The sequence below is a fragment of the Rhinoderma darwinii genome, chromosome 4, assembly GCF_050947455.1.
Source record: "Rhinoderma darwinii isolate aRhiDar2 chromosome 4, aRhiDar2.hap1, whole genome shotgun sequence".
NCBI classification, from domain to species: Eukaryota; Metazoa; Chordata; class Amphibia; order Anura; family Rhinodermatidae; genus Rhinoderma; species Rhinoderma darwinii.
In genome coordinates, this window is record NC_134690.1 from 32,048,997 (window position 1) to 32,121,085 (window position 72,089).

General features: G+C 42.0%; 1 protein-coding gene across 1 annotated transcript; it reads left to right on the forward strand.

The window, feature by feature from the left end:
- Window positions 1-472: 472 nt before the first annotated feature.
- On the forward strand, window positions 473-37,490 carry LOC142760377 (hatching enzyme 1.2-like). Its single transcript, XM_075863561.1, has 11 exons — window positions 473-562; window positions 741-762; window positions 913-972; window positions 1,670-1,804; window positions 17,435-17,552; window positions 32,356-32,534; window positions 32,751-32,832; window positions 35,676-35,806; window positions 35,921-36,033; window positions 36,142-36,499; window positions 37,468-37,490. Exons 1-11 carry the CDS (start codon window positions 473-475, stop codon window positions 37,488-37,490), a joined length of 1,311 nt encoding a protein of 436 aa, XP_075719676.1.
- Window positions 37,491-72,089: the final 34,599 nt, after the last annotated feature.

Here is a 72,089-nt window from a genome sequence, read left to right on the forward strand (position 1 = left end):
GGGCCACACGATGTACGTTGACATGAAGGGGAAACTCACGTGTGGGGTAGGGACCCATAACTTATGTACAGTATCAGTAGTCTGGAAAACCTTGTCGGAGATGTAGTGGTGGAAATATTGGTTGTCACTTAGCTTTCCTAGGAACAGATATCTGAGAAAAAACAAAATACAAGAAGACGACTCCAAGAATATGTGAGGAATTAAAAAAAAAGTTGTTTTTACTTTTCAATATGGCATTAGTCTACCACTTATGGAAATACTCTATATTGTTTTTTTATTATATTCATGGTGCTACCCACCTAGTGTGGTTTTCTAGGGCACTGTGACATATTGTTTCCATGTGTATGAATAGTCAATAAAAGATCACCAGGGCCACTAGAATGACTTGAAATTCATGTTTTCTATTCCTTTGTCTGTGTGATGATTGGTTGCACCCAACCTCTGGAGGGTTTAAATAAAGTATCTATTGAAGATGTCTCAGCAGTGTCCTACAATATACAAGACTATGGAGCTGAGGTTGGTGATGTTGATGTGTCTGGCTGGCCAGACTCTGCCAAGACCGGTAAGTCAAGATCCATCCACCTATATTTCTTATCCTTACGACTTTGGGGATCTAAAACTTATGTGTTGCTTGTACACACTACATTATTGTACATTGGTCTATGCTGGGACTGTAACGTTACTTTTTTTGCAATGTCTTTAGCTTTTTTTCTTTAATGGCCACTTTTTTCTTCTAACAGATGCAAGGACCTGATGATCAGAGTAAGTTCTTCATCCTTTGAATATAATAATATCAGTATATAGTAATAACACATGGTCTTATTATAGAACATACAGATGTGCTGTGTTCATAGTAATGGCTCCTTGTCGTCACATATTTGATTATATTTTTGTATATTTTTATCTCCACAGATAACGATGATACTGACCAGGGAATCACTATATTTGAAATTATTGAGGCTGCAAACAAAGGTAAATATTTTATTAATGATTCCAAAAAGTGGTTTTTTTTTTGTGTATGTTGTTATATGGAGGGCTCTAGGTGTATGTTTTTGGGCTCCTGAAATATGAGCTAGTTTTTGATGTATTGATAGAATACATTGGTATAAAATGGGGTTTATCAAGACAAAGTTTTTAAAAAAAAAACCTGGTCATAGATTTGTTCTGCAGCGGCCACTGCAGGTGAAATGTAGCATTACATGCCAGTCATTCATATAAATAAACGATCATGTAAAGCATGCACAGCCAGAGTCATAAATATTATTTGTTAACATCATCATGTCTCATAGAGGAGATCCCATGCAGGGGAATGCCCTCTATGGTGTCTTTATGTCATTGTAGGGCATATGGCCAGGGATTGTCTATGTTAGACAATGCCTTTTAAACTGACCATAGATATTAGATAACTGCCCACTGGAAGGCAACAAATGAAAGCGAGTAAGACTGTAGGATCAGACTACACAAAGTTGTTTTCAATCTGTAACCATGGTGACACATGCTGTATAGGAGCTGCATACACAAGTAGATTTTTAATCAAGACACAAGTTTCTTAATTTTCTTTTATTTTAAATGCATTGGAGGATTACAAATATTGGTTAGAGAGGTGAATATAAACGTTAAGATCTTAAAATACCAGAAATAAGAAGATCAATGTTTTCCATCTTCTTAGATATTCCTATATTGCTGAGAGAAGCTGATATTGCCATCGACCCCTACCGTAATGCTAGAAAATGTTCAACATGCATGTGGCCAAAACAGAAGAATGGTATCGTCCCAGTACCAATTGTCATATCTCCTGACTACAGTAAGTGCCTCCTATTTTGTTTGTCATTGTATCTTTTCTATGTTGCTTGTGGTGACAACTTTACAACTTTATGTACATGTATTACGTTGTCTTATGTAGATGAACAGATGCAATCGCCTGGTATTAAAATATTGTTATTACTATTAGTAGTGGTTACAGAAGAGTGGAACTTTTGCCTGTAATATCTTGCCCTTATCTAAGTGGCAGATCCGATTTAATGTCCTCGAAGACCCCTTTAGACTGGAAAAAAAGTCCCTGTGTCTTATAGTCGGCAGTCAAGGGACCCGGCAGCGCCGAGCCCCCTGACTGCTCCTTACTTAACCCCTTCCCGACCCATGATATGCCAGCACATCATGGAGCGGGGAGGGGATAATGTTTGGAGAGGAGCGGGCTCACGCGCTGAGCCTGCTCCATACACTACAGGTATCAGCTGTGTTTTATACCTGGCACGCTGCTCTAAAGGCCTGGTTAGGTGGTTGGGAGTTACGGAAACAGCCGAGTGCTCGCTGAGCTACGCTGTTTTCGTAACTCCCATAGAAATGAATGTTAACACCATGAGCTACGCTGTTCCGGAACTCAGTAGCTCCGAAAACAGCGTACATGGTCGAGTTATGGAAAAAGCGTAACCTCGCTGAGCTACGGTGTTTCCGTAACTCCCATAGAACTGAATAGTAGTTACGGAAACAGAGTAGCATGCTACGCTGCTTCTGTAACTGACATTCACTACTATGGGAGTTACAGAAACAGCGAAGCTCAGCGAGTTACACTGTTTCCGTAACTCATCCATGTATTGCAGTGTATTTAATGATTGCTGGTTCAAGTCCCCTAGAGGAACTAATAAAATGTGTAAAAAAAAAAAAAAGTTATAGGAATTATAGGAGTGAAAATTTTTTTTGAAGTTAAGGAAATAACCTTTTCCCATTTCTCCGCAAGCCCAATATAAAAAATAAAAAAAAGTAATGAAATAAAAAGTGATAAAAAAATGACTCGCAGAATAAGGTGAAACAGAACAAATTATTGTTTTTTAACAAATAGTTTTTGCTTTGTAAAAGTAGTAAAATATGACATTTGTTCCTATTTTCTATTGTCTAAAACCTGAGTACATCTTATATTCAGGTGCATCTTATAGTCTGAAAAATACGTTATGTCTAATAACGTTTTATGAAAGTATTATATGCATAAGGTCTCCTGCACGCAGCCAAATTAGGGCTCAGTTTAAGTTCTGAATTCTATGGACCCAGGGTTGCCAACCTCCACTTCAGTAATTTCTGGAAAACTAAGCTAAAAATCACAGACACATTACAAAATCATTGCCTGTGCACTGTGCAGTGTTCTAGCATTGACTCACCAATCACAGCCCCGCTTGTAGATTTCCAACTCTAACTTAGCGTGGGAAAGCTGCAAGCCGGGTTGTGATTGGGGAGTCCGACTCACTCACCACTCACTCCTCCCCCACGTCCACCGCCGCTATCACCAGGGCCTTTGTCAGACAAATGTGTGGCCCTGAGCAAAGTTAAAAGTCGGGCCCCAAATGCTGAATTATTGTATCAACTGCATTACTGATTTCTAGCGCGTCCAGGAGTGTTGCAAACCCCAAAGCATACAGTATGTCCCACCTCTCTCACAAAAAATTATCTATATACATATAGTTATTAAACCATACCACTATACCAGATGAAATATTACCTGCATACTGTTATTGAACACAACTCACAAATTTAGGACCAATATTACCAATAATAATAATACAATACAAGCCCCCATATTGTTACTGAATAATACCGCAAAACACCATAACCCCATAGTGACTGAATAATACTACTATACTGTTACTGAATAATACCGCCACACCATAACCACAGTGACTGAATAATACCGCCATACTGTTACTGAATAATACCGCCACACCATAACTATATAGTGACTGAAGAATACCACCATACTGTTACTGAATAATACCGGCACACCATAACCACATAGTGACTGAATAATACCCCCATACTGTTACTGAATAATACTGCCATACCATAATCACATGGTGTCTGAATATTACCCCAATACTGCTGCTGAATATTACCGCCACAACATAACCACATAGTGACTGAATAATACCACCATACTGTTACTGAATAATACCGCCCCACCATAACCCCATAGTGACTGAATAATACCACCATACTGTTCCTGAATAGTACCGCCACACCATAACCATATAGTGACTAAATAATACCACCATATTGTTACTGAATAATACCGGCACACCTTAACTACATAATGACTGAATAATACCCCCATACTGTTACTGAATAATACCACCATACCATAATCACATAGTGTCTGAATATTACCCCAATACTGCTACTGAATATTACTGCCACACCATAACCTCATGATGACTGAATAATACCCCCATACTGATACTGTCTAATACCCCCATACTGTTACTGAATAATACCGCTACACCATAACCACATAGTGACTGAATAATACCACCATACTGTTACTGAATAATACCTCCACACCATAACCACAGTGACTGAATAATACCCCCATACTTTTACTGAATAATACTGCCACACCATAACCAGTGTCTGAATAATACCACCATACTGTTACTGAATAATACCTCCACACCATAACCACATAATGACTGAAAAATACCACCATACTGTTACTGAATAATACCGCCACACCATAACCCCATAGTGACTGAATAATACCACCATACTGTTACTGAATAATACCACCATACCATAACCACATAGTGACTGAATAATACCCCCATACTGTTACTGAATAATACCGCCACACCATAACCATATAGTGACTGAATAATACCATCATACAGTTACTGATTAAAACCGGCACACCATAACCACATAGTGACTGAATAATACCCCCATACTGTTACTGAATAATGCCTCCACACCATAATCACATTGTGTCTGAATATTACCACCATACTGTTACTGAATAATGCCTCCACACCATAATCACATTGTGTCTGAATATTATCACCATACTGTTACTGAATAATACCGCCACACCATAACCCCTTAGTGACTGAATAATACAAAATGGGCGACAACTCCACAAAACATGGCAAGTTATATTTGCCATGGCCACCCAAACACCGCAGCCTTTTTCAATAATACTCTGGAAATCTAGATTAAATATATCCAAAGCTACATCAGAAATATGAACTAAATCAGCTATATAAAAGCCTGGCAAAAACTCCTCCAAATAGGTGTGGCAAAAAGAAAAGCCACCACAAGAAGGCATAAATTTAATTAAACTCCTATTTATGCTGATTTTTTTTTAAGAGATAAAAACTCAGGAGAAGACCACTAAAGTCTAGGAATTATTTCTGAAAGGCAAATCAGTGTCTGGAAATTTGCCCTTAATTGTAGCAATGGTGTTGTTTATTTCCCAAAGAAAGTTCAGTGTGCCTAATTTTCCAACATCATTGCCTCCCGCATGTAAGATCAAAACCTTAGGGCATGACCAAAATTATTTCATACCTAAAACTCTACCTAATAATTCTCTCCATTTTAACCCCCCAATGCCCAACCAATAAACCTTGAATTATTCAGTGTCAAATGACAAATTCTCTGTGTAACTTCTTTCTGCTACCCTCTTCCGGGACCAAAAAACATAAGATTTCCCGACTATCCAAATGGACATCTTCTGAAAACCTAAATTAGATCAATCCACAGATAAATCAGGCCTTACATAAATGTTAAAACAGTTAGATTCCCATCTACCAATGCGACAAATCATTGCTACATTCATGCCTAAATTAAATGCTTCAGTGGCAGCGCCAATACGAAATGAATTAGAAGATATCTTAAAATTATTTAAATTTAAGAATTAAAGACACCTACGGAGGACAAAGTTAAATTGTTATCTCGACAGCTGGCTATGGACTAGAAATGAACCATCCATTAAAGGCCTCAGATCCCAGAAACTTAATAGATTGCTAAACGGGCATAAATCAGACTCTCCCAAGACTTTAATTCTAATTGTTCTTCCCAGAGTGGTCAGTTTTAGTCCGCCTAATGAAAAGTTGAAAATAGCCATCACCAACAAAAACATCAGCTCTAAGGAAAGGAGCTGAGCTTTTCTTACTATCAGCCACCAACTCTCTTAATCTCAAAGCACCAAAGAATGCTAAGAGAAAAACCAATCTAAATAACTGAAGCTCAAAAGGGGAAAAACTAATTTTAGGCAATACCCAAAATAAGGAAACCCCTTAAGTCACAGTCCATATATGGACAGTGACGTCGGCAGCAGTATTGGAGTCCCCGAGTAGAGCATCAGCTGATGCTCTGCCTGGGGACTCCCGTATTGCTGCTGTCGCTGCAGAATTTACTCTGTCCATTTAACATTGGACACTATCTGCATTTGTCTATGAGTTCCAAATGAATTAATGCTCTCTCACTGGTGGATTTGAAAGAGGCCGGCTGACCGCAGAGAGAGAGACCATGACACGCAGCGTCGGTGCTGAAAACAGTCTCTGCCATGAGGGGCAGATGCTTCTTTATTTATAATGAAATGTGAGTAGGCGTTACCCTCACACTCACAAATATTCATACCACATATGGTAGCATACAGAATTCCAAGCTTATCTTAGTATATATATTTAGCCAAATGGAATGCAAATGTCACTAGGTTTTGTCATGTCAGCCTTTGTATCAGCTGAATACAAGGTCATTAGGTCATATACCAGAAGTCTTAGAATAGAATACTCATCCCGCTCTGTAGGTTGTTTTAGAATTACAACTGTCCATAATGTTGAGCAATCTTTGGTTTACATTTTATAAAGATAGTAAAATATCATTGACACTGCTGACGTCACTGTCCATATGGATAGTGACGTTGGCAGCAGTACGGGAGTCCCCAAGCAGAGCATCAGCTGATGCTCTGCTTGGGGACTCCAGCGATACGAAACTCCTGAAGTCACTGTCCTTATATGGAGAGTGACGTCAGCTGCAGTAGTGGAGTCCCCAAGCAGAGCATCAGCTGATGCTCTGCCTGGGGACTCCCGTACTGCTGCCGACGTCACTGTCCATATATGGACAGTGACAGTGACGTTGGCAGCAATGCTGGAATCCACGGACAGAGCATCAGCTGATGCTCTGCTCGGGGACTCCAGCAATAGGAATCCCCTGAAGTCACTGTACATATATGGACAGTGACGTCGGCAGCAGTACTGGCGTCCCCGGGGAGAGCATCAGCTGATGCTATGGAGACTCCCGTACAGCTGCCAACGTCACTGTCCATATATGGACATTGATGTCGGCAGCAGTACGGGAGTCCCCAGGCAGAGCATCAGCTAATGCTCGGCTCGGGGACTCCAGCAATAGGAAACCCCTGAATTTGCTGTCCATATATGGACAGTGACATCGGCAGCAGTAGTGGAGTCCCCGAGCAGAGCATCAGCTGATGCTCTGCCTGTGGACTACTGTACTGCTGTCGACGTCACTGTCCATATATGGACAGTGACTGTGACGTTGGCAGCAATGCTGGAGTCCCCATGCAAAGCATCAGCTGACGCTCTGCCTGAAGACTCCTGTACTGCTGCCGAAGTTACTGTCCATATATGGACAGTACAACCAAAAAACAAAGTGGACATAGCACCCAATATTTATACCTATGAATGTATAACTGACACGTATCTTCATAAAATATAAAAATCTTTATTGGTACATAATGAATAACAATACGTGATAACAGAAATATTGACAATGGTAAAATAAGTCAGATTCCAAGAACAGCATCAGAGTGGTATAGATGTAATAATACCTGAGGGTATACAGAGTAACCTATCTAGAGAAAATGATGCCAAATACACATAGACACCATGTAATATGAAGGACATGTGCAGCTGTAAAAAACAGCATGAATACACAGCCCAAGCAAAAAATAGTAACTATAGGTAAGTATATAAATGTATATACAGCCCTCTACAGAAAGCTATAAAATAAGGAAAAGGCATATCACCAAGAAGAATAAAACATACCTATAGACATGGTGCAAGGAGATGGACATCAGCCTAGATATGGCACAGAAACAAAGAACACCTCGACGCGCGTTTCGCCTGGGACCGGCTTCGTCATATATGGACAGTGACAGTGACGTTGGCAGCGATGCTGGAGTCCCCGAGCAGAGCATCAGATGATGCTCTGCTTGGGACCTCCAGCTATAGGAAACCCACTGACCAAATTTCGGGAGCAGTGATGGAGTCCCAAGCAAAGCGCTAGCTGATTCTCTACTCAGGACTCCAGCAATAGGCAGTTTGACAGCCCCTTGCGGTCTTGCCATTGATAACATGCGGACACAAAAAAGCACAGGAAGCAAGCCCTCAGACACGTGGGGCCGTGTCGGCGCGTCATCAATATTAGAAAAGCTCCACGACTTCCAGGAACAGTTCACTGGGTTTGAACGGCACCATTTAGTACCGAATTTTTAATTAAAGTATATTAGTAAGTGACTTCTTTTTACATAAAAATATGAATGCAAAGCAATTTTTGACATTTTTGGTCTCCGGATAAGCCCTTTAATCTGTCTGTTGCTGGATTCGCTGCTGTGACTGGCTCTCAGCACTGCTGTTGTTTGCTGCTGCTAGTGGGAGAAAAATATGCCTGCGGTGCATTCCTCTGACGCTTACTGGGGCCAGGAACCACATCTTCTTCAGGCATGGGCAGTGTGACGACTTCCTCTGCTAATACATCCATATTGTAAGGTCCTTCAAGTGACGGAGATGCGGGAGCTTCCATCAAACAGCGCCTCAGCCATTCTTCACCACCGTTCTCTTTATACTCTCTTCTCATGAGTCTCTCTGCAGTCTCTCTCCTTCACTCTCTTGTCTGTTCCTCTCGCACAGAGCTCTTCCTCCTGCTCCTCTAGCACAGAGCTCCTCCTACTGCTCCTCTTGCTTTCTAGAACTTTCCTCAGTCTGCTATGCTGGGCTTTCTGGACATGCACAGTACAATCTGTCAAATTACTCATTAGTAAAAATATTCCTTCTACATATATAACCAGACAGATAACAGTGATAACCAACTACAGTTACAGCATACGCATAGTACAACAGATTACAGGTTACACAGACTACAATCATTTATCTCAGCCATGTTCACCCCTCTTACAAACGTTCCCGCCGAAAACAGCTACTGGCCAATTAAGGAAATCCACAGCTTGCCTTGGCCAGATTCCAGAAGAATCCAGCGTTCTTCCTGGTAACAACCTAGGCCAATAAACTGGGAGAAAAAGGTAAGTACCAAGAAACCCCATAAAAGCATACCACTTAAATAATAATAATGGTGGGGCACCTTGATCCCATGTGGCCCCTAGGCTTAAGGCCCTGTTGCCTTACATTATATGCGTGACAATCCCACCCACCGCCGCTGATTGACAGCTTTCTTCTCTATGCAATGTCAGGGAGAAAAATGTCAATCAGCAGCAGGGGGTGTCCGCTGCGCTCAACTTGTGCTGCAACTAGTAAATGGTAATTTTATGAAAACCACACCACACTATAGTGACAAGTGACAGACCCCTGAAATCAGGTTGTCACGATCCGTGAGTATGTGGACACTCTAGCCTGCATAGCGTAGCAGCTGGCCAAACAAGTCTATTAAAAGTCCTAGTACAAGAGTACCTGTGATAGTTCAGAACAGGGCCGGCTCCAGGTTTATGTGGGCCCTTGGGCGACACAGACTTAGTAGGCCCTATTGCGGTGGAACTCACGTCCAGGGCCGGCCTTAGGATAGATTGCGCCCCGTGCGATGATCTTTCGGCGCCCCACCACCATCATTCAAAAAATGCACCATAAAAAAATTAGAATGCCCCTTTAGTGCCCCCATATAGTATAATAATAATAATATTTAATAATATAATATATTACAACCCCTTCAAGGACACAGTATTTTGTCCTCTAATTGTGGCCACATTATTATGCCCCCTGTAGTACCCCTACACAGTATAATGTCCGCTTAGTGGCCCCCACACAGTATAGTGTCCCCCCCTGTAGATTTTGACATACAGTCTCCCTGTAGACAGTGCCATAAAGCTCCACCTCCTCCTTGTAGATCGTGCCATACAGCCCCCCACCTCCCCCTTGTAGACAGTGACCCCAAACAAAAACAAAAATTGTACTAGCAGACGAACTGAGCTGCTCCACGAGGGGTTCCTTGCATAGGCCGGTGTGCTCCTGTAGCCTAGTACAGAGTTTCCCAACCTTTTCGGACTCCAGGCAGCACTGGAAAAATAACATTTCCTCAGGGCACCCCTACCAAAAATAGTTTCGAGAATTAAAGAAAATGACTAAAAACAAGCACTACACTCGTAAGGTATGTTCACACACTTTTTTTGTAAGGCAAAAAAAATCTGCCTCAAAATTCCTTCAGGAATTTTGAAGCAGATTTTGCATTGACAGCGTTGTTTGACCTTTTTTTTTTGCGTTTTTTCTTAAGCCATTGAAGCTAATGCAAAAGACGCAGGCAAAAAAGCTCCAAACTGGCACCGCAGTTATTTTCTGCCTCCTATTAATTTCAATTGGAGGTCAGAGGCGGAAACCACTTGAAGACCATCAGCCTCCCACTCACAGTAAAATGACCATCAGCCCGCCACTCACAGTAAAATTACCATCATGCCCCCACTCACAGTAATGACCATCAGCCCCCCACTCACAGTAAAATCACCATCAGCCCGCTACTCACAGTAAAATGACCATCAGCCTGCCACTCACAGTAAAATGACCATCAGCCTGCCACTCACAGTAAAATGACCATCATGCCCCCACTCACAGATCCCCCTATAGGTAGTGCCACACATCCCTTTGTAGGGAGCACCACACAGCCCCCTTGTAGATGGCACCACACAGCCCCCTTGTAGATAGCCCCACACAGCCCCCTTGTAGAGAGCGCCACACAGCCCCTGTAGAGAGTGCCACACAGCCCCTTGGTAGGGAATGCCACACAGCCCCTTGGTAGGGAGTGCCACACAGCCCCCTGGTAGGGAGTGCCATACAGCCCCTTGGTAGGGAGTGCCACACAGCCCCTTGGTAGGGAGTGCCACACAGCCCCTTGGTAGGGAGTGCCACACAGCCCCCTGGTAGGTAGTGCCACACAGCACACAGCCCCCTTGTTTGTAGTGCCACAAAGCCCACAGCCCCCTTGTAGGTAGTGCCACAAAACCCACAGCCCCCTTGTAGATAGCACCCCCCTTCCTGTAGATAGTGCCACTATAGCTCCTTGTAGGAGCGGTATCCCCGTGGGGCCAGTTATTCCGCTCCTGGAGCGCTCCGTGTGATGTCTCTGTCCATATATCGACAGTGACATCAGGGGAAACTCCTGAAGCTGAATCCTTGTCCACAGTGTTGCTGATGCTATGACCGGGGATTCCACTCCAAGAGAAGCTCCTGTCGTCTGTCTCCATTTATGGACAGTGACGTCATTGACTTCTCCTGGAGTGGAATCCCCGGTCACAGCATCTGCAATGCTGTGGACGGGGATTCCACTTCAGGAGTTTCCCCTGATGTCTCTCTCCATATATGGACAGAAACATCAAGCAGAGCGCTCCAGGAGCGGAATCCCCAGCCACACGGGGATTCCGCTCCTTCAGTGAGCTACATTGGCACTAGTAGATAGAAGAGCTATGGTGCCGTCGCTACCGCTGTAGCAGCCGCAGCGGCTGCTAGCGGCGCCACTGCCCTCATGCCTGGTGTCGCCGCTAGCAGCCGTCTTGGCTGCTACAGTAGTAGTGACGGCACTGAGTGAAGAAGCGCCCGGGCGGAAAGGCAACTGCTAGCCGGGCGCTTCTGAAAAAAGCAGGGGAAGGGAGATAGCGCAGCGCCCCCTTCCACCTGCTGGAGTGATGTGCCCTATGCGAAGGCACAAGTCGCACACCCCTAAGGCCGGCCCTGCTCACAACGGCAGTAAAATGGCATAAAATTTCACTTTGTGCCCCCATATAGACATTAGGCCCTGTTTATGCCAACATATAGAAGTTAGGCCCCCAGTTTCTGCCTCCATAAATTTAGTGCCCTCTGTAGATAGTGCCACACAGCCACCCTCCCAGGTAGTACCACACAGCCCCCCTCCCAATTAGTGCCACACAGCCCTCCTCCCAGGTAGTGCCACAGAGCCCGCTCCTTCCAGGTAGTGCCACACAGCCCGCTCCTTCCAGGTAGTGTCACACAGCCCCCCCTCCCAGGTAGTGCCACACAGCCCCCCTCCATGTACGTAGCATTGCCGACGCTCTGGCTGGAGATTCCACTTCAGGAGAAGCCCCTGACGTCACTGTCCATACATGGACAGTGTTGCCAGGGGCAACCCAAGAGCCATAGTCCCGGGCAGAGCACTACTAGCACTCTGCCTGGGACTCCTGCTCAGCTCCGAACATCACTGTCCATATGTGGATAGTGATGTCCGGTGCAGAGCTGAAGGCAGAGCGCTAGTAAAGGCTCTGCTCCGGTACTCTGGCTCTGGGGATGCCCCTGACATCATTGTCCATATACGGCTAGTGATGTCAGGGGCGACACCAGAGCCAAAGTCCCAGGCAGAGTGCTAGTAGCACTCTGCCTGGGACACTGCTCTGCTTCTGACAACACTGACCATATATGGACAGTGATATCAAGGGCTTCCCCAGAGACTGAGTCCCAGAGCAGAGACGCTTCTAGCTCTCTGCCTGGGACGCCTTCTCTCCTCCTGACATTACTGTATAGGGGCAGTTAGGGGATTCCCAAAAGAAGGAATCCTGGAGCACAGCCACTTCTAGCACTCTGCCTGGGACTGGAGTCTCGGAGCAGAGCCGTTTCTAGCGCTCTGCCTGAGACTCCTTTTCTCCTCCTGACATCACTGTCCAAATATGGACAGTGATGTCAGGGACTTCCCCAGAGACGGAGTCCCGGAGCAGAGCCGCTAGCGCTCTGCCTGGTACTTCTCCTGTCCTCCGGACATCACTGTCCATATACGGCAGTGTTAGATCCGAGTGGTAGTGGGCCCCGGCACTTGCCCAGGTTCACCGGGTGCTGATGCTGGCTCTGGTCCAGACAGTAGCACAGGCTTAGGCACAGATGAAACTTGAAGGTAGATGACGCCACATGTGGCGGATGATATCAGGCGTGGCAGATGACACAAGACATGGTGTATGACAGCAGGCGTAACAGGTGGCACAACACGACTCCAACACTCTAAGGCTCAGGAACAAACACAGCACGGGATACAGGATACAGGTAGCAGGGCACAGTAACAATGGGAACAGGATAACACTAAGGGACCATTTGCTAAGTCTAACATGGGAATACACAACAACGCTCAGGCAAGGAGTGACAGGGCAGAGCCCTTTTTATAGTCCATGGTGATTGGGATTAATTAACAATATTTTACATAAACACCCTATGGGACACTGGAGAGCGAAGCGGAAGTGAGTGCTGGCGTCTGCTAGGAAGGAGATGCCGGCCAGCACTCACAAGTCCATGGCCGTGGCCGTCAGGGGTTGAGTAGTAACGACGGCCGGCGGCCGTGGACGTTACAGTATCCCCCCTCTTACGCCCCCTCTTCTTGGGACCAGAGCGAAAGAGGAATTTCTTAATGAGGGTAGGGGCATTAAGGTTCTCTTCTGGCTCCCGGGACCTCTCCTCAGCACCAAACCCCTTCCAATCCACTTAATAAAAAGTCCTTCCTCCTACTCCCTTGTAGTCCAAGATCTCCTTCACTTCGAACACATCGGCAGAACCACTGGTGGCAACTGCAGGACTAGGAGTCTTACTGTAGCGGTTCAGAAGCACCGGCTTCAGGAGGGACATTGGGACATAGGAGTTGGGGATTTTGCATGTAGGAGGCAGCCAAAGTTTATAAGAGACAGGGTTAATTTGTTGCAGGATGTAAAAAGGTCCAAGGAACCTAGGAGAAAATTTGTATGGAGGCACCTTCAAACGGATATTCCTTAAGGACAGCCAGACATTGGTACCCGGAAGAAACTGAGGTGGCTCTCTTCTTCTTGTATCTGCTTTTGGCTTGATGCGATCGACTGCCAGCAGAATAGAGGACCTGGTCTGCTGCCTGATTTGTAGAAAGTCCCCAAATGCAGCACCAACTGCGGGTACCTGGGGTGTAGTTGAAACAGGAAGAGGGATTTGTGGATGTTGGCCGTAGACAATGAAGAACAGTGTGGAAGCAGTGGACTCACTTGTGAGGTTGTTATACGAGAACTCGGCTCATGGAAGAAGCTGTACCCAGTCATCATGCTGCATGGAGATGAAACGAGGAAGATAATTTTCCATGATTTGGTTAATCCTCTCGACTTGACCATTGGACTGGGGATGGTAAGTCAATTTTCACATCTAGTAGTTTACAGAGGGCTCTCCAGAATTTTGAGGTGAACTGAACCCCCCGATCAGACACGATATGAAGGGACAAGCCATGCAAGCGGAAGTTGTGCTGAATGAAGAGATTTGCCAGTCGAGGAGCCCAGTCAGCGTAATAAAATGTGCCATCTTCGAGAACCGGTCCACCACCACCCAGACAGTATTGCATCTTGCTGAGGGAGGAAGATCTGTGACAAAGTCCATTGCACTATGCTGCCAGGGGGCGTTGGGCACAAGCAGAGGTTGGAGCAGACCGGTAGGCTTGGAGTGAGCAACCTTGTTGGAAGCACATAAAGTGCAGGAAGAGACAAAGTCCACAATATCGTTGGGCAGCCTGGGCCACCAGAAACGACGAGCAATTAGATCTCGAGTCTTACAAATACCAGCGTGCCCAGCCAGTTTGGGGCTGTATCCCCAGCGAAGGATTCTCCTCCTCTCTGCCAACGGGACGGAAGTCCTCCCCGAGGGATGTCTCTAACTTGCAGGGGATTAGCAGTAATAATGCAGGACGGGTCTATGATACATTAAGGGGACTCCACAGTGTCTTCTGTTTCAAACGACGTGGACAGGGCATCAGCCCGCACATTTTTGTTAGCGGGATGGTAGTGGAGCACAAATTGGAAATGGGTGAAGAACAGCGAAAATCTGGCTTGACGGGGGTTTAGCCGTTGAGCCGACTGGAGATAGGTGAGGTTCTTGTGGTCAGTGTATATCAGGATGGGGTGAGTTGCACCATCAAGTAGATGTCTCCACTCCTCCAGAGCCAATTTGATGGCCAGTAACTCCTGATCCCCAATAGTGTAATTATGCTCAGCGGGGGGAAATGTCTCGAGTAATAGCCACGAACTACTATCTTTCCTTTGAAGCTCCTCTGGAACAAAAGTGCACCTGCACCAACAGTGGAAGCGTCCACCTCTAATGAGAACTGTCGAGACACATCAGGATGATGAAGGATTGTGTAAAGTGTTTGCAAGACACAGGTTATGTTTCGACGCCCGGGGTTAATCAGCCTTCATCAGCTCCAAGGTCTGCTAGAGTGACGCGATCTGTTACCACTCAGGCTTGCAGGCTGAGGAGAGGGAGAACCTATCACAGCCTGGCCTGACGGTTCTAGCGCCCGCCCTTGGTCTATTTATACCCTCACTTGCAGCATGTTCCTTGCCTGTGATTGTCTGGTTTCCTTCCTTGTTCTGCGATTCCTGCTATGTACCTGATTGACCGCTGTTACTTATTGACCCTGGCTTGCCTGACTATTCTCCTGCTCTGATTTTGCTACTATGTACTCTCTTGGTTTGATTCGGCTCGTTCACCACTGCCTGTTGCTCACGGTGTTTCCGTGGGCAACTGTACCTACTTCCCCCTTTGCTTCTGTGTGCCTTTGTCTTGTGTTGTCTGTCTTGCACTTACTGAGCGTAGGGACCGTCGCCCAGTTGTACGCCGTCTCTTAGGACGGGCCGAGCAAGTAGGCAGGGACTGAGTTGCGGGTAGATTAGGGCTCACCTGTCCATCTCCCTACCCCGATTCATTACAGATTGAGGCTGAAGTGAAGACGCTCTTGAGGCTATTAAATGCGGATTCTGCCTCTGGAGTCCGCAGCTTGGTGTTCATACCTTTCCTGGTAAGGGTAGAGATGGGGGTCCGTCAGTGATGAGAAGTTTGGGATAAACTACCGGTAGAAGTTGGCGAATCCCAAAAAACTCTGTATGGACCGCAGGCCCTGAGGACGTGGCCAATCCAGGACGGACTTTACCTTCTCAGGATCCATCTTGAGGCCTTAATCCAAGATGATGTAGCCCATGAATGGCAGAGAATTTTTTTAAAATATGCACGTCTCCAGCTTGGCATACAGACGATTCTCCCTTAATCGCAGCAGAACTTAATGAACATACCTCCAATGAGTCATTGGATCTGGAGAGAAAATAAAAATATCATCGAGATGGACCACAACACAGAGATCTTTGAAGATATCATTGACAAATTCCTGGAAGACCGTGGGAGCGTTACACAGACCGAAGGGCATCACCAGGTATTCGTAGTGCCCATCTCGTGTTGAATGCCGCCTTCCACTCGTCACCTTCCCCTTCCGAGATTTAGATAAAATTGTAAGCCCAATGCAAGTCTAGTTTAGAGAAAATCCTGGCTCCTCGTATAAATAGTTTGGTCAATGCAGGGTCGAAGAGATCCGTTTTTCTTTTTAACGAAGAAGAACCCGGCCCCGGCCGGGGAGGATAATATTCGTATGAAACCCCTCTCCAGATTTTCCTTCATATGGGCCGACATGGACATCGACATGGACTGAGTCTCTGGCAAGGAGAGAGGATATACACGGGGAGGAGAAGCATTTGGAACCAGTTCAATCGGACAGTCGTAAGACCGGTGTGGAGGAAGCATTTCAGCCTCCTTCGTGCTAAAGATGTCTTCAAATTGGGAAAAATGAGTAGGTAATCCCACTAATGACTAATGCAGAGGAGGCTGGACAGGGTGGATCTGTGTGAAACCCATTTTTTGGCTCTGTTGTTCTCTATTGCCGTGGTGACAATTGATCACATGTTTACTTTGATCCAATCGGTGCGATACCTGTGGGCATGCGCTGTTCAGAACGCCGATAGCTGGAATCGTGTGTTGCATATGAGGCGTATCATTATGTTTCTTCTTTCTAGATCGGTGAGTGCCAGCTGTTGTGTTTTTAACAAATTGCACAATGTATGTTCAATTCAAAATAAACACTGAATTATATATGTTATTCATGAGGCATCGATTATTCTTTTATTTGCATCATGTTATAACTCGTATTTTCACTATGGATATCTGTTTCACTGGTCAATATATATCTTATGATGTTTGTATAACTGGACATTGTCTTATTATTATGTATTGATTTGTAACACTGATTGTCTGGGCTTTGCCCCTTATATATACTCATGTATTTTGAAACACACATTGCTTGAAAATGCTTTGAAGGTGAAACGTTGTAGTGGATGTTGGATGAATAAACCCAATTATTTTTGAGTGCTGCTTCGCTCTTTCTCTTTCTTTGACGTGCATTACACAAGGAGAGGTTTGAAGCATAGCACCGGCCTTATCAGGCGTGGAACCACAGTGCTGCTCTTATCTTCGATTTTCTTTGTATACATACACATATATATTAATGCTGGTTATCACTTACCACTCGACCAGTCCACAATAGCAAAATGTGCACTTGTCAATACAGCCAAATTTTACTTGTTCTAAAAGTAATTTTAAATTTATCTCCGATGTAGCTGCAGATGACCAATCTCTGATTTATTCGGCCTTGAAGGAATTTGAAATGATGACCTGTGTGCAGTTTGTGAACCGAAGCTCAGAATCAGATTATCTCAGTATAGCGTCTGAAGCAGGGTAAGTGCTTAAATTCGCTTAACCCTATCCCGCGGCAGCCATTTTTCGGATTTTCACTTTTGTTTTTTTCCTCCCCTGTTCCAAAACTCATAACTTTTTTATTTTTCCGTCGATATAGTCAGATGAGGGCTTGTTTTTTGCAGGACGAGTTGTAGATTTTTATTGCACCATCTATTGTACCATATAATGTGCTGGGAAACTGAAAAAGCTTTCTTTGTGGGTTGGAATGGGGAAAAAACAGGGGTTCCTCCAAATTTTGGGGAATTTCGATTTTACGGCTTTCAATGTGCGGTAAAAATTACATGTTAACTTTTTTCTGTGGGTCAATATGACTACATCAATACCAAATGTATATATTTTTTTTTTGTTTTACTACTTTTACAAGGAAAAAATGATTTTTAAAAATAAAATTTGTTTTGTGCTACCACATTCTGAGAGCCATTTCCGTCAATTAAGCATTTTGGGGCACAAGAAACTTTTTCATCACTTTTTATTCCATTTGTTGGGGGAAATGAAGTGACCAAAAAACATTAATTTAATAATTTTTTTAACGGCGTTCAGGTTAAATAATGTGATATTGCAATAGTTCATACTTTTACAGATGCGGCAATACCAGTTATGTAAAATAAAAATTACATTGTGCTTGGGGGAAAAGTATTTATTTTTAACTTTTAATATTGTTGGGTTTCAGATATATATATACATATACAGGGTGGGCCATTTATATGGATACACCTAAATAAAATGGGAATGGTTGGTGATATTAACTTCCTGTTTGTGGCACATTAGTATATGGGTGGGGGGGAAACTTTTCAATCTGGGAGTTGACCATGGCGGCCATTTTGAAGTCGGCCATTTTTTATCCAATTTTCGTTTTTTCAATGGGAAGAGGGTCATGTGACACATCAAACTTATCGAGAATTTCACAAGAAAAACAATGGTGTGCTTGGTTTTAACGTTACTTTATTCTTTCATGAGTTATTTACAAGTTTATAAAGCTGGTGTAAAAAACATAGACTAAGGCCTCATTTACACGAGCGTGTGTGTTTTGCGCACGCAAAAAAACGCAGCGTTTTGCATGCGCAAAAGGCACTTGACAGTCAACTGTCAGTCACTGTCCAGGGTGCTGAAAGAGTTAACTGATCGGCAGTAACTCTTTCAGCACCCTCGACAGTGAATTCCGATCACAATATACAGCAACCTGTGAATAAAAAAAAGACGTTCATACTTACCAAGAACTTCCTGCTTCCTCCAGTCCGGTCTCCCAGCCGTTGCCTTGGTGACGCGTCCCTCTCTTGACATCCGGCCCCACCTCCCTGGATGACGCGGCAGTCCATGTGACCGCTGCAGCCTGTGATTGGCTGCAGCCTGTGCTTGGCCTGTGATTGGCTGCAGCTGTCACTTGGACTGAATTGTGATCCCGGGAGGTCAGACTGGAGGAAGAAGTCGGGAGTTATCGGTAAGTCAAAACTTCTTTTTTTTTTACACGTTCATGTATATTGTGATCGGAAGTCACTGTCCAGGGTGCTGAACCAGTTTAACTCTTTCAGCACCCTGGACAGTGACTGTCTCCTGACGTCGCGTACCGCAAAATTTTTGTCCAGGTTCGGTCAAAACAAGTTCGGCCGAACCCGGTGAAGTTCGGTTCGCTCATCTCTAAGACACTCCGTTTGGATGTTTGTAAATAAATATATGGAGTATTTATGATTAAGTTCAGAAGGACGTGGCTAATTTTGGCCTTCAAGACGCAGGATATTTTTCTGTTTTTGCCTCACTGCATTTCAGGAGTCAAAGTTTTGTTTTTTTTCGCTGACGATGCTGTGTGAGGTCTTGCTGGTTTTTTATTCTATATTTTTTGTGTACCTTTTTGGTATAAAAAAAATAGTGTTTTATTTATATAATATTTTCAGCATAGTTTTTCTTTTTGTTTTTTATTTTGTCATTTTAGTCGAACACTCTAAAGAATATTTTAAATGTATTTTACGGGTTGTAACAATTAAGAGGATATTTATGTTTTTGTTTTTATGTTTTATGAGATTTAACCCCTTAAAACCGTCTTCTGACGTCAGGCGGTGCAGGTCCCCAGTCTACAACGACGTCTTTTGGCGTCGCTGTAGATGAGGCTGATGAGCACCTGTGCGAGCACTCATCCACTAAGCAGGAGCTGTAACTTACAGCTTCTGATCTCAGACTAGCCTCCCGAACACAGCTGGGGTCGGAAAACATTCCAACCCCAGCTGTTTAACCCTTTGATCGCCGCGGTCCGTGATAGCTGCTTGATCAAAGGAAATTCCCCTCTTTGATCGCATCACCGGGATTTCGGTGATGCGATCAAACACTGGGGAATCCCTCTGCAGTCAGCCCTGGGGACCTACAAAGGACCCCAGTGCTGTCTGTTCTGTTTGCCTGCTGTTCGGGCACACTATGTGCTGCCCTAACAGCAGCCTGTGTCATAGTGACACAGTGTAATGTATTAGCATACAAGAGTATGCTAATACATTATAAGTAAAAAATAAAGTTATAAATAAAGTTATCCCTTAATGGGATTAAAAAAAATAAGTCCCCAAAAAAGTCATTATTTTGCATAAAATATATTTTATTGCCCCCATATTACATAAAAACAAAAAAACTACACATATTAGGTAACTACACAGCCGTAATAACCTGACAAATTAATTTAATAGGTTATTCAGCGTGAAACGTGAACGGGATAAAAAATAAACAAGAAAAATAATGCCAATAATCGCTTTCTCCTATATTTTTTTTTACCCCCAAACTGCCCCATACAGCCACGTTAATGAAAAAATAAAAAAGTTATGGCTGCTGAAAGGCAGAGAGGCAAAAACAGAAAGATTTCGCTGGTCATTAAGGGGTTAAACCTTAATGAGCAAGAAATGTTTTAAGTTTTTCCATCTTCGCATTTAAAGAGCTATAACTTTTTTATTTTTCCGTCGACATAGCTGTATAAGGACTTTTTTTTTTTGGCGGGACAAGCTGTATTTTTTAATAGCACAATTTTGGGGTATTTATAGTTTATTAATCCCTTCACGCATTTTCACGTAACTGTACGTCGTGGGATGCGGTCTGTTCCCGCATCTCCACGTACAGTTACGTGATCGCTTTAAACTGCTGCCGCATCGGGATGTGCGGCGGGAGTTTAATAAAGACTGCTGTCTGTGACAGCATAGTAACTAGCGATTCCGGCCGAGGACCAATCACAGCAGTCCCCGGCCAGCGATCGCTGTGATTGGAAATGGACCCCCACAAACCTCACTGAAATTCGCAAGTTCTGGGGCCTTTTATTGAGTATGGGCATTACCAAAAAACCCACAATACTCATACTGAAGCAGAGACATCCTTTATCATTCCGCTCTTTATTTTCTTGCCATGCCCAGGACCCATTTTGAAAGTATATTAAAATTCCTTCATTATAGCAATAATGATGAGTGCCCACCCCAAACTACCCCAATTATAATAGACTCTATAAAGTTAGGCCAGTAGTTGACAACTACAACTCAAAATTTAGTCAGGTTTTAACCCCCCAAAAATGCCTAGCAGTGGACGAATCCCTAGTCCACTTTAAAGGCAGATTACACTTCCGCCAGTACCTGCCCAACAAAAGCGCTAGGTATAGCATGAAGCTGTATAAGGCCTGCGAAAGTGTGTCTCGGTATGCACTGCGCTTTTGTGTATATGAAGGGAAGGATTCGAAGATCGAGCCACCAGACTGTCCCCCAGTCCTGGGAATAAGTGGGAGGATAGTATGGGATTTAATGCACCCCATACTGGACCACGGATACCACTTGTATTGGACAATTATTACAACAGCATCCCTCTCCTTAAGTGCCTTGCTGCCATGGTCCCACTAGCATTTGGCACCATTCAGCGTAATCAAAAGGGTCTCCCCAAGTCCTTTTTAGAACAGACATTGCGCCATGGGGAAAGCAGGGCTGTTTCCTTGGAAAATCTAATGCTTGTGAAATATAAAGACAAGCGTGATGTCTTTGTTTTGACCACACTCCATGCTGATCGATCCACCCCAGTTCCAATCAGAGGAGCCACAGAGCAGACCATCAAGCCCGTGTGCATCCAAGGACTATAACCAATTCATGGGAGGGGTGGATCTTTGGGACCAGGTACTGCAGCCCTACAGTGCCCTAAGAAAATCTAGGGTGTGGTATAAAAAATTGGCTGTATACCTCACCCAAGTGGCACTCTATAACGCCTTTTTTCTCTACAGAACAGTCAGCAATGCGGAGACTTTCCTGGGATTTCAGGAAAAAATGATTAAAAAAAATATTTTTGGAGACCAGGAAGGAGAGGGCAGCAGTGAAGGTAGCAGCACTTCTGGGATCTCCAGAATAGTACATGGCCAGCATTTCCCTGGAGAATTCCTGCCCACAGAAAAAAAACAAAAACCCCAGAAGAGGTTTTGAGTTTGCTCAAGCAGAGGGATTAGGAAAGACACCACACACTACTGTATGACATGTCCCTCTAAACCTGGCCTCTGCATCGGAGAATGCTTCCATTTTTATCACATCTCTGTTGATATTCATTAAATCTAATTTTTACTCCTTCGTTGACATCACATACATTTCATTCATACCCCCTGGGCATTTATTTTCCAAATTAATTTGATATTCCAATAAAACCACCCCGTCCCCAAAGAAAAAAAACTAAAAGTTCCCATTATACCCCTTCCCTTCTAAGCCCTACCGTGTGCCCAGACAGCAGATAATGGCCACATATGGGGTATTGCCCTTATCAGGAGAAATTGCATAACAACCTGTTGGGTGCTTTTTTCTTTTATTATCCGTTGTATAGATGAAGTTTTATTGGAGAAAATGCAAATTTAATGACCCAGTGTTTAGAACTTCTATAAAACACCTTTGGAGTCCAATTGCTCACTACACCCCTAAATAAATTCCTTAAGGGGTTCAGTTTCCAAAATGTGGTGACTTCTTATAGGTTTCCACTGTACTGGTACCGCAGGAGCCCTGCAAACGCTACATGGAACCCGAAAACCATTCCAGCAAAATCTGTGCTCCAAATGGCATTCCTTCTCTTCTGAGCCCTGCCGTGGGTCCAAACAGCAGTTTATTATCACATATGGGATATTGCAGTAATCGGGAGAATTTGCTTTACGAATGTTGTGGTGCATTTCTCCTTTATTCCTTGTAAAAATTGAAAAAATTCAAAATTTTTTCAGAAAAAAAAGTAGATTTCCATATTCACAGACTAATTCCAATAAATTCAGCATAAAACCTGTGGGTTCAAAATGCTGACTATACCCCAAGAAAAATTCCTTTAGGGGCGTAGTTTCCAAAATGGGGTCACTTTTGGGGGTTTTCCACTGTTTTGTTAATTTAAGGGCGTTGCAAACGCGACATGGCACCAAAAACCATTCCAGCAGAATCTGCGCTACAAAATCCAAATTACCCTCCTTCCCTTCTGAGCCCTGCTGTGGATCCAAACAACAGTTTATTACCACATATGGGGTATTTACGTAATTGGGAGAAATTGCTTTACAAATGTTGGGGTACTTTTCTCCTTTATTCCTTGTAAAAATGGAAAAAATTCTAAAGTTTTTAAAAAAACATAGATTTTCATCTTCACAGACAAATTCCAATAAATTCAGCATAAAACCTGTGGGGTCAAAATTATAACTATACCCCTAGAAAAAGTCCTTGAGGGCTGTAGTTTCAAAAATGGAGTAACTTTTGTGGTTTTTCCACTGTTTTGGTCCATCCAGGGCGTCGCAAACGCGATATAAAACCAAAAACCATTCCAGCAAAATCTGCATTACAAAATCCAAATGACGCTCCTTACCTTCTGAGCCCTACTGTGGGTCCAAACAGCAGTTTATTAGCACATATGGCGTTTTTCCGTAATCGGGAGAAATTGCTTTACAAATGTTGGGGTGCTTTTCTCCTTCATTCCTTGTAAAAATGTAAAAAAATTCTACATTTTTCAGAAGCAAAATAGATTTTCATCTTCACAGACTAATTCCAATACATTCAGAATAAAACCTGTGGGGTCAAAAGGCTAACTATACCCCTAGAAAAATTCCTTGAGGGGTATAGTTTCCAAAATGGGGTAACTTTTGGGGGGTTTCACCTGTTTTGGCACCATAAGACCTCTTCAAACCTGACATGGTACCGAAAATATATTCTAAAACAAAGAAGGCCCCAAAATCCACTAGGTGCTCCTTTGCTTCATAGGCCTGTGTTTTAGTCCAGTAGCACATTAGAGCCACATGTGGGATATTTCTAAAAATGGCAGAATCTGGGCAATAAATATGGATCTGAATTTCTTGGGTAAAACCTTCTGTGTTACAAAAAAAATGCATTACTAATGAATTTTGGCAAAAATAATAAAATTTGTACATTTCACCTCTGTTAAAGCACTTTCTGAATGCTGTTTTGAATACTTTGAGGGGTACAGTTTTTTAAAATAGGGTGATTTATGGGGACTTTATATTATATAAGGCCCTCAAAGACACTTCAGAACTGAACTGGTTCCTGAAAAAATAGCCTTTTGACATTTTCTTTAAAATGTGAGTAATTGCTGCTAAATTTCTAAGCCTTGCAACGTCCTGGAAAAATAAAAGGACGTTCAAAAAATGATGCAAACATAAAGTAGACATTTGGGAAATGTTAACTAGTCACAATTTTGTGTGGTATTACTATCTGTTTTACAAGCAGATACATATAAATTTAGAAAAATGCTAATTAATGATAATTTTCTCAAAATGTTGGTGTTTTTCACAAATAAATACTGAATTTATTGACCAAATTTTTCACTAACACAAAGTACAATATGTTAAAACAATCTCATAATCGCTTGGATAGGTAAAAACATTCCAAAGTTATTACCACATAAAGTGATACATGTCAGATTTGAAAAAATCGGCTGTGTCCTGAAGGCCAAAACAGGCTGCGAATTGAAGGGGTTAATTAAATGTTCTTAACTTTTTTAGTGTGGTACTGGAAAAAAACCTTAACCCCTTCCCGACATTTGACGTACATGTACGTCATGGAAAGCATTGACTTCCCGCAAAATGCCGTACATGTACGTCAAATGTTTGGCACCGGCTCAGAAACTGAGTCGGTGCCATCATCACCGGATCTCAGCTGTATCTTACAGCTGATATCCGACTGTAACGGCGGGGACCGAAATTAGCTTCGATCCCTGCCATTAACCCCTTAAGTGCAGCGCTCAAACGCGATCGCTGCACTTAAGGTGTTTGCAGCTCATCGGAGCCCCAGCAATAAAATTGCCGGGGTTCCGGTGGCTGCAATGGCAACTGGAGGCCTAATACTGGCCTCCCGGTCTGCCTAGCACCGAAGCCGGTCAAGATCCGCCCGGCGGCGGAGCCTGATCGGCTTCCGTAGCTGCCGGCAAGATGGCGCCAGGTCAGGAGCTGATCCGGCGTCATCAGCGGTGGATGTCAGCTGTACTGTACAGCTGACATCCACCTGTAACGGCAGGAACCGGAGCTAGCTCCGATCCCTGCCATTAACCCCTTCGATGCAGCAATCGAAAGCGATTGCTGCATCGTAGCGGTTACTAGCAGATCGCCAGCCCTGACAGGCAATCGGGACTGGCGACTGCTGTTATGGCAACAGGAGACACAATGGTCTCCTGCTCTGCCATTACGGAAGCCTATTAGGCCCCGCCGGGAGGCGAAGCCTAATCGGCTTGCTGTCAGTGAATGACTGACAGATCTAATAGGTAGTGCAATGTATTAGAAAAAAAAAAATCTGACCGTTGGACCTTCAAGTCCCCTAGTGGGACTTGAAGAAAAGTGTAAAAAAAAGTGTAAAAAAGTGTAAAAAAAAGTGCAAAAAATAAAAGTTTGAAAACAATAAAAGTTTCAAGTAATCAAATAAAACACAATCCCCCTTTTACTCTTATCAAGTCCTTTATTATTGAAAAATAATAATAAACCATATGTATTTGGTATCGCCACGACCGTAACGACCTGAGGTATCAAAATATTGTATTATTTATTGCACGCGGTGAACAGCGTAAAAAAACCCGTAAAAAACGTTACCAGAGTTTCTGTTTTTTAGTCACTTTGCCCTACAAATATTAGAATAAAAAGTGATCAAAAAGTCGCACGTATCCAAAAATGGTACCTATAAAAACTATAGCTCGTCCCGCAAAAAACAAGCCCTCATACACCTCCGTCGACAAAAAAATTAAAACGTTATGGTTCTCACAACTTTGCGACAGAAAAAAAATACATTCTTTTTACAAAAGTAATTTTATTGTGAAAAAAGTTGTAAAACATAAAAAAATGCTATAAATTAGGTATCGCCGGAATCGTACTGACCCACAGAATAAAGTTAACATGTAGTTTATAACGCATGGTGAACGCTGTATAAAAAAAACCGAAAAAAGCTGTGCCAGAATTGCATTTTTTTGTTTACCTGGCATCCCAAAAAATAGGATAAAAGGTGATCAAAAAGTCACATGTACCCCAAAATGGTACCAATAATAACTACAGCTCGTCCCTCAACAAACCAGCCCTCATACCGCTACGTCTATGAAAAATAAAATTAGTTATGGCTCCAATAAGTCAGGAAATAAAAAAATATGCAGTTGTGCCCGAGGGGAACATTTCTTCTGTTTGAAGAGGCGATTTATCAAGGACCTAAAATTAGGGAACCAGGAAAGGGAGGGCCCAAACATATCCGCTGGAAGCGACGGTGCCCGTATTATACCAGGACAACACTTCCCAGCAAAATTCCTCAAACTACAAAGGTGCAGAGTGGGGACCAAAAGGGGATAAGAAATTACACCATTTATCAGTGCGACACTGGCCTGTGCGGAAAGGATTGCTTCACAGCGTAACACACATCTATGGATTATTATTAATTTTTCATACCACCTGACTATGCCCCTTATATACTTCGCCCCGCTTACATGTACCCCCACATTATAAAACACCAGCAATACTCAAACAAATTTAGTACCAAGCAAAATCCGCTCTCCAAAAGCCAAATGGTGCTCCCTCGGCTCTGAACCCTACAGCGTGCCCAAACAGCAGTTTCCTTCAACATATATGGCATCGTCATACCCGGGAGAACCCTTTTAACAATTTTTGGGGTGTGTGTCTCCAATGGCATAAGCTTGGCATAACATATTTGCCACTGAATGGCATATCTAGGGAAAAATATAAATTTTTAATTTGCACCATCCGCAGTGCATTCATTTATGGAAAAGACCTGTGGGGTGAAAATCCTCACTACACCTCTTAATAAATGCCTTGAGGGGTGCAGTTTCCATAATGGGGTCACTTCTCAGGGGTTTCTTTTTATTATTTCACATCTGAGCCTCTGCAGTTGTGAACCAATACTTTGTAAATCGCCAAATTAGGCCTCCACTCCGCATGGTACTCTTCACTCCTGAGCCCTGTCATATGTCCAGGCAAAAGATTAGGGCCACATGTAGGGTGTTTCTAAAACCGGGAAACACCGCATAATAATTAGAGGGCTGTCTTGTTATGGTGGCACAAGCCGGGCACCACATATTGGCATATCTATGGAAGAAAATCCCATTTTCACTCTGCAACATCGAGTGAACACTAATTTCTACAAAACACCTGCAGGGTTAAAATGCTTACTACACCCCTTGGTAAATGCATTGAGGGGTGTCGTTTCCAAAATGGGGTCACTTCTGGGGGGTTTCCACTGTTTTGGGCCCACAGGCGCCCAGAAACCAATCCAGCAACATCTTCACTCCAAATGGCGGTCCTTTCCTTCTGAGCCCTGCCGTTTGCCCAAACAGCTGTTTATGACCACATATGGGGTATTGCCGTACTCGGGAGAAATTGCTTTACAAATTTTGGGTTCTTTTTTTCCTTTATTTGTTGAGAAAATGAAAAAATTTGCGCTAAAGCTACGTCTTATTGAAGAAAAAGGACTGTTTTTATTTTCACTGCCTAATTCTAATAAATTCTATGAAACGTCTGTGGGGTCAAAATGCTTACTACACCCCTAGATGAATTCCTCAAGAGGTGTAGTTTCCTAAATGGAGTCCCTTTTTGGGCGTTTTCATTGTTTTGTCCCTTCAGGGGCTTTGCAAATGTGACATGGCCTCCGCAAACCATTCCTGCTAAATGTGATCTCAAAAAGCCAAATAGTGCTGTTTCCCTTCTAAGCCCTGCCGTGTGTCCAAACAGCCGTTTATTACCACATGTGGGGTATTGTTTTACTCGGGAGAAATTGCTTTACAAATTTTGTGGTGCTTTTTCTCCTTCACTCCTTCTGGAAATGAGAAAAAATTAGCTAAACCTAGATTTTTTTTGAAAAAATGTAGATTATTATTTTCAGGGCCTACTTCCAATATTTTCTGCAAAAAAACTGTGGGGTCAAATCGCTCACTATACCCCTAGATAATTTCCTCAATGGGTGTAGTCTCCAAAATGGGGTCACTTGTGGGGAGTTTCCACTGTTTTGTCCCCTCAGGGGCTTCGTAAATGTGACATGGCCTCCGCAAACCATTCCTGCTAAATGTGGACTCCAAAAGCCAAATGGCGCTCTTTCCCTTCTAAGCCCTGCCGTGTGTCCAAACAACCGTTTATTACCACATGTGGGGTATTGTTTTACTCGGGAGAAATTGCTTTACAAATTTTACGGTGCTTTTTCTCCTTCAGTCCTTGTGGAAATGAGAATAAATTTGCTAAACCTACATTTTCTTTGAAAAAATTTAGATTATCATTTTCACAGCCTACTTCCAATAATTTATGCAAAAAACCTGTGGGGTCAAAACGCTCACTATACCCCTAGATAATTTCCTCAATGGGTGTAGTTTCCGAAATGGGGTCACTTGTGGGGGGTTTCCACTGTTTTGTCCCCTCAGGGGCTTTGTAAATGTGACATCGCCTCTCAAACCATTCCTGCTAAATTTGATCTCCAAAAGCCAAACGGCGCTCTTTCCCTTCTAAGCCCTGCCGTGTGTCCAAATATCCATTTATTACCACATGTGGGGTAGTGTTTTACTCGGGAGAAATTGCTTTACAAATTTTGCGATTCTTTTTCTCCTTTAGTCCTTGTGGAAATGAGAAAAAAAATCGCTAAACCTACATTTTCTTTGAAGAAATGTTGATTTTAATTTTCACGGCCTACTTCCAATAATTTCTGTAAAAAACCTGTGCGGTCAAAATGCTCACTACACCCCTAGATAATTTCCTTGAGGTGTCTAGTTTCCCAGATGGGGTCACTTTTGGGGGATTTTCACTGTTTTGGCACCGCAAGAGCCCTTCAAACCTGACATGGTGCCTAAAATATATTCTAACAAAAATAAGGCCCAAAAATCCACTAGGTGCTCCTTTGCTTCTGAGGCCGGTGCTTCAGTCCAGTAACACGCTACGGCCACATGTGGGATATTTCCTAAAACTGCAGAAACTGGGCAACAAATATTGAGTTGCATTTCTCTGGTAAAACCTTCTGTGTTATAAAAAAAATTGTATTAAAAATTTATTTCTGCAAAAAAATATGAAATTTGTAAATTTCACCTCTACTTTGCTTTAATTCCTGTGAAATGTGTAAAGGGTTAAGACATTTTCTAAATGCTGTTTTGAATACTTTGAGGGGTGAAGTTTTTAAAATGGGGTGACTTTTTGGGGGTTTCTAATATATAAGGCCCTCAAAACCACTTCACAACTGGACTGCCCCCTGTAAAAATAGCCTTTTGAAATTTTCTTGAAAATGTGAGAAATTGCTGCTAAAGTTCTAAGCCTTGTGAGGTCATAGAAAAATAAAAGGATGTTCAAAAAACGATGCCAATCTAAAGTAGACATATGGGGGATGTTAATTAGCAACAATTTTGTGTGGTATAACGGCCTGTTTTACAAGCAGATACATTTAAATTGAGAAAAATGCTAATTTTTGCAATTTTTCACTATATTTTCGTGTTTTTCACAATTAAATACTGAATGTATCGACCAAATTTTACCACTATCTTAAAGTCCAATGTGTCACGAGAAAACAATCTCAGAATCGCCCGGATAGGTGAAAGCATTTCAACGTTATTACCACATAAAGTGAAACATGTCAGATTTGAAAAATGAGGCTCTGTAAGGAAGGTCAAAAGTGGCTAAAGAGGGAAGGGGTTAAATTTCGCCATTCTTTTTTGCGTGTTAATTTTACGCAGTTTACCGTGTGGTTTAATTAACATAAGAACTTTATTCAGTGGGTCGTTACGATTGTGGAGATGCCATATTTGTATGTTTTTTTTTATGTTTTACTACTTTTACACAGTAAAAGCACTTTTTTTTTCAAAATTATTTGTTTTTGTACCGCCATATTGTAAGAGCCATAACTTTTTTATTTTTCCACCGATGTAACTGTATGAGGGATTTTTTTTGCATGACGATTTGCAGTTTTTATTGTTACCATTTTGGAGTACGTGCGACTTTTTGATCACTTTTTATCACATTTTTTTGAAGGTAGGATGAACAGGAAACAGCAATTCTGGCATTGTTTTTTATTTTATTTTTTACACGTTCACCAATGTAGTTGTGTTACAGTGGGTGTCGTTACGGACGCGGCAATACCAAATATGTGTAACTTTTTACTTTTTTGATAATAAAGTATTTTCTAAGAGGAAAAAGTGTTTTTTTACCTTTTTTTTACTTGGGAAATTTATTTATTTATTTATTTCAAACTTTATTTTAAATTTTTTCACTTTTTTTTTAGTCCCACCAGGGGATTTCACTGTGCGATCTTTTGATCGCTTTTATAGTACACTGCAATACAGAGGTATTGCTGTGAATTATTGCCTGGCAGTGTAAAACTGACAGGCATAGGTTAGGCCATGCCTCTGGCATGAGCTTGTTTCTGGTGCTGTATATATGTGCTGAACTTGATTCTGGTGTTGTATTTATGTACTGAGCTTTGCTGTGGTGCTGTATATATGTACTGAGATTTGTTCTGATGCTGTATATATGTACTAAGCTTTGTTGTGGTGCTGTATTTATGTACTGAGCTTTTGCTGTGGTGCTGTATATATGCACTGGGCTTTGTTCTGATACTGTATATATGTACTAAGCGTTGTTGCGGCGCTGTATTTATGTACTGAGCTTGGTTCTGGTGCTGTATTTATATGCTGGGCTTGGTTCAGGAGTTTTATATATGTTCTGAGCTTCTCTTTGGTGCTGTATATAAGTACTGAGATTGGTTGTTATGATGTATTTACCTCCAGAGCCAATCTCAGTACATATATACAGTACAAGAACAAAGCTCTGTACATAGATCCAGCACAACCACAAATACAGCTCAGTACAGAGATCATTTGCAAATTCAGTTTAACCCGTACCATATAAGTTTGAACGGCATAAAACTACAGCTCCCATTATTGCCCAAACGATGGTAACTATATGCTGGGTGTTGCTGTTTCACAATGCAGAACGATACACCCATCATCTCGCTGTAGATCATACAGTGACTACATTACTGATTAGTCTCAGGGAGAATAAGCATTTAAATTTAGTGACTCACCGGTGAAATCTCTTGAGTTTGGAGTCGTTCTTTTTCTCTTTTCTTATCCATCTGGTCCAGACTTCTATGATGACGCCTCCTGGCCACGACCCATTTCTGCAGAGTTTGCCACTCAGATGTCTTCGGAAGCTCACTTTTCCAACATTTCCGCACCTATAAACGAAGATAAAATTCTCTTGGTGCCACACTCTATGCCCCTAAGTATAATAGTGCTACACGCCGTGCTGCTGAATATAATAGTACCATACACTGTGCCACTGAATATAATAGTACCATACACTGTGCCCATGAAAAAAATTGTGACAAACACAACATGAAGCCCCTCATAGAGCCCCCTGTAGATAGTGCCCCTCATATAGCCCCCTGTAGATAGTGTCCCTCATAGGGCCCTCTGTAGATAGTGCCCCTTATAGAGCCCTCTGTAGATAATCATCGCGCCAACTGCATCATCACTAAAGTGCCGAATGACAAGGCATCCTGTGCCTCTCTAGGGCAGCGCTAGGCTACTCAATTGTATTAGTCTCCTAAGGACGTGGATACAATTGAGTGCAGGGAACCGGTTTTGGTTTCTCACTTCACCCCGGTTCTGTGAACTGGCTGTAATTTTAAAAAGCGGCCGGATCCCACCTCTGGGCATACCTTAGGTATGCTCTAAAAAAAAATTTTCACAGGACAGCCCTGTGGGGATTTCTTAACCCCATAGCTGTTTCAAACAGATGACACCCACTTGTAACGGCCTAGATCGGTTATAACTCCGATCCTGACCGTTTAACCTTTTAGATGCCACAGTCAATAGTGACTGCAAAATCTCAGCGATTAAGCAGAGGAGGGGGGTCTCACTCTGTCTTTCGATCAGCCACCCCACAAAAAGTCGTGCGGTGCTGATCGTTTGCCTTGGCAGCCAGGGGCCTATTGAAGTCCTCCAGGCTTCCCATCAGTTCTCAATTATTAAGCCTTGCCAAAGGCAAAGCTTAATAGCAGAGCACAGATAATGGCAATACACTATAATACATAAACAAAGAACAAGCCCTCATACAGCTATATCGACGAAAAAAATAAAATAGTTATGGTTTTTGGAATGCAACAATAGAAAAACTAAAATAAAAAAACTAAAATGTACTGTGTCTCCAAGGGGAAATTAATTTAATTCAAAGTTTTCACTATATTATTATCAAGTATAATACTGGTAGGAAATAAGACATGAGCAAGACCTTTAAAGTACCGTGTTTATTTTACCAAGATTAAGATATGTACAGAAGAATATTAATAGTCTACTTTTTATATCTTATGCAAAGTTGCACATCGAATATTGGAAGAATTTCAGGCAAACAGACGATAAGCCTCTCCAGCCCGGATTGTATAGTATACGGCGTGATACAACATGAAGCTATGCACAATCTCGGTTTCTTCCATGAACATACCAGAAGTGACCGAAATAACTACATTGACATCTTATGGCAAAACATGGACAAAGGTAATTGTTAACTTTTACAACATGTAGGAAGCTCCAAATCTGGTGGTCAAAACGTTGTTGATATTGGTTGCATATATATATATATATATATATATATATATATGTTGTAGATATTGGTCCTCATGGTTGATCCACCCATTGTCTATAGAGAGAACCTGGTAAAACCTCACGTACAGTGATCGTAATATGTAATAACATAATTCACATCTCTTCCAGCTGACTGGATACATTTTAACGTTATGGATGGGAACACCTTCAATCTACCTTACGATTATACATCAGTGATGCATTACCACAGGTAAGTGAACATGAGAGATTTTTATTTTTGTGCATCATTCCATACACTGTTATTTCTGATTACACCATGATTTTTTGGAAAGAAAATTATTATTTTGTGAATCTAATTTTTAAGACCTCTTCTACAAGTCAAGTTGTGATCATAAATGTTTTAGAGATTTTCTTTGGAAGCACCCTAAAAAGAGGTGTAGATGGGCAAAAATCTATTGGCTGCCCCAGCCCTGTAGCTAGATACACTGGCCAAGGCAAGTGGCTTGTTGGTGCCCTTTGACGCCCAATTCTCAGGGGAACATTCCCCACTACTGCCTCCTACAGACCAAAAGGCCCTATGGAAACTTGTTCTATAGTTAAGGAGTTATCTAAACAGGTAAAGTCACCCCGAGTTCAGTTTCAGAAATTTGTTGTTCTAAATGGCCCCCATACAAATGGTTTACTATGTAATACTTGCCTAAGTGAGCCAGAGCAGGAGCTCTTTCTTAGTGGGTCTTCACTCTGGCTAATAGAGGGTTATCTCAAATTGGGGGCCCACCTCTATGACTTCCATATGCCCTAATAGGACCTAAGGATGGGGTCTCACTGTGAGCTTTATGCTGGTCATATGTGCACAGATCATTTTAACGATACCACTAATGACGAGTCATTCACTGTACCTTGTAATTCGAAAATGTGTTTTGCTAAGGCCGGCAATACATATATACATGTGCCTGGACATAATATATTAGTGATAGACACTTTTTCTCACTTGTAACTTACACTCACCCCTTTCCCACCAGCACTTTCCAACTCCTCTTAGGCCAGGGTTGTCTCTAAAGGGACAATCTCTGAAAGGAAAAACATTGGGATAATGAATATGCTATAAATGCATATAATGAATATACAATACCTATCAGGGAATTTGGGCAGCTTTATGCCCATTAACAAACACATTTTTGTGACATCCTGTAATAGTCTGCAACACTTTTTCCCAAACTGTGGTTTGCGACCCCCTGGGGGTCGTGTGAAGACCTCTGGGGTGTCGCAAGGTACTCACCGATTTTCCGGTTTCAACTGTATCTGCGCCCTCAGGAAGCAGATACAGTTGAATTCAAAGTTGGAGCAAGGAGCTGGTAATGATGTCGTACCTGTCTGCACGGATCCACCCAGTGCACAGACCGGAGGAGCAGAAGGATCTTCTCCACATGTCATGGGAACGGGCATAGGTATGTATGTATTTTATTATTTTTATTAAGCACTATTGGGCTGTGTGGAGGCAGCTGTGGGGCATTATACTGTGAGGTGGCAACTATGAGGGACTTTATACTGTGTGGGGGGCAGCTATGGTGGCGGTTATGGAGATATTTTACTGTGTGGGGACAGCTATTTGGGCATTATACTATGGAGAGGGAAGCTATAGGGACCTTATCCTATGTGGGTCTGTTATAGGGGCCTTATATTGTGGGGGGAAAAGCTATGGGGGCATTATACTGTGTGTGGGCAGCTATGGTGGCATTATACTAGGTGGGGGCAGATATGGGGCCTTTATACTGTGTGGGGGCAACTATAGGGGCATTATACTGTATGGGGGAAGCTACGAGGGCATTATACCATGCGGGGGACACCTATAGGGCTTTATACTATGTGGTGGCAGCTCTAGGGACATTGCACTGTGTGGGGCAACTATAGGGGCATTATACTGTGTAAGGGGTGGCTATAGGGGCATTATATTGTATGGGGCAACTATAGGGGCATTATACTGTGTGGGAGGAACTAAGGGGGCATTATACTGTGTTGGGGCACTAAGGGTGCATTATACTGTGTGAGCGCTGCTATGGGGGCATTATACACTGTGGGGGTAGCTATAGAGGCATTATACTGTGTAGGGCAAAGATAGAGCTTTACACTGTGTGTGGGGCAACTATAGGGGCATTATATTGTGTGGGGCAGCTATAGGGGCATTATACTGTGTGGGGCCAGCCATAATGGCATTATACTGTGTGGGGCAGCTATGGGGGCATTATACAGTGTGGGTGGCAGCTATTGGAGCACTATACTGTGTGGGGCAACTTTAGAGCTTTATACTGTGTGGGGGCAACTATAAGGGCATTATAATGTGTGGGGGCAGTTATAGGGACATTATAATGTGTGGCGGCAGCTATGGGGGTTTAATACTGTGTGGGGGCAGCTTTAGGGCATTATACTGTGTGGGGGCTACTAATCAGGGCATTATACTGTGTTTGGGCAGTTATGGGGGCATTATACTGTGTGGGGAAACTATGGGGCATTATATTGTGTGGGGGAAGCTATGGTGTATTATACTGTGTTGAGGCAGCTTTACGGGCATTATACTGTGTGGGGGTAGCTATTGGGCATTATACTGTGTGGGGCAGCTATAGGGGCATTATCTTGTGTGGGGGCAGCTATAAAGACATTATACTGTGTGGGGCTCACTAAGGGGTCATTATACTGTGTGGGGGGCCCACTCAGATGTGTTTCACCCCTGTGCTAAACCCCTAGCTATACCTCTGATAGCCACTGATGGACGGGTCGGGTCACATGACCCACCATCAGCAGGCATAGTCGGGCCTCAGCAAAGTACAGCTACAGGATACCTTGTGCCTGCCCCATCCCTCGCACCCGCACAATTGTTTTCGATGTTGCAGGGACTTATTTTTGAATGGAGTTAAGTATCGGCATCTAACTACGAATGATGTTGACATACGTCAGGCGAAATGGGGCTAAGTACGGTAGTGGGGTGTCCCAAAAAAAAGTCTCAGCCAAAAGTGTGTCCCGGCCTCAGAAAGTTTGGGAACCACTGGTTTACAATCTTATTAATATAGCAAATACTTCTTCATCCATTCTCTCTAGGTATGCCTTTTCCATAAATGATCCCATGTTACCTACTATTATCCCGAAACCTGACCCTACTGTGGAAATTGGACAGAGAACAGGGTTGAGTAGCCTGGACGTGAAGAAAATTAATTACTTTTACAGCTGCAGTAAGTTGTTTCCTTACCTTATGTCTTCTCTGAAATCCTAATTCTACTTATATATATTTTATTTAATGTAGACGTTACACTTTGCGCTAACATTGTCCATCTCTATCAACACAGATCTTTGCAGGGAAAAGCTGGTGGAGTTCTCTGGATCTTTTTCCGGAAGCAGCACTTCTGCAACTGATGGTGGTGGAAACTGCCTCTGGCTCATTCAAGTTCCTGGTAACATGGTAAAATTGAGGAATAAAGATAATATGAACACCCAAATATTTTTTTTAACGTTTTTGGAACTTGGTCTAAAACTAATACCCCGCTTTCACTTTCTATTTATGTCCCAGGTTTCATTGCAGATTGTTCATCTTAGCATCATTTCTACTGATTATATTAAAGTCTATGATGGTTTAACTAAATCATCACCTGTCCTATTGGAGGAGACGAGAGGATTAAAATTATTCAAAACTCTGGTTTCATCTGGGCGTAACATGCTTGTAGAGTTTGTGAGCAAATCCAGTTTAAAACTGAGTATATTTAAAGCTTTTTATTCCACTGGTAAGTGTTTAGCTCCCATCCAAAGATGGTCAAAAACTTCTACCCTGACTCCCTGTCACGAAGGGTCTGTGGACCCACTGGGCCGTACCGCCTTGGCGGTAAGGCTGCTGGCCAACAGGGAGCAGGTGATTGTCTATAGTACTATAGGTACCTGTGGCAGCTCAGACAGCAGCAAGGCAGGCTCGGCTGGGACTAGGTAGCAGGCGGACATCAGGCGAGGTGAAGCAGGTCAGACGTGGATGTAGCGCAGCACGCCTTTGGCACAGCTGCGTGCTAGACCAGGAAGGTATGGGTAGCTAGGAACGGGAACTGGAAACAAGTGTAGGTAAAGGGACAGGGACTGGAACAGGAAACACACTAGGAGGCCATCACATAGACAAACTATAGGGAACACAGCAACGCTCAGGCATAAAACTAGGGGGCTGGACCGCTCTTATAGTCCAGGGTACTCACGGGTCAAAGTTCGTCCATGAGGTCCGGTGCGCGCTCTGCTCCTTTAAGAGCGGGCACGAGCGTGCACCCTACGGGATCCAGCAGAGGTGAGTGGACGCGAGCGCTGGCTTCTCCTGAGGAGAAGGCTGGGGCTCCATCTGCAGAAGAATCTACCAAGAATGTAATGTTTATGGCCCAAACAGGGTCAGACTGGCCCACTAGCGTCCAGAGGATATTTCAGTGGGCCTAATTATGGACAAAATTGGTCCATAATACATGCCCAAAAGGTCCATCACAAGACAAAGACAACCCCATTTGGAGGTGACTTTGGAGCCAATTGTTTCACTAGGGTGATTCACAAATAACCTATTAGTCCCTATTGATGATAAGTCCTGTGTGTGTTCAATGATTATAACAAAGATAAAATACAATTAAAAGTAGAAGTGTACATGTTCTGTATAGAATAATTTCCACCATAGTTATAAGATCGTCTACAAATCCCACAAAATAAGGTATCCAGAAAATATCTTATCAGTGCAGAGTAAGACCAGGGAAATTAAGGTGGGGGTGGGGATCAGGTAGAATATGCACCAAAGTATTCTAAAAGTTATGACCACATTAAGAACTCTTTGTTGTCCTTCAATAATACATCATTTTTAATTATATATGTTTTTGCTTTTCAGTGGTCTTGAATTTTGAGGAATGAAACCACTGAATGAGAGGAACCTGAAAATAACAGGGACAATTGATAGATTTCCAGTTAGTTATATATTGTAAAACTTTTACTAATTATTTATTTTATCTATAAATGTTATCTGTTCATTATATTCATTACAACATATGTTGATCCATGTCTGTTATTTTCAGTTCTTGTTTTGAATAAATTACAGGAATTTAAAAAAATTATAATAATTTTTTATAAGCTCGTACATAAACTTAGTTTTATTTTTTTCCTTCCCCCAAATTAAAATTAAACAAAGGCGTATTTTGAAGCTCTTCGGCCCAAATGCAAAATCTATAACAGGGCCCCCACCTACCGTGTCACATTTATATTAGTGTTGTCTTCTTATTTGGGCTCAGCTGTTTCTGTCAATCTTATAGACTTTAAATAGATCGGCAGCACGCATGCTTGACCATTGCTCAATTTAATTTTTTTTTTCAGAATAAGCTGTCATATTTGTGTACATGAGAAATTACGTTACTTCTGGCCATTATATGACTTGTACTCTCCATTTTTTAGCAGTTTTCCATTCTGCACGCTGTATCTCTAATTCTCAGTTTTCTCTGAGATAGTGTGTGTTGCATTACTGCTATTATGTCTTCTATACACTGCACACATAGGGAAGAGAACATCCTGGTCCACTATCTCTGTGGCACACCATTACAAGCAGAAGCAGCATGGAGGACATCATACAGCAGTAATGAGCAGTGTAGTTGAGAATCCAACACTGGGGTGACATATAAATCTTGCCAGCAGTCTGTGTCTCCTCTCTGATTCTGCTCCCTCTTCCTGCTCCACCTACCTTCTCCATGGACTTCTATGGTCAGGCTGTGAAATTTCCTCCTACATCCTCCAGTCCGTCTCCTCTGCTCTGTAACCAGAGACAGATTTTGCTTGACAACAGGGGTTGAACGCAGATTCAAGGGCGAGAGAATCCTAGTGGCAGTAACTTCACACAGAATTAGCATGGATAATACAACTAAATTTTAACAGTAGGTGAATTACAAAGTGGATCTATATCAAGTATACTATTAGATTATTTTATGTTGTTTGAAAAGTTTGTATTCATTTAAAATTCTCCTCATCGTAGTCATTTGGGTAAGGAGCAATGGGGGATAAGTGACTTGCATTCAAGTGATCAGTAGAGGTGCGTGTAGACTTACCTAGGTTAGAGATGTAGACTTACCTGGATTAGAGATGGGACCAGGAGGCACTATGTGAAGAAGGAAAGTCAGCGGTGGCAGTGTGATACCCTGAGAAATGCTCTGATCGAATGCCTTCATGCCACAACCACCCTAGACCATTATATTTCTATGGGCAGCATCTATCTTTCTCTCTCTGCTCCTGCTCGCCCTACCCATCTCCATCGACTTCTATGGGCTATGTGTCTGTCCCTCAGTGTTATCCTGTTCCTAGTATTCCCATACCCTGCTACCTGTATCTTGTATCCCGTGCTGTGTTTGTTCCTGAGTCTTATCTAGTGTTGGAGTTGTGTTGTGCCACCTGTCATGCCTGCTGTCATACACCACGTTTGGTGTCATCTGCCATGCCTGATATCATCCCCACCTGTGGCATCATCTACAGTGGATATAAAAAGTCTACACACCCCTGTTAAAATGCCAGGTTTTTGTCATGTCAACAAATCAGTACAAGATGAATCATTTCTGAACTTTTCCACCTTTAATGTGATTCATAATCTGTACAGTTCCATTGAAAAACATACTGAAATCATTTAGAGGGGACAAGTAAAAAATAACAAAACTACAATAATGTGGTTGCTTAAGTGTGAACACCCTTTTATAATCTGAGATGTGGTTGTGTTCAGAATTAGCCAATCACATTTATACTCATGTTAAATAGTAGTCAGTTCACAGCTGCCATATATTAAAGTGATTCTGAGTAACCCCATATAAAGTTCAGCTGTTCTATTAGGATTTTCCTGACAATTTCTTTGTTGCACGAGATAGAAAAAGCCATGGTCTGTAAAGAAAGGGCTTACAACACATCAAAGGGATCTGATTGGTGAAAGGCATCAGTCAGGAGAAGGGTACCAAAGAATTTCCAAGGCATTAGATATTTCATGGAAAAGAGTGAAGACGGTCATCAAGAAGTGGATTACATTTGACACAACAGTGACATTACCAAGAACTGTCCAAGGGAAATGTGGGCAGCACAGCAGAACAAAAACCTGCAGGGTATCAGGGTGCAAGCCTCCAGGAATCCGACTTGTAAATCCGCAAATGTAGACAAAAAATGGAAAAAGAGGCAGCACTCCAAAGATCGTATCAAATTAGATTAATTTATTCACCCATCAGTGCAAAAGGATGCAACGTTTCAGCTGCTCAATGCAGCCTTTTTCCATTTTTTGATTACCAAGAACTGGACGTCCCTCAAAATTTGATGAAAAGACAAGACGAAAATTGATCCGGGAGGCTACCAAGAGGCCTACAGCAACATTAAAGGACCTGCAGGACTTTCCAATAAAGAAAATCCATCCAAGCCCGGCTGTTTTGCAAAGACCTACATCAAGTCCGACAAAAGCATGTGGGAAAATGTGTTATGGTTTGATGAGACCAAGGTTGAACTTTTTGGCTATAATTCCAAAAGGTATGTTTGGCGCAAAGTCAACACTGCACATCACCAAAAGAACACCATAACCACAGTGAAGCATGTGGGCAGCATTATGGTTTGGGGTTCTTTTTCTGAAGCTGGAACTGGGGCTTTAGTCAAGGTTAGAGATGAGCGAACTTATGAAAAGTTCGGTTCGGCTATTTCGCCGAAAAAGTTTGATTCGGACCGAACTAGTTCTGACCGAACCTGTAATTTCCGTGCGCCGAGCATGGTACTGTCCAGGGTGCTGAAAGAGTTAATGGGCTGCACTAACTCTTTCAGCAACCTTGACAGTACCATGCTCGGCGCGCGGAAAATACAATTTTAATGTAATGAAAAAATATATAAATACGTTCATACTTACATTCCTCCTGTCCGGCCTCCAGCTATGACGTTTCATCCATGTCGCCGCTCGCTGCAGCCAAATCACAGGCTGCAGTGGCCTCTGCAGCCAATCACATGCTCCTCTCCTGAAATACTCTGTGCTGCCTTAAAGTCTGTGGATAGGTCACGATCCTGTTTCTTTTAAATGCTGCTGGGGAACCCGCTCGATCCACTATATAAGGCTGCACTACAATGCAGCATTTAAAACAAACTGGATCCTGACCTGTCCACAGAGTTGAAGGCAGCACAGAGTATTTCAGGAGATGAGCGTGTGGATCTTGTGCGGGGTGGTGACTTGTCAATCATGTGAAGGTGTTATTGAGGACAGGAGTGGAGGAGAGGTAACAGACTGAGAGCTACGTAATGGTAAGAGCAGAGTTCACAGCAGCACAGAATCTGCACGCTCCTCTCCTGAAATATTCTGTGCTGCTGTGAACTCTGCTCTTACCATTACGTAGCTCTCAGTCTGTTACCTCTCCTCCACTCCTGTCCTCAATAAGACCTTTACATGATTGGCAAGTCACCACCCCGCACAAGATCCGCACGCTCCACTCCTGAAATACTCTGTGCTGCTGTGAACTCTGCTCTTGCCATTACGTGGTGACTTGCCGATCATGTGAAGGTGTTATTGAGGACAGGAGTGGAGAAGAGGTAACAGACTGAGAGCTACGTAATGGTAAGAGCAGAGTTCACAGCAGCACAGAATATTTCAGGAGAGGAGCGTGCAGATTCTGTGCTGCTGTGAACTCTGCTCTTACCATTATGTAGCTCTCAGTCTGTTACCTCTCCTCCACTCCTGTCCTCAATAACACCTTCACATGATTGGCAAGTCACCACGTAATGGCAAGAGCAGAGTTCACAGCAGCACAGAGTATTTCAGGAGCGGAGCGTGCGGATCTTGTGCGGGGTGGTGACTTGCCAATCATGTAAAGGTCTTATTGAGGACAGGAGTGGAGGAGAGGTAACAGATTGAGAGCTACGTAATGGTAAGAGCAGAGTTCACAGCAGCACAGAATATTTCAGGAGAGGAGCGTGCAGATTCTGTGCTGCTGTGAACTCTGCTCTTACCATTACGTAGCTCTCAGTCTGTTACCTCTCCTCCACTCCTGTCCTCAATAACACCTTCACATGATTGGCAAGTGGCTAACAGAAGTCTATGGGCCCGCTATTTCGGGTTGTAACTACGACCCGTAATAACGGGTGTTTTTACGACTCGTGTGCAAGAGGCCCCGTAATGACGGGTGGCTACATGTGTGCACCCGTCATTACGGCAGCGTTGCTAGGCGACGTCAGTAAATAGTCACTGTCCAGGGTGCTGAAAGAGTTAACTGATCGGCAGTAACTGTTTCATTACCCTGGACAGTGAATTCCAATCAGAATATAGAGTAACCTGTAAAAAAAAAAGACGTTCATACTTACCGAGAACTTTCTGCTTCCTCCAGTCCGGTCTCCTGGCCGTTGCCTTGGTGACGCGTCCCTCTCGACATCCGGCCCGACATTCCTGGATGACGTTACAGCCCATGTGACCGCTGCAGCCAATCACAGGCTGCCGCGGCCTCTGCAGCCAATCACAGGCTGCAGCTGCCTCTGCAGCCAATCACAGGCTGCCGCGTCAGAAAAGAAGGTCGGACTGGAGGAAGAAGAGGGTCTCGTCACCAAGACAACGACCGGGTACGTATGAAATGCTTTTTATTTTATTTTTAATCAGCAGCCTCTTTTCTCTATCAGTGATTGATAGAGACAAGTGGCTGCCGATTTGTATAATATTTTTGACCGGGTTCGGTCAAAACGTGTTCGGCCGAACCCGGTAAAGTTCGGATTCGCTGCAAACCAAACTTTTCCCGATGTTCGGACCAAAACCGGGTTCGGTTGTCCTGGTTCGCTCATCTCTAGTCAAGGTGGAGGGAATTATGAACAGTTGCAAATATCAGTCAATATTGGCACAAAACCTGAAGGCCCCTGCTAAAAAGTTGAAGATGAAGAGAAATTTCACCTTTCAGCATGTCAACGACGCAAAGCATGCCTCCAAATCAACAAAAGAATGGCTTCATCAGAAGAAGTTCAAAGTTTATGAATGGCCCAGCCAGAGCCCAGACCTGAACCTCATTGAAAATCTGTGGGGTGACCTGAAGAGGGCTGTACGCAGGAGATGCCCTCGCAATCTGACAGATTTGGAGCGCTTTTTGCAAGAAAGAGTGGGCAACAATTGCCAAGTCAAGATGTGCCATGCTGATAAACTTCTACCCAAAAATACCAAATGCTGTCATAAAGTCAAAAGGTAATTCAACAAAGTATTAGTTTAAGGGTGTGCATATTTATGCAACCACATTATTTTTGTTCTTTATTTTATTTTTACACCCTAAAAGATTTTAGTTTGTTTTTCAATACAATTGTACAGCTTATAGGTGACATTAAAGGTGGAAACAGTTCTGAAATGATTCATCTTGTACTGATTTTGTAACATGACAAAAACCTGGCATTTTAACAGGGGTGTGTAGAAGTTTTATATCCACTGTACCTTCAATTTCATCTGTGCCTAAGCCTCTGCTACTGTCTGGACTATTTCAGGTACTCGTGCTAGGACTTTGTATAGACTGTTGTTTGGCCAGCTGTTACTCTGCTACGGCGGTGCGGCCCAGTGGGTTCACAAACCCACGGATCGTGACATAACCAGAGCATATTTTGCTTGACAACAGGGGGTGGACAGCAGATTACAGGAAGGAAGACACCTAGTGGCAGTAACCTAAAACAGAATTTGCATGAATACATTTTAACAGTAAGTCAATTAGAAAGATGACATATATCATGTAAACTATTAGATTAACATAAGGTATTTAAAAAGTTAGTGTCCATTTAAACTCCTCATCATGGCCATGTGGGTGAGGAGGAATGGGGGTCAATTTACCTGCGTTCTTGTGATCAGTGCTGGTGCCTTTTCGCCTACCTGGAGAACAGCACTGTATCTTCATGTCGGCGTCTCCCTCCTCAGAGACCTCAACACACACAGCTGCAGTGCTCTCTTGTTGACCTGTAGGGTGCACGCGTGATCACTCCCGGCCTTAAAGGGTCAGCGCATGCACCTGTCTAAAGTTTGCCAATCAGCCCAGTAACACCTTGGACATTAAAAAGGGCTCTGCCCTTCCTCTCCTTGCCTGAGTGTTGATTGTATTCCTGTGTTCGTTTATGCAAATGGTTCCTTAGTTGTATCCTGCTCCCAGTGTTTCAGAAAGCTGCTTCCCATATCCTGTATCCTGTTGCTGTGTTTGTTCCTGAGCCTTACCCTGTTGTTGAAGTTGTGTGTGCCTCATCTGCCACGTCTGGTATCATCTGCCATGTCTGGTGTCATCTGCCCCATCTGGTGTCGTCTGCCACGTCTGGTGTCATCTGCCATGCCAAGCATCATCTGTGCCACGTGTCTGCTACTTGAGTATCTCCCAGATCATCTCAGGTACTCTTCTCCGAAAAACTGTTATTGACTTTTGTTTGGCGAGCTGCTTCTTCGCTATGCGGAGTGGCCTAGTGGGTCCACATACCCCACAGGCATGACAATACACTCAGGCCATGGATCCCGCTGGTCAGCCCAAGATCCGATGGCATTCCAAGCCGATACAAGCCGACATGTGAGTTCTTCGGTCTTGGCAGGATCAGTTCCTACAGGCAGTGAACTCCATCGTGCATCGATTGGATGCTCCTGCTGCAATCACCATGGTACCTTCTTCTGTTTCTTCTCCTGTCAGTGCTGATTCCAGAATCTCTCTGCCGCTACCACCTGGCTACGATTGGGATGCGAAGATCTGCAGAGGTTTCATTAACCAATGCCAGATCCACTTCGAGCTGCATGCAAGTCTGTTTCCCTCCAATGAGACCAAGATCACCTCCATCATCTCTCGCCTCTCTGGCAAGGCCCTGGCATGGGCTAATCCCATATGGGAATGTGAGGGTCCAGAGACCTCCAATTTGCAGTTGTTTCTACAAACTTTCTGCACTGTCTATGAGGAGCCTGGTTGGTCATCTTCCACAGCTGCATCTCTTCTGACCCTCCATCAAGGAGAAACCACAGTTGGGGAATATGCCCTGGCAGCGGAACTTGTCTGGAACAATGAGGCTTTAGTTGCTACCTTCTGGCAAGGACTGTCCCCGCTAAAAAAGGACAAGCTTGCCATTCGTGAACTCCCCTCCTCCCTGGTTGCCCTCATTTTGTTGGTGACCCAGATCAACATGTGAATCCAAAAATGGGCTCAGGAGGCCCGCCGAGAGAGAAAGCTCCCCAGAATGACACCCAAGTTCCAGCGACCTCTACTGCTCTCTTCCGTTGTTCCACCTGAGGAACTAATGCAAGTGGACCGAATCTATTTATCCGACCAGGAGAAACAGTGTAGACGCACTTCTGGACTATGTTTGTATTGTATTTTGTGCGTCGAAGTACTCAGAAGCCTGGAAACTTCAGCACCTAGGGTTGGTTGGAGACACAACCCTAGGTGGAACGACGCCAACTATCAAATCCTCTCCCATACTGTCCATTCCAGTGACCATTGTTACTGGTGAGAAATCACGTAATGTCTCTGTCTATCTAGACTCCGGAGCCGCTGCTAATTTTATTCAGAATGATCTATATGTCTCCATTTGTCCACGTTTCCTCTAGAAAGACCCCTGGCAGTTGCTTCTGTGAATTAGCAACCTCTGCCCGATCCTATACTGTTCATAACAAAACCACTGAGACTTAAAGTCACAATCCTCCACGCAGAACAGATTGTATTCTACGTCTTGTCTAAAGTCGTCAACCCTATTCTGCTGGGCCTGCCTTGGCTTTGTTTACATGCTCCGGTTCTCGACTGAAACTCCGGAGAGGTCCTCTAATGGGGCTCCAAGTATATCCACTGCTGCTTGCCACAGATGGTTCATCCTATGCAGTCTCCTCTGCCTAAGTCACTCTCTGTGTTTCAATCATTTTTATTGAAGGTTTAAAAAAAAACCAAAAAAAACAAACGATAAACAGTACAAATAGCAGCCAGGGGTAGTCCCCATAAATCGAATTGTAACAGGCAAATATATACCATATATTGCTACAGTTCAAGAAATAAAATAGGGGGATGGAATATTAAAGGGAAGGGAAGGAAAGAATGGGAAGTAAAGGGAAAGGTAGAAGAATGTGGGTTGAGTATCCTAGAGGCCAAATATACCTAAGAGATAATCCCTAGATATCTGAGCCATGGTTGCCAAACTTGAAGGAAGAGTTCTTCCTTACCTGAGACCATACAGTGTAATCGATCATTCACCATAGTCCAATTCAACTTAGTCTTAACCAAATGAAGAAGAATTACAGGGCTCTTCCAAGAAGTAGCTATGGCAATTTTGAAAAAGAAAGGATACAAATTTATGATAGGCTTTAGACAAGCCAGGGATGGTCTCATTATGTAATGCATGTGTCGGAGACAGAGTTAAATTAATCTGGGTTATAGAATATAACATATTAAAGATTCTCCGCCAAAATCGGCAAACCTTAGGGCAACCCCACCACACATGTAGAGGATCTCCAACACATCCACAGTGTCGGAAACACAACGATGAGGAAGCAGGGAAACATCTTGGCCAGTCTGGAGGGAACTAGGTAGCCCCATAAAAGTACTTTATAATTGACTTCAAGCAACAAAGCATTGATAGAAATGTTTACAGTACGTTCTGCCATATCCTGCCATTCCCTTACAGTAAAGGATGTGTGTAAGTCCCTCTCGCACATAGACATGCATGATAGTTGGCCCAACGGAGAGACCAAATATGAGTAAATATGGGACAGAAGTTGATGACCATTAGGATTATTTAAGCATAATTGATCAAATACAGATGTACTTTGCAGAACCGAAGCAGGTCTAAATGAGGACATAAAATGGTGAATCTGGTGATAACTTAAAATCTCAGAGTCCAGCATGTGGTGAATAGATAGATAAAAATGACAGGGTTTTACGCCTAGTCTATTAAAAAAGTGTCCAATTCTATATAACCCCTTGTCCAGCCACCATTGAAATGCTGACGGCTGCATACCAGGAGCAAAAATAGGGTTAGTAAACAATGGAGCTGCAGGTACATGTATGGAACAGAGCCAGAACCTGTGACCCAATCAATTTGGGCTTTAACCATAACAACTGGTCTACAGGAACTCCCGGGGTAGCTGCCTGTTCAATAGAAATCCAACGTGTTTGAGTATTGCTACCATTGAGTAAGACTAAGGGTGTCAGGCGAGCAGCATAATAATATTTAGTGAAATTCGGTAAACACAAACCACCAGAGGTGTGAGGAGTATATAGAGTGCTTTGGGGGACCCTGCAATGTTTAGAACCCCACATGAAGGACAACAGAAGCCATTGGAGGTCTATTAAAAAAGGGCAGGGACATCAATCGGTAAAGTATGGAAATAATATAATATCCCGTGAAGGAACGTTATCTTAACTGCTTCTATCCTGCCAAACCAGGACAGAGGCATAGAAGCCCAGTGTAACAGGTCTGTTTTCATTTTTCGTTTGAGAGGGAGGAAGTTGGTACGAAAAAGGGTGGAATAGCAAGGAGTGATATGGACTCCCAGATGGGAGATTTTGTATTCCCTCTATCTCAACTCAAAGTTCAGTTGTATACGTTTGGCCATGGAATGTGGAAAGCTAATGTTCAAAACCTCAGATTTGTCATGACTTACCTTTAGTCCAGAAATGTGGGAAAATTGGTCTAGAACGTGATAAAGATTTGGGAGGGATGTCAGGGGGGATGATAATACCAATAAGATATCATCCACCTACAGCGCGCATTTATGTGTCTGACCCCTAACCTCAATTCTCTTAATGTCTTTATTCAGCCTGATCAGGTGGGCCAGTGGCTCAATCGACAAAAAAAAAAGGATAGGGGAGAGAGGACACCCATGTCTTATTCCTCGGACTATGGGTATACGGTCTGAGAAAAGACTACTTAAAAAAGTAATAAATTTATCGCCAAACCCCAATTTCGGTAATACAAAAAATAAGTAGTCCCAGGTCAGGGAATCGAAGACTTTATGCATGTCTAATGACAGACACAATGTTCCTGACCTCTGCGATCCATCTCACTGGGAACGAACAAGGGAGATAAGATCAATGATCCATCTCATCTGGTCAGCCGCTTGTCTATTTGGTACAAAACCAACCTGATCAGGGTGAATGTATTGTTTTAGAAAGGCATTAAGTCGGGTGGCCAGAATTTTTGTGAGTATTTTCATATCAACATTATTCAATGATATTGGTCGATAATTCTGACAGGAAGAGGGGTCCTTAACAGGTTTGGGGATTACCGAAATGTATGCATTAAGGGCTTCAGGTCCAGGAGGGCCCCATATCTCAAATCATTAAACAGAGTGACCAAGGGAGGCGCCAAAAAATCTGCACATTTTTTATAGTAAAGATTAGAGAACCCATCCTGTCCTGGAGATTTAGCTGATTTGAGGGATTTAATTGCATCCAAAACTTCTTGAAGCGATATAGGGGCCTCCATATTATCTCTGTAAGGGTCTTGCAATATGGGCAAAGAGATATCCTTAAATAATACCTCGGCTTTTGATGCATCTAAATGGGGAGGAGATTTATATAGAGAGGAGTAAAATGTAAAGAAATTATTGAGAACCTCTTTAGGATGTTGTGTGAGAGTACCGTTCGCCGACCTTAACTTAACCATAAAGTTATGGGACAATGGAGCATGTTTCCGAGCTAAAAGGGTGCCGGGTTTGTCACTTTGAGCAAAAAACCTGTATTGCGTCCAGCGAATGTGCCATTCGGCGATAGTCGTAAAACACAAGTTAAGCTCTGTCCGGGCTTCTTCAATTAGTCAAGGGTATTTTCTGCTTTTTGTCGTCCAACTAAAACTAAATAGCTTCCTTATCTTCAAGGAGTTTTCCTCTCGCTCTTTTCAAATGTGAAGAGATCTGGATAAGTTTCCCCCTCAGCGTAGCTTTATGGGCTTCAAGGAAAAAGTTAGAGGTCCAGCACGCTATATGATATGCAAAAATACAAAACTGTTTATTTGAGTCAAAATTAAAAAAATCCCGGGGAGAGAATGCCTACGCGTTTCGAACTTTTCAGTTCTTAATCATAGCTACTCTCTGGTATATAGAGTCTGCTTTTATGAATCAGATGTTGGAAAAAGCAAGGAAGTGGGAGTGCTTAGATTTAACCCCTTCAGGTTTATTGGCTATTTGGTAAACAGTTTCTTTACACATTTTTTAGCAGCATACTAAACAAAATCACAAAAAGGAGAATTGAAGACCATTGAATAAACAATATGAGTGAGGCATTCTAAAAGATGCATATGGTCATCATCTCTTTGTGTCAGGTGCTTCAAAACACTTTGTTGATGTGCACCATGGTAATACCAAAACCATGAAAATTTTCCCTATAGAAAGTGTCCATAAACCAAGAGAACCTATGTGGATACTTAAACTGGAAACAAGATTCCCCAAAGGTTTCAATTATAGAACAGACTTAATGTATATCTATTGATAATAATTTTATAGGAATTATATTTCCTTCACATGTAATTTTCTTTACAATATCATAAAATATTAAATATATATTCTTGCAATATCACTAAAGTAGTGAGGTGACATGTAACAGTTTAAAATGGACAAAAGTTACTCTAAAAGTCCAAACTATATAACTGATACAATATATATCCAATAGTATAGATTTGATTGAAATTAGCTTACAATATTTTCATAATATATTTATTAACACCAAATTCAATTCAAATACGTTTTAAATTTGTTTATAATATTTTTATAATATATTTATTAACATCAAATTCGATTTAAATTTGTTCTAAATATTTCTGTGTTAATAGTTCCTATAGGGGATCATTTTCTTTTCATTTGGGAGCCTTCTGAAATTAATTTTCTATTTCAAAATATCTTCATATTGACCTTAAGACACATTCATACATTTATATACATATTTTGTGATAGCTTTATACTAAATACTGCATATTTTCACAAATGTGTATGTATACTTTGAAATAACTTTATATCGATTTTGTATTGAATTTATGCCTATATTTCCATTAAACTATTATATATTTTCTGTATAGGATTTAGGCATCTATGCATGTAAAATATTGGCCTATGTATATATGTCTTTGTATACTTGTCTCTGTTTTTTTTGGTGTTTGATTCACATATAACGATGTGTTTGGATAGTGTAGAGAAACGGTTTGGTATTTTTCTGTTTGATATATCCTCCCTAGGTGATTATTCGCCCGTTGCGACTTTCTTTCCAAAGGGTTGTATACACACTTGCAATATAAAAACAAGTTAATTAATTCCCTAGCTTTAAAGTTCATTGGAAATAGAATAATTAATATTATGGAACATTACCATGTACAGCTTTTTACATTCGTCTATCTATAGAACTTCCCTTTCTCTATTATCCCAATTCTCATAGATATCTTAAATGTGGTTTCAAAAAAAGCTTAATGATATTGCCCATATAATAAGTTTGTGTATCAAAAAGGGTTAATCGCTTGATTTGGCAGCACAAGCACCCTTTGCCTTACTATCCAAGCAACTGATTTATAAATGGACTAATTTGTGAAAGGATACAACTTTCCAGGAGACAGACAGATGGCATCTTTTAATCTAAAGATGATATCCATATGCATTTAATAGAATGCCTAACTCATATTGTTTATTCAACTGTCTGCATTGTACTTTTTCTCCTTTTTTGATTTTGTTTAGTATGCTTCTTAAAAATGTCTGAGGGTATGTTCACACACAAACTCAAAAACGTCTCAAAATACGGAGCTGTTTTCAAGGGAAAACAGCTCCTGATTTTCAGACGTTTTTTAAGCCACTCGCGATTTTCGCTGCGTTTTTCGCTGCGTTTTTTCACGGCTGTTTTTGGAGCTTTTTTCAATAGAGTCAATAAAAAACGGCTCTATAAACGTCCCAAGAAGTGACCTGCACTTCTTTTTCGAGGCTGTTTTTTTTACGCATAAAAAACGCAGCGAAAAACGTTCCGTTGGAACAGAAAGCAGTTTTCACATTGGAATCAATGTGCAGATGTTTGAAGGCGTTCTGCTTCCGATTTTTAAACCGTTTACGACCCGAAAAATGACCGAAAATAAGCCGTGTGAACATACCCTAAAGAAACTGTGTACCCAATCAACCTGAAGGGGTTAATTATCAGCACTCCCACTTCCTTGCTTTTTCCAACATCTGATCCATAAAAGCAGACTCTATATACCAGAGAGTAGCTACGATTAAGAACTGAAAAGTCCAAAATGCGTAGGCGTTCTCTCCCCGGGATTTTTTAATTTCTTGTTTTAATTTTGACTCAAATAAACAGTTTTGTATTTTTATAACCAAAAAACACAGCATGGATCTAGACAGCCCAAGAGAAGTAAAATGCTGCCGTCAGCAAATATATGATCAAGTGTGAGCTAGATCCTGGGGCATGTACCCACAAAGCATCCAAAGCATATATATATAACCTAAAGAAAAAGATGCCGAAAATACTTTATTGAAGATGACACATAAATATACAATGATTTAAAAAGAATCCATAAACCGACAGGTTTAAAAAGACATACAAGCCATGCAACTTACAGAATGAATATGCCATGTAGACAAAAAAATGAATAATAAGTGCCTGGTGGCATGACCTAACACTGGATGCGTCTGCAAGCTATGTTCTGCCCTTGCAATTACATAAAATAAATAAACATATGCCATATAAAGTGGTATAGGAATGAGTAACCAAGTACATATCAAAGGCACGGCAGGAAATAGACAATGCTGACGGGTAAAAAAGTGTTTACAGCAGGTGACAACAATTGAACATACCCATAATAGGTCCAGGCTAGAGTGCTAGCTGTGCACTAATTACGCAGCACTTCAGAGAGTGTGCACGTGCGATCGCTTGCACTTAGCCCTGTGCCCTGTGCCCTGGCCTACTCCAACCCCTGCCAATGCCTGATGCCCTCTGGCAACATATTGCAATGGACACTTCATTACTGACTTTCCTCTTTCGGCTGGATGCACTACTGTCTGGTTGGTGGTGTACCGTTTTTCTAAGATAATTGTAAAACATAAAAAATAGGACCATCGGCGCTGCATGGATGAACAAAAAGATGGAAGACTTAGATAACCATCATGGCAAAGTTTTAATGGAAGGGCTACGCGTTTCAACACCGGACTGGTGTCTTCATCAGGCCAGTATAGAATGTGCAATACAACATAACCTTATATACATGCAAGGAAGGAGAAAAGAACCGCCAAAAACAGCAGGTCAAAGGTCAGAGGTCAAACACAATGTAAAATTTGCACATGACAAAACAGAAAAACACTAATAATAGCTGAAAAAATGGTGTTATAACACCACATTAGGCATAATGATTCACATATTAATAAAAACTAAGTGAAATGACAGTAGCCGAAAAACACAGTACGGCTCACCTTGCCGACTTTACATAAAATAAAACGACATAATTGAATCATTACATCGGTGGTCCCAGTGATAACCATAGTGGTGCATGGTTAATACTTTAACGAATTGGGCATAGATTGTTTATATACACACGATTTATTTAGCCGCTAGATTTCTGTGCCACTGGAGTGGCGTCCCCGGTTGCCTGGCAACCCAGACAGCACTGGAGCCGGAAATACGTACTGAACCGCAAGCTGGACCGCATACAGCCCGAAGACAGAACACAAATGAATAAAAAGTGACGACCAAATGCACAGTGATCACCACAACAGGTAGGGAAACTCGTTGTGGGCTATGATAGAGCTACTAGAATTATGGGACATAAACATAGCGTCCCTGGTTGCCAGGCAACCCAGTCGACGCAGAAAGCCTTGACATGGCCGCTGGAACGCAGCGTTGAACCGCATGTGATCCAGGGACAAGCCAGAAAACAATAATAATAAATTGCTGACCACACTTGATAACATAATATATTGTATATATATATATATATATTATATCAATATTCAACATTAAAGGATGTATAAAAAAATCGCTGAGGATGTGTTATACTTATAAACTACATAAAAAGGACATAAATATTACATAAAAGCGGACAATGGTCCTAGTAAAACTTGTGGTATACTTAAAAACATAAAAATTCATAAAAATTTATCATAATGTTTTTACCGTCAGAGAAAGGGAAATTTGATCACGGCCGGGACACCACGAAAGCGGCCCAGAAAAACACAAGTACAAGAATCCAACCTAAAAGGTTACACTCAAAAAGATGTGTCAATTACAATACATGCTTAAAATACCCAATAAATGTTGTTATAGTCATAAAACAATAAATAATATATTTACATGATGGAGATACTCACAATAATACTGACCAGCAGTATGAATACAATTCATAATAACGGAACAGAAAAGCCTACATCAATGTTAGAAGAAGGACAGAGGATTAGATTTATTCCAGAGATGATTCAGTGAGATCATTTAATCCATTGGGATATAAAGTACTCAATTTATATATCCAGAAGTTTTCTCTCTGTTTGAGTCTGATAAATCTGTCCGATAAATCGGCTGGTATTTGCTCAATAGGGGTGACTTTTACGTACATAAAGTTGCAATCATGTTTTGATGCACAGTGTCGTGATACGCTTTGTTTCAAAAAACCTTTACTCACATTTGACCTATGCTTGTTGATACGATTTCTTAGGGTCTGCGTTGTACGGCCCACATATTGTAGCTTACATGTACATTGAAGCACATATATTACATATGTGCTCCCACAGTTAAGGTAGTTTTTAATTGGAAACTTTTCACCCGTCAGTGCAGAAACAAACTCCGTACACTTATTGGTGATGTTGTTACAGCATAGACATCTGTTTCGGCCACAACAAAAGGAACCTCTCACATCAATTGACAAAGCTTGGTTAGTCTTTTTAATACCACACATTTTGCTAGGAGCTACTAGGTTTTTTATTGTTTTCGCCCGTCTATAAGTGATTTTGGGATTTACAGGGATTAAAGGCTTTAGGAAGGGATCATTGGTCAAAATGTGCCAATGTTTCCTGAGTATGGACATGATCAATGCACTACCTTTGTTAAATGTCGTGATAAAATTACTCTTTCGTTCCATGTTGTTAGAGCTCTCTATACACGTAGTTGTTTTTATTTGTATACATTCATCCTGGGTCAAAGTCCTAGCTTTCAGTTCTGCCCCCTTTAGTAGACTCCTTGGAAACCCTTTTTCCAGGAATCTTTTATTCAAAATTTCACATTCCTTATTAAAATGTAGTTCATCAGAGCAGTTTTTTCTAATTCTGCGGTATTGGCCAAAGGGAACATTTTTGAGCCATGGGGAGTAATGCGCGCTTTTAAAATCAAGGTAGCTATTCACATCTACTGTTTTAAAATGTATAAAAACAAGGACATTTATGCAACAACACCGAAAAAGGCCATACTTACAAATGGACACAGCCAGGTCTGAAACGCTGATGAAGGCGAGTGAGCAGGTGCTTTAAATAATAATAGCCACTCCCACTAGTCTTGAGGGGAGTGGTATGTGGTGCATGGGATGTGTAGTAAGAAATAATAAATGAATAGTGTATGTGCAAGTGTAATAATGTGAGTGAAATATAGGGGGCAGTAATGAGTAAAGTGCCTAAAAAATAAATAAAATAAATAATGGGACCTGGCTGTGTCCATTTGTAAGTATGGCCTTTTCCGGTGTTGTTTTAAAATGTTTTAAAATGTGTTCTAGTTAAAAAACGGCCATCCTTTTTCTCGATCGTCAAATCTAAAAAATCAATACTACTAACTGAGAATGTGTGGGTAAAAGACAGACCAAACTTATTCTTATTCAAAGAATCTATAAAATTATTTGCAGTGGATGCATCACCCTTCCAGATAAAAAACAAGTCATCGATATAGCGCTTATAGAACACAATTTTATCTCTAAAGGTATGGTCATTCAGTATAAGGGAGTTTTCGAAAAGCCCCATATACAAATTTGCGTATGAGGGGGCAAAACGTGACCCCATTGCGCAGCCCTTGATTTGTTTGTAAAAATCACCATCAAACGTAAAAACATTGTGTGTTAAAATGAACTCTATACAGTCCATAATAAAATTGAGTTGAAAATTAGAAAAACGGGGATCATTTATTAGAAACCCAGAAATAGCTTCTAGCCCTTTTGTATGAGGAATGTTTGTGTACAGAGAAGACACATCAGCGGTAAGGAAGTTGATATCTGACATATCATTAAGAGTATGTAATTCAAAAAGATCTCTAATAAGTTGTGTCGAATCTTTCAAAAAGGAGGGTAGTTTAGAAACAAAAGGTTGGAGATGGATATCCACATAATGCGACAGATTACTGGTCAAAGACCCTATGCCCGAAATAATTGGTCGGCCAGGCGGGTCTACCAAAGCCTTATGTATCTTCGGAAGATGATACATAAAGGGGATAGTGGGGAAAGGGATAGTCAAAAAAGCCCTTTCTTTTTTGCATAGGAGATTGTCCTTAAATGCAGTCTCTATCAAAGATTTATATTCAGTCTCAAATGAAAAACTAAAGTCCAATCCGATTCCCAAATTTGAGACTGAATATAAATCTTTGATAGAGGGGGGTGGGCAGTTGAATTCCTTTAGGCCTTATTCACACAAACACAGTTCACGGCCGTGATACGCGCGCGAAAATCACGCGCGTCGCACGGACCTATGTAACTCAACGGGGCCGTTCAGACAGTCCGTGATTTTCACTCAGCGTGTCCACTGCGTAAAACATGTCCTATACTTGGGCGTTTTTCGCGCATCACGCACCTATTGAAGTCAATGGGAGCGTGAAAATCATGTGCGCAACAGTTGTTAAAGAAATTAAGGGACAAATGAAACCACCTCCTTCATTTCTGTTTGTTAACATAAAAACAGTCATAACGATGCCATATGCGTGAAAATCACGCAGCCACGCACCACATACTCATGACACACGCAACTGCAACGCACAAAAAACGCTGTGTTTTTGTGCGGTCAAAATGCACACGTTTTTGTGAATAAGGCCTTAGAGAGAGAAGTGAAGTATTTACATAAGTACCAACAAAGCTGTCTAAGAACTGGTTTGAACTAGGTTTATCCCATGTATAAAAGCTATGATACTGAAGGTAGCAGCAGACATTTTGCCATATTGTCTCCTTATCAGTAAGAATAAAAGACGCGCATTCTCTATCCAGGTGACTCCTTGAATCTCTTTGCTAATTACATAAATTCTTCTAACAATTGGTCTTTGAGCCGGGAATCCAAAATCTCCTAACCACTCGTCTACCTGAGGACTGCATACCTTGCACGCGGTGAGTTATTCAATGAGCTCACTAAATCTAAAGACCTCCGGCTGAATTGCCGTTAAACTGAGGCCAGTCTGATGGGACGGACGGGGTGGAGTGAAGGATTCTAAAAGAACGTATAGAGAAGAATTGAGGATTCGAGCTTTCATCTGAATAAAGGTAATATAATTTTTTTAATATATATTTTTATCATTTTTCATATTTAGATGTTATAAGGTTATGTGATAAAAACCTAAGTTGGATCTTAGGTACTAAAGACTGGGTCTTAGTTATATTAAGCACAGATCTTAATATAAAAACCTGGGAATAACGGTTCTCAAGGTTAGAAGTCCATAGCCTGTTTGAAAAGGCTACAGGTAATAAAGAACTCAGTGTAGCACGTAAAAGATAAAGTACTCGGAGATTTGGAGGACATCCTATAGATTAAGGATTATAGAGTATTAGCATTATTTGTTGTATACAGTTCAATATTGTGGTTAAAAGCATTGAATGATTGAGATATGAGGGGAACAGCTTTGTCTTTGTAAGTGTCTGAATTGTGCTGTGTAAGGTAATGATGTGTATAGGATTATGCTTCTGTGAATGTATGATATGAAACATATATGAGACTCCTTGACTGTGAAGAATGGATGTATGAGGGTTAAATAAATAAAACCCTGTGTATATAAGGGAGTCCAATTAGGTATGGTCCTAGGTAAAATTGTTACCAGGACAAATTAGTAGAAACAATACTGTTAAAACACCCAGGAACATTAGGTATATGACTGATCAGCATAAAACTTGTAAATATTGGTGTGAGTGTGATAGAAAAAAAAATGAAGAAATTAAACTTTTTACTAATGTATTAATATGGAGAATGATGAAATGTCCTGTAGGAGATCAGAAGTTATACGGATTCTATAATGTGAGTTACCAGACAGGGAGTCACAGGAATTCCATCTGTTCATCTAACCATTGTATATAATAAATTAACCCTTATCTTTACCGCATTATATTATATAGACATGTGCCAGTGGTATTGTACACTAGGTCTCTCTATCTTCTGGTGTGCATACGTCATATTGGCTATATAAACTGCTGTAATTAATGATTTGATGTCCAATCTCCATAAGAAGACTTTGGTCTATATTATAGATTGCAGAATATGTGTAATATTGTAAAATATGTAGAATTGTTATGCTAACTGTATGTTTGCTGTTTGAATGAACGGAAGTATAGGGTATAGTCTCTCTGTGTTTTACAGACTTATCCACCAGAATGTGGGTCTAAGTTGAGCCACTTTATTATAAACTCCGTATGTGAAGTGGCGGGTAACCACTCCCATCCGCGAATCTGGATATCACTCTTGCACATCCACGTTGTGACTATTATTGCGCTCGTGGTCAGGAGTGAGTTAGCGAGTTAATAATTAAGAAAAGTAAGTTCTGCATCTTTTCTGATGGGGTTATAAGCGTTTTCTACTATTAGAGAGATGCTCTTACAGCAATTATAACCCCACATGCTTCACGAATGTATTGTATGTCACCTAACATGATGATGATGATGATGATGATGATGATCTACTAACCATGATAAGTAGAATGTCAAAGCCTAGAACAGGGGAATATTTCCAGTTAGTGAGTTACAGTAAGTAAAAGAAGGTTTTATGATTGATGGTTACACTAATGTAGATATCTCCAATGTGATTAAGTCTAGGTGATTATAGAAAGCCTTGAACTTGTAATAAATTGTTAGAGTTGAAGAAACAAAGAGAAAGGTAATAATAATAATAATAATAATAATAATAAAATGTTGCCATTATATTCATCCTGTGGGCAACCTATGTGTTAAAGCTAGTCTAACAAAAATAGCTGATTTCAGAGAAAAGTAGCTACAAGAACAAGATGTTAACAAAGACTCCTGGTGGAATAATACATTTTCTGTCTTAAAATCTAGCTAATTGATTTAAGGGAATAGCAGTATGGTTGATGAGTATACTTCAAACTGTGTTCTTAATTATTTTGTTTTGCATACTTGGCTATATATGCTTTCATTTGTTAAAATGCCTAATGAACTGAAGTATAAGGTTGTGTAAAAAGACTGTTTTGTTGTGTTTTTTTTATGTACCGTATCTATAAGGTTTAAATAATTAAAGTTGTCTATGTACAGTCAGGTTTTAGCATTATAAATATAGCAGAAATGTAGTTTCCTTACAGCATTTTGGCTCGCTGAAAGCTTATAGTTCTACAATAAAAGGGAAGAAAAGGTAGGGGCTGAGGGCAGCAGCTGAATGCAGTGTATGAGCATGTTAGAAGAAATGTAAAATGCTGCTCGCTCTCTCTCTCTCTCTCTCTCTCTCAATTAAAATATTTAACAAGCATGGTCTGCATAAATGATAGATTGCTAAGTTATCAGGTAATAAAATGATAACTCCCATTGTGTCTCCCTATAATATCCAGTTTTCCCTCTATCCTTCTGTCTCCGGATTGTTACTAATAGTTTGACTTTACACACAGAGGCAAACAATATGCCTGAACTGTGCTTCCCCAGGGTGCAGCAAATTCCCCTGATATTGTCATCCGTGCAATGCAAGAGCTGTTGGATAAGTGGTCCCCCAAACACTCCACCACTTGTCTATTGCAATATGTTGATGATTTGTGTTGTATCTCTGTTGACATATGTGCTTAGGAAACGGTCTCATTATTGTTGTAATTATCCTATATAGGTTTACTGCTATCCAAGACCACCCAGTCCCACACAACCATCACTATGCCTATGGTTGTAGAGAAAGGAGAGGAAAGGGGGGATGCCAAACCATTAATGTACGAACTTGCAAATGACAATGTCTTGTTTGATATGGAACATGAGCCCGATTGTCAGCTTACTGCAACTTGAAGCCCAAGGGTTACGAGGTGTCACTGATGTACTTTTGACTAACTATGATATTCAGTATTTTGTAGACGAATACAGATACTGGAATGAGCAGACAGGACATTTCACCACCGGGTATGCAGTAGTCCAGAGAGGTAAGACAGTGATGTAAAAGTCACTTCCCTCCAGCAGCTCTGCCCAAAAGGCAGAAGTCATGGCACTCGCAGGAGCATGTGAGTTGGGCACAGGTAAAAGGGTGAACGTCTATACAGACCTTTGGATTCGCACACGATTATGAGACAATATGGCGAGCAAGAGGCTTTCTGACTTCAGCAGGTAAACCAATACAACACTGGTTTGCTCCTGGTTTTCAGAACACAGCTGCTCGAAATGTAGAGGGTTGCCTGACATGCGCAAGACACAACCCCAGTAAAATTAAAAAAACACCCAGTAAGCACATGCCTCGCCCTGATTACCAGTTCCAGCGACTGCAGGTGGACTACATACAGCTACCCGAATTAGGTGTATATTAATATGTCCTCGTATGTACTGACGTGTTTTCAAACTGGCCTGGGGCATGGCCAGTAATCAAAGCCACAGCTAAAAACACTGCTAAGAAAATAATCAGTGAAGTAGTATGCCGATATGGGGTCCCTGAAGTAATTGAGAGTGACAGAAGAACCCACTTCACAGGAGAAGTACTAGGGCATATACTTACTAGCCTCGGCATCACACTGGCATTCCATACACCATATTACCCGAGAAGGTAAACATCTAGATGAAGGAAGAAAGTCAGCAATACTCCAAGCACCAAACCCTCTGACAAAAAGACAAATGATGTCCTTTTTGGGTATGATCAACTTCTGCAGAAGTTGTATAGCCAATTATGCTGCTATTTCAGGACCATTGATGTGTTTGATTTATGAGGAACCCCTTGCAGCCCAGGATTGCATTGAATGGACTCCTGAAGCTGAGGAGGTATTTTTTTCAGATAAAACAGGTTCTTGTAGGATCTTCAGTGCTTTGACTACCTGATTATTCAAAAACCCTTTATTCAAACTGTAGATTGTAAAAATGGATATATGATTTCAGTTCTAACACAGAAGTATGGAGTAAAGGATAGACCTCTAGCTTACTACTCATCAGAACTTGACCCAGTAGCTAGAGACTTACCTCCACGTGTTCAATCAGTTGTAGCCACTGCAGAAGCTATAAGAGCTTCCGCCACATTAGTGTGATTTATAATAGAAAGATGTACCATTTTAAAAAGGCTCTGTCACCAGATTATAAGTGCCCTGTCTCCTACATAATCTGATCGGTGCTGTAATGTAGATTACAGCAGTGGTTTTTATTTTGAAAAACGATCATTTTTTAGCAAGTTATGAGCAATTTTAGATTTAGTTTCTTAATGCCTAACTGGGCGTGTTTTTACTTTTGACCAAGTGGGTGTTGTAAAGAAGTGTAAGAGGCTGACCAATCAGTGACCAATCAGCTTCATCCACTTCTCATTGTTCCAGCCCAGCATGATCCACAAAACAGTGTGATTATGCAGTGAAAGAAGCTGGGCTGGAACAATGAGAAGTGTAGGACACTGATTGGTCAGTGTCAGACACTTCTTTACAACACCCACTTGGTCAAAAGTAAAAACACGCCCAGTTGGGCATTAAGAAACTAAATCTAAAATTGCTCATAACTTGCTCAAAAATGATAGTTTTTCAAAATAAAAACCACTGCTGTTATCTACATTACAGCGCCGATCAGATTATGTAGGAGACAGGGCACTTATAATCTGGTGACAGAGCCTCTTTAAATTCTTCGACCTTGATGCCTACTGCTGAGGATGGTGAACTACATGATTGCCTATCCTCCATAGCAGAAAGAGTGGACCTAAGATCAGATCTTAAAGATATTCCACTACCAAATTGTGATTTCATATTGTTTGTAGATGGATCTTGTAAGAACAAATACATCCTACCCAGCAACTTATTCAGATATGCAGTCATATTGAGCCATGGGACAAGCCATGTCTCAACAGGGGGGATGGTAGAAGTCATATCTAAAGTGTTCACGGCATATGGCTTTACTAACTACTCTAAAAATTTTATAACCGAAAAACACAGCATGGATCTGGACAGCCCAAGAGAAGTAAAATGCAGCCGTCAGCGAACATATAATCAAGTGTGAGCTAGATCCTGGGGCGTGTATCCACAAAGCATATATATATATATAACCTAAAGAAGAAGATGCCGATAGACTAGAAATATGAGAAAGTAGAAAAATACTTTATTGAAGATAACACATAGGTATACAATGGTTTAAAAAGAATCCATAAACCGACTTTTTTCACTTACACGTGCGTTGCATTTATTTACCTATTTCATAACAAGTTTGGTTATTTATGATCATTATGCTTACGTCTTCTAATAATATTTATGTGCGATCTCAAAGTTATGCATTACTCATTTATGTTTTCTCACAATTTACTTCTATTTATGTCATCATGTCTATCACTGGTTTTCAAAGTCTCACTGGGGACCATGGCCGAGTTAACAAACACTATTTTATTGTTGTATGTGCCAGTCTACCTATATTTTTGACGTCTCCAGGGTTACCTGTCTCTCGCTGTGTCGCTCTTCTGATTGGTGAACGAGTGACCGGCCTCCGTTCCGCCGCCCATGACGCGCCGGACTTCGGACTCACGTGACCGCGTCAACTGACGCGGTGACGCGTGTCCGGCTCCGGCCCTTCGTGATCGGCGTTTCCGGTGGCGCGGCCATCTGGGTTCACCTCGAGGCAATGACCGGTAATTATGCAGCGATGTATACTTATATCTTTTATACTTGGGATCCCTGTTTTTGGATACTCCAAAACAATTGGCTGGCTCCTCCCTTAAAAGTGATTCATGCACTGTCCAATGCCACCCCCAGACGAAGGCAGTTGTGCCGAAACGCGCGTTGGGGTGGACATCTTGCTGTGCACTCTAGCCTGGACATATTATAGGTATGTTCAATTGTTGTCACCTGCTGTAAACACTTTTTTATACGTCAGCATTGTCTATTTTCTGCCGTGTCTTTCATATGTGCTTGGTCACTCATTCCTATACCATTTTTTATGGCATATGTTTATTTATTTTATGTAACTGCATGGTCAGAACATAGCTTGTAGACGCATCCAGCGTTAGGTCATGCCACGAGGCACTTATTATGCATCTTTTTTGTCTACATGGCATATTCATTCTATAAGTTGCATGGCTTGTATGTCTTTTTAAACCTGTCAGTTTATGGATTCTTTTTAAACCATTGTATACCTATGTGTTATCTTCAATAAAGTATTTTTCTACTTTCTCATATTTCTACTCTAAAAATTTTGTTTAACCTGTTTACCATGTGCCAAACATAATCCGCAGGGGAATGCAAGAAAGGACAGTTCCCAAGTTCACAATATCCATGCTAACATATTTTGTATGGATTTCATTGAATTTTAGCTCCTAAGATATTAGGTATACACTACCGTTCAAAAGTTTAGGGTTACTTAGAAGTTTCCTTATTTTTGAAAGAAAAGCACAGTTTTTTTCAATGAAGATAACATTAAATTAATCAGAAATACACTCTATACATTGTTAATGTGCTAAATGACTATTCTAGCTGCAAACGTCTGGTTTTTAATGCAATATCTACATAGGTGTATAGAGGCCCATTTCCAGCAACCATCACTCCAGTTTTCTAATGGTACATTGTGTTTGCTAACTGTGTTAGAAGGCTAATGGATGATTAGAAAACACTTGAAACCCCTTGTGCAATTATGTTAGCACCGCTGTAAACAGTTTTGCTGTTTAGAGGAGCTATAAAACGGACCTTCCTTTGAGCTAGTTGAGAATCTGGAGCATTACATTTGTGGGTTCGATTAAACTCTCCAAATGGCTAGAAAAAGAGAGCTTTCATGTGAAACTCGACAGTCTATTCTTGTTCTTCGAAATGAAGGCTATTCCATGTGAGAAATTTCCAAGAAACTGAAGATTTCCTACAACGGTGTGTACTACTCCCTTCAGAGGACAGCACAAACAGGCTCTAACCAGAGTAGAAAGAGTAGTGGGAGGCTACACTGCACATCTGAGCAACAAGACAAGTACATTAGAGTCTCTAGTTTGAGAAATAGACGCCTCACAGGTCCTCAACTGGCAGCTTCATTAAATAGTACCCGCAAAACGCCAGTGTCAACGTCTACAGTGAAGAGGCGACTCCGGGATGCTGGCCTTCAGGGCAGAGTGGCAAAGGAAAAGCCATATCTGAGACTGGCTAGTAAAAGGAAAAGATTAATATGGGCAAAAGCACACAGACATTGGACAGAGGAAGATTGGAAAAAAGTGTTATGGACAGACGAATCGAAGTTTGAGGTGTTTGGATCACACAGAAGAACATTTGTGAGACGCAGAACACCTGAAAAGATGCTGGAAGAGTGCCTGACGCCATCTGTCAAGCATGGTGGAGGTAATGTGATGGTCTGGGGTTGCTTTGGTGCTGGTAAAGTGGGAGATTTGTACAAGGTAAAAGGGATTTTGAATAAGGAAGGCTATCACTCCATTTTGCAACGCCATGCCATACCCTGTGGACAGCGCTTGATTGGAGCCAATTTCATCCTACAACAGGACAATGACCCAAAGCACACCTCCAAATTATGCAAGAACTATTTAGGGAAGAAGCAGGCAGCTGGTATTCTATCTGTAATGGAGTGGCCAGCGCAGTCACCAGATCTTAACCCCATATAGCTGTTTTGGGAGCAGCTTGACCGTATGGTACGCAAGAAGTGCCCATCAAGCCAATCCAACTTGTGGGAGGGGCTTCTGGATGCATGGGGTGAAATTTCACCCGATTACCTCAGCAAATTAACAGCTAGAATGCCAAAGGTCTGCAATGCTGTAATTGCTGCAAATGGAGCATTCTTTGACGAAAGCAAAGTTTGAAGGAGAAAATTATTATTTCAAATAAAAATTATTATTTCTAAACTTGTCAATGTCTTGACTATATTTTCAAGTCATTTTGCAACTCATTTGATAAATATAAGTGTGAGTTTTCATGGAAAACACAAAATTGTCTGGGTGACCCCAAACTTTTGAACGGTAGTGTATGTATAGGGGTGTTAATTTGAATCTCAGAGTAGGTAAGAAAAAATTTGGTTTGAGACACTTGTCAGATAAAAATATGTTATTTGTGAAAATTTCTGTGATTAGGAGCTGTTATAGGTAATCAGCTCAAATCAAGGTACAAATCCAGCTGAAAAGAGTAACAAGTGTGACATAAAATGTACCCAGTAACTACATATTATATATGTGCCCTGTCCAGAGGAACAGAGAAGTTTTTCTGATTTAACTCCTTAACGCCGAAGGATGGATATATCCGTCCTCAGCAGCTGCTAGTTCGCGCAGGAGGACGGATATATCCGTCCTGTGATGGCGCGGGTACTGACACTGTACCCACGCGATCAGCGGCAGGAGCACGGCTGTTATACACAGCCTGGCTCCTGCTGCAACTGCCGGAATTGAAGTGCGCGCCGATTCCGGCAGTTTAACCCATTAAATGCCGCTGTCAATAGTGACAGCGGCATTTAATGTGTTTGACAGAGGGAGGGAGCTCCCTCTGTCACCCGATCGGCGCCCCCGCAAACAAATCGCGGGTCGCCGTCGGGTTTCCATGACAGCCGGGGGTCTAACAAAGACCCCCAGGTCTGCCTTCAGCATCTGCCTGTTAGGCGATGCCAGAGGCATGACCTAATAGGTTGCCTGTCAGTTTTACACTGACAGGCAATAATGCTTTGGTATACTAAGTATACCAAAGCATTATATATGCGATCGACACATCGCATAGTGAAGTGTCCTGATGGGACTTTAAAAAAAAATTACAATCAGTTAAATAAAGTTGGTGAAAAAGAAAAAAAAAAAATTACAGTCAAAGTCAAATAAAACTACTTTTTTGGCCCAAAAAGTGGTTTTATTTAGTAAAACTGTCAAAACAAATCACACATACACATATATGGTATCCCCGCGATCGTAACAACTTGAACAATAAAATGAACACATTAATTAAACCGCCGGATGAACGGCGTCCAAAGAAAACGCAAAAAACAACGGCAAAATTCTCTCTTTTCTCCCATTCCCCCCATAAAAAATAAAATAAAAGTTAATCTATAAGTCCTATGTATCCCAAAATAGTACTAATGAAAACAACACATTGTCCCGCAAAAATCAAGCCCACGTACGGCCACTTCGACGGAAAAATAAAAACGTTACGGCTCTTGGAATCGCCGCGATGCAAAAACAAGTAATTTTTTTCTAAAAGGGTTTTTATTGTGCAAACGTAGGAAAAACATATAAAACCTCTACATATTTGGTATCCCCGTAATCGTGCCGACCCATAGAATAAAGTTAACATGTTATTTACGCTGCATAGTAAACGGCGTAAATTTATAACGTGAAAATCAATGCTGGAATAGCTGCTTATTTTCAATTCTCTTCTAAAATAAAGTTAATAAAAGTTAATCAATATGTTATAAGCATCTAAAAATGGTACAATTACAAAATATAACTCGTCCCGCAAAAAACAAGCCCTTATACGGCTATGTCAACAGAATACAAAAACAGTTACGACTCTTGGAATGCGACCGTGAAAAAACAAAAAATAATCCTTGGTCATTAACGTGCAAAATGGCCCGGCCATTAAGGGGTTAAAGATGTTTGTTTGTTTGTTTGTTTTGATGTACAGGACTTGTCAATGAACTGATGGGACCTAAACCTGAGGGGGGATAGTATGAGATTGGTGATAGCATTATTTTATTAGTGGAGACCCTATTTTCTGAGGTTTATAATTATAATGTATGTACATATGTAAATATGCCACAGTATTGTGAATAACAACCTGAGGTGTTTTATGTGGAGTTATGAGGTGAAGGTCACTGGTTGTTGTCACTCATAAGTAAGAAGTACATGGCAGCAATGAGAGCCTGGAGGTTATGTTACCTGGGTGACTTTAGGTTTGAAAAAGATGCTTCCCACAACCTGTTATATCTGCAGGGGTAAAAGTCCCATTAGGACAGTAAGTGACAGTGTGACACAATTATGACCAATATGTACCATGGCAGGACAAGTTTTGATTATTGCCAATATTAGTAGGTTTAGCAGTAAAGAATGCTCATAATATAGAGAAAGTGGCCGACAGATTGGACACTGTTACAGATTATGTGTTTGATGTTTTGAATGCTGCCCAAGGGGGCATTTGCCAAGTAGATGGCCCAGCCTGTTGCCACTGTATAGACCTTTTTGGCATTATACAGGACAAGTATGACCGTAGAGCAAGCTAAGAAAATAAAGTCCGTAAGGGGGATAAGCCCTCTTTTAAGTACCGAGCTTGTTTACAAAATGTCCTCAAATAAACAAAAGGTGGTAAATATGAAAGTGATTCAAATAATGTTTAAATTAATTCATTTTGTGCAGCAGCCATCGTGTCTGGAGACCCCATCTTGTTCTTATGTAGTGAATAAGAAAGACATTGTTCCTTTAAGACAAGTATATTAATGCTGATTTCATATGTTATTAAAGTTAGTTATCTTTGACCTTGGTTCCCATGCAAAACTCAAAGGGAAGAAATATTGCTTAGTGATTATTGATGTATTTACCAATTGGGTAGAAGTATTCCCCACAGCAAGCCCAGATGCTATCACAGTCGCTAAAGCATTGTAAAGGAGATAATACCTGGGTTTGGGATACCTGAGAAAATATACAGCGACAATGAGATACTAAAAAACAAAGAGACTGGGAAGATTTGGGTATATTGTTTACGATTAGTAGTCCTAAATATGCATGTGACTCCTACAGCATCAGGTTTGACACGTTTTGAAATTATGTATGGTAGACAATTTGTAATACCACATTTAAAACCATTCTCAAGGATGGAGGAGGAGTCTGATTTTACACTTGCTGAATAGATGGCAAAAATGTTAACCAACAAGGAAGTTCCTATCTCTAATTGTATTGCAGGTGACCCTGTACCTGAACCTGTGAAGTCAGGAAATTGGATCCTGATCAAAGTTATAAAAAGAAGACACTGGTATCATCCTCGTTGCGAAGGACCAGATCAGGTTCTGCTTACCACACCTACAGCCATACAGATAGCCGAACGTACCTCTTGGATACACTTATCACACTGTAAGGTAGCTAGGGAATTGCCACTATCCTCCTAGGCTATAAAAGACTGATTACGAAGGGTGGTCATTTGTTAGAAGTGACTGGTCTCAAACTTCAGCGAAGAAAACATCATGAGCCTGGGGGAGGCAAAATGTTGTAAGTTATTCTAGGTATCCTATGGGGGTCCAAGGTGTGTCAACCTAAGGTATGGGATCCCTGGGAAACCGGGTCAGGGGAAAGGATTCCCTAAAGACTTAGCTTGGAGGGGTTAAATATTTTAATTTCACTGAAGGTGAGATGGCAATATAATGAAAACAAGAGATGGAATCCCGCAGATAACATTAATTCAGGAACTCCAGGTCAATGGAAATGAAATGCGGTTAGCATTAACTTCAGTGAAGGACAAGCAGCCACATTGCAGGTAGACTTTTGTGACCTGCTCAAAACTGGAAACAATAGATGGTTAAATTGTAATCTAAATAGGAGGAGAATCTGCCAAATTAACAAGGTCAGGCAAATACATCTATGCTATACAAAGACACATAAAGCTAGGATGTGCAGTCATGGACTTTGGCTGTATGGATTACGTCTAAGCCCGACTATGGATATTATGCCAGTAATTGCTCTTTTAAAGAAAGGTTAATTATTATTAAGAAACCTACCTCTCCCTGTACAAATTCCACCAAATGTAACTAGTTAATTTTGATACGAGCTGATGTTTCAGGTACTGACACTATTGGGCATTTTATTGATGTTAAGGAAAAGGATGCAATTGAAAGTCCTTTAGCCCCGAAGATAGACCTACCCTCTATAGTTTATCTGGCCAACCTCACTTATGAAGATAAATTGGCATTAGAAACTGGTTACAGTGATAAAAAGTAATGATTAGCCTGGATAGGATACACTGCAATCCAAAATGATAGAACTAACTGTATCGCCTGTGCAAAAGCTTAGCCACATCTGGCTACTATACCTTTCAGGCTATCAGATAAGGAGAACCCACAAGGTCTGCAATGCATGTTATCTTCATATAATGCATCATATAATCCAGGTGATAAATTATGTAAGATATTCTCTTTATTGTACCCACCTGTGGGGAGGGATGATATCCCTTCCTTTGTATTTCCTTACCCAGGCAACTACACCTGCTTTCTGAGGAATGGGAAAGGTAAGAAAGTAGGGAACCTCACTGAAGAGTTTTGTGAAACCACCATAGATATTGGTACCGATAATGGTAATTACTCCTCTAAATTATTTACCAACCAGACAAGGGCAAGGACTGATCTCTGATGGCTATGTGGAGACAGGAAGCTGAGACCTAGGCTACTGGCCAAGTGGCAGGGAAGATGTACTGTGGTTCAGCTTCTGATGACATTCACTTGTTTTCAGCCCATGAGTTGAGAAAATAGCCCTGGAGACGATCTGAATATCTATAAGTGGTCTATCCCTGAAGGTTCCTTTGGTTCCTTTGACCATAGAATATACATAGATGAAATAGGAGTACCCCGAGTGGGGGGGGGGGGGGGCAAATGAGTTTAAGGCCCGAAATCAGATTGCATCAGGCTCCGAGTCTGTATTTTCCTGGTGGTTTACGATAAATAAGAATGTCGACTGTATTTATTCTATTTATTACAATCAATATAGATTTGTTAATTATACCAGAGATGCAACAAAGGGTATTGCAGATCAGTTGGGACCTATATCTTTAATGACATGGCAAAATAAAATGGCCCTGGATATGTTACTAGCAGATAACGGGGGGGGGGAGCTGCAAAATGTTTGTATCTTCTGTTGTACTTTTATTTCCAATAATACTACTCCTGATGGTAGTATTACCAAGGCATTGGAAGGACTCAATTCCCTGTCCAAAGAGCTTGTGGAAAACTCTGGAATAAATGACATTTTCACTAATTGGCTTGAAGGATGGTTTGGTAAATGGAGTAACCACATATCCAGTCTATTGATTTCCTTAGCAACAGTGGCAGCCATACTTGTAATTTGGGAATGTTGTTGTATTTCTTGCATAAGAGGATTAATTCAGAGACTCCTTCATACTTCAATTACTAAGGCAATGTACCAAGAGATTCAAAATGAGGACTTATGCGATGGCTTGGAAACACCCCATGATGACGGTCAAGATTCAGAAGGACTGGTGAAAACTTAAGGAGAAACCGGGAAACTCCAGTACCTAGGGTTGATTGGAGAGGCAACTCTAGGTGGAACGTCTCCAAACGTTAAAACCTCTTCCAGATTATCGATTCCTGTCGCCATCGTCACCGGAGAGACATCACATCCTTCCTCCGCCTATCTTGACTCTGGAGCGGCTGCTAATTTCATCCAGCAGGATCTAGTGGATCGTTTTCGTCTACCCACAGTCCATCTGGAGAGACCCCTGGCTGTTGCCTCTGTGAATGGTCTACCATTGCCTGATCCGATCATGCTCATCACAGAGCCGTTGACACTACGGGTCGGAGCTCTTCACTCAGAACAGATCTCCTTCCAGGTACTACCCAAGGCTATCAATCCTATCCTGCTGGGTCTGCCATGGCTCCGTCTACACGCCCCGACACGACTGGAATTCTGGAGAGGTTCTTCAATGGGGTTCCAGATGCCATAGCCATTGCCTGTCACAAGTCCGTCCTGTTGTGCCTCCTCTGCCTCAGTCACTTTCCGGTCTACCATCTCAGTATGCCAGTTTTGCGGATGTCTTTTGCAAACGAAAGGCTGAGACGTTGCCTCCACATCGGAATTATGACTGTCCCATTGAACTGGTTCCCAATGCTTCTCTTCCCCGTGGACGAGTATATCCTCTCTCCTTGCCAGAGACTTTATCGATGTCAGCCTATATCAAGGAGAACTTGGAGAGGGGTTTTATTTGAAAATCTTCCTCCCCGGCCGGGGCAGGCTTCTTCTTTGTTAAAAAGAGAGATAGATCTCTTCGACCCTGCATTGACTACCGTAGTCTCAATCAGATCACGGTCAAGAACAAATACCCGTTGCCACTTATTTCCGAGCTGTTTGATCGCATACGAGGAGGCAAAAATTTTTCTAAGCTAGATCTGCGGGGGGCTTATAATCTAATCCGGATTCGCCGGGGTGACGAATGGAAGACGGCATTTAACACCCGCGATGGGCACTACGAATACCTAGTGATGCCCTTCGGACTGTGTAACGCTCCCGCAGTATTTCAGGAGTTCGTTAATGATATCTTCCGAGATCTCCTCTATATGTGTGTTGTAGTTTATCTCGATGATATTTTAATTTTCTTCCCAGATCTGATGACCCATCGGAGGCATGTTCATCAAGTTCTTCTGCGACTAAGAGAGAATCGCTTGTATGCCAAGTTGGAGAAGTGCACCTTTGAAAAGAGGTCTTTGCCTTTCCTGGGCTATGTCATCTCGGATCAAGGCCTTAAGATGGACCCTGAGAAACTAAAGTCTGTCCTGGAATGGGCACGTCCTCAAGGCCTAAGGGCCATACAACGGTTCCTAGGATTCGCCAATTTCTACCGGCAGTTTATTCCGAACTTTTCTTCTCTGACGGCTCCCATCTCTACCCTTACCAAGAATGGTGTGAACGCCAAGGTGTGGACTCCAGAGGCAGAGTCCGCATTCATTAGTCTCAAGAAAGCCTTCACTTCAGCTTCAATCCTCCATCTCCCTGACGTATCTCGGCAGTTCTCACTAGAAGTGGACGCTTCCTCTGTTGGTGCAGGCGCACTTCTGTTCCAGAGGAGCTCCAAAGGAAAGGCAGTAGTATGTGGCTACTACTCAAGACTGTTTTCCTCTGCTGAGCGCAATTATTCCGTTGGAGATCGGGAGCTACTGGCCATCAAATTGGCCCTGGAGGAGTGGAGACATCTTCTAGAAGGCGCAGTTCACCACATCCTGATCTTCACCAACCACAAGAACCTCACCTACCTTCAGTCCGCTCAGAGACTGAATCCTCGTCAAGCCAGGTGGTCACTGTTCTTCACCCGTTTCCAATTTCTGCTCCACTACCGTCCCGCTGACAAGAATGTGAGGGCCGATGCCCTGTCCCGATCATTTGAGATGGAAGACACGGTGGAGTCCCTTCAGACTATCATAGACCCATCCTGCATTGTCACCGCTAATCCTCTGCAGCTTAGAAATATCCCTCCGGGGAGAACTTTTGTTCGGTTGGCAGACAGAAAAAGAATTCTCCGCTGGGGACACAGTTCTAAACTAGCTGGGCACGCTGGTGTCCGTAAAACCCAAGACCTGATTGCTCGTCACTTTTGGTGGCCCACGCTACCTAAAGATGTTCTGGACTTTGTCTCTGCTTGCACGGTGTGTGCCTCTAACAAAGTGACTCACTCCAAGCCTGCCGACCTGCTTAAACCTCTGCCTGTACCCAGTGCCCCCTGGAAGCACATCGCAATGGATTTTGTCACAGACCTTCCTCCCTCAGCAGGATGCAACACCATCTGGGTGGTGGTGGACCGGTTCTCTAAGATGGCACATTTTATCCCGCTGACCGACCTACCTTCTGCTCCCCGACTGGCGAGTCTCTTCATTCAGCACATCTTTCGCTTGCATGGCTTGCCTCTTCACATTGTGTCCGACCGGGGGGTTCAGTTTACCTCTAACTTCTGGAGAGCCCTCTGTAAACTACTGGATGTGAGTTTGGACTTTTCCTCTGCCTATCACCCCCAGTCCAATGGGCAAGTTGAGAGGATGAACCAGATCATGGAAAATTATCTCCGCCACTTCATCTCTTCACAGCACGACAACTGGGTACAGCTTCTGCCATGGGCCGAGTTTTCATACAACAACCACACAAGTGAGTCTACCACTTCCACTCCATTTCACATCGTGTACAGTCAACATCCCAGAGTCCCTCTTCCTGTGTCAACTTCATCTCAGGTACCCGCTGCTGACTCTGCATATGGGGACTTCCTGCAAATCTGGCAACAGACCCTGCCCTCTTTTTTGCTGGCAGTACATCGCATGAAGCGAAAGGCAGATACTAAGAGAAGAGAGCCGCCTCAGTATCTTCCGGGGACTAAAGTTTGGCTGTCCTCTCGGAACATTCGCTTGAGGGTGCCTTCATACAAGTTTGCTCCCAGGTTTCTTGGTCCTTTCGAGATCCTGCAACAGATCAACCCTGTCTCCTATAAGCTGCGGCTGCCCCCTTCCCTCATAATCCCTAACTCCTTCCATGTGTCCCTCCTGAAACCAGTGGTCCTGAACCGCTACAGCAAGACTTCTAGTTCCACAGTTGCCTCC

Bases quoted from the DNA above. Each gene is read 5' to 3' on its own strand.
- LOC142760377 (XM_075863561.1), top strand. From the start codon at position 473: ATGTCTCAGCAGTGTCCTACAATATACAAGACTATGGAGCTGAGGTTG. The intron at 1,805-17,434 runs GTAAGTGCCTCC...TCTCCGATGTAG, and splicing joins TGTCATATCTCCTGACTACA to CTGCAGATGACCAATCTCTG. The intron at 36,034-36,141 runs GTAAAATTGAGG...TTTATGTCCCAG, and splicing joins TTCAAGTTCCTGGTAACATG to GTTTCATTGCAGATTGTTCA.